This window comes from Brassica napus, chromosome C4, assembly GCF_020379485.1.
Source record: "Brassica napus cultivar Da-Ae chromosome C4, Da-Ae, whole genome shotgun sequence".
Lineage (NCBI taxonomy): Eukaryota > Viridiplantae > Streptophyta > Magnoliopsida > Brassicales > Brassicaceae > Brassica > Brassica napus.
Window position 1 is genome coordinate 61,295,009 of NC_063447.1, and position 64,966 is coordinate 61,359,974.

A 64,966-nucleotide genomic window follows, 5' to 3' on the forward strand; every position below is an offset into this window, starting at 1 on the left:
AGGATAAACATGACCTTATGACGGTCTAATACCTTGTATATATATAGACCTTCTGGTCGACAGTAATGATAACAGAAGTATTTCCTCGAGTCGAAAGGTACAAAGCACTAATTTCATAAAGAATCGCATGTAAATGAGATTTAGCTGAGAACAATGCTTCTATATCGTTGTACTAGAAGTCTAAAACACTATAAAGATGGTTTAACTTTAACTTTAACTTTAACTTTAGAATTATAATTTTTTTCTTTTTTTTGGTAAAGAGAGTCCCTAAGCTCTTTTCCACGCCTTTTTGTGCATAGCCACGAAGGAGGACACATAACATATTTAGAGCTGTTTGCCGTTAAAAAAAAAACACATATAACATATTACATATACTGTATACATGCTGATACTACTACTCTACTATGTAACTGATATCTTTTAACTTATTTCCTTGAATTTTAGATTTTGCTTGCAGTAGTTGATACGAAATGTGTATCATTGCGATATGTGATCATCTGGTATGACTGGCGCAATTGAAGCTGTATGTATAGTCAAAATAGTCAATAATGAATTCAAATAGTAAAACTCAAATAGTGAACTAATTTACATAATTTTACAAAACTAATCTAGATGTTAGAACGTTAAAACTAATTTTAGATTTAGGTCAGACACTATAAATTGAAAAAGGCGTGCCATAAAAATAATTATTAAAAGGTAAAAATAGAAGAAAAAAAAAAAGATAACGAGTACTGAGAAAGACAGGTTACGATGGCAAACGAATCTGGGAATAACTTATCTTTGGTAGGTCAAGTTTTCCTCAGCTTTCTGACAATTGTAAGATGCTGTATCGTTTTGTTAATTGGATATTAAAAACCTAATTAAGCTCTGTTAATCTGTCATTCTCCTACTTTTTATCAATTTCTTTTTCGTATTAGTTGACGGGTAAGCTTTCAAGTAACACGAGACTCGTAAGCAGAGTGATATTTTTCTTAAATTTATTTGCATTATAAGAATCGTATATGAGGTAGTATTAGTTATTTACTGATACTTGGACCCATTTCAGAAATTAAAAAAAAAATCAACGACTTGGATATATTAATTCTGTAAAATAGTTGCACACGTAACACAGTAATAAATACTCTCTTTATAGGCGCTTACTTTTAAAAGTTTCATTTACGTTGATAGTTGAATCAATGGGATTATTTTCTTTAATTTGCTTTTAACTGCTTATAAATATCTTATCGTCGCTAATCTCTTCGTCCTTTTGTGAAGATAAAATAAAATAAAAATACATGATTCACAAAAATACATAATAGTCAACCCCATCTGCGCCAGTAATTCCTAGTACGTTTAATCAACGCAATTGTATTATATACGTTTTAGTACATTTTGGAACAAAATATACGTATTACTACTTGTTTACAACTATGACTAGATCATAATTTATGTAACTTTCTAAACACATCTAAAGATAAACATTTTAAAATCACAGTAATAATTTGCACATAACCATACATCGTGAATAACGTCAGGGGACTTTCGTGTTTTACTTTGGATTCTCCTATGTGGTACTCGTCTCATTTAATGGACAAATTGCTTGCTATTTTCCTGATTAGTGAAGGATTTTATTCGTAGAAATTTATGACAATCTAACACCATCAACTGGTTAATCTTAAAAACTTGTCGCTTGTCAGTTAACTGAGCTTAATTAACGTATACAGTACTTTTTTTAATTTCAAAGAATATTCTTGATTCGATACCTACCCATTAGGCCCGGACATTTTACCCGGATCCGAAGACCCGAACCGGAACCGACCCGAAAATACAGGTTTGGGTCCGGATCCGGGTCCATGCTAAGTACATATTGGATCTTTTTTTTGGACCCGCGGGTCTCGGTTCGGGTCCGGGTCCTACCCGAGACCCGTTCGGGTACCCGAAGTACCCGCAAATAATTGTATATACTAGGTATATTTGGGTGATTGGGTATATTTTTGGTATTTTGGATTTTTTTTAAAGTTTTGGGTTTTGATTTTCGGGTATAATTGTAGGTTTTTGGTGAAATTTTAGATTTTTAGAAAATATAATTTGGGTATTCATGTAAAATTCGGGTACGTTTTGGGTTTTCGGATCTGATTTTGGATAAAATTTTTGGTATTTTTGCGGTTCTTCGGGTATTTTTAGAGTTTTCGGGTCCAGTTCGGGTATTTCGGGTCTATTTCGGGTCCTAAATACCCGAACCGACCCGGATCCGAAATATACCCAAAAATTTTGGGTATTTCACGGGCATTGAAATTATAGATCCGAACCAATCCGGATCCGACAAGATCCGACCCGGAACCGACCCGAAAAATTATAGGTATCTATATGGATCGAAATTGCTAGGATCCGAAGGACCCGGACCCGACAATACCCAGGCCTACTACCCATAAGAGCATCTTACTAGGAGCACATTCCAAGATGTAGCAGCTTAGTTTATGATTAAATAAATGCCACCTTCTATCTCATGCATTCAATAATTTAGCTAAATAATTACAAATAGTGAAGATTTTGTTCTATATATCTTTCGCTAGAAAACATGAAATAAAATAAAGTAAATAGCGACCAAAGATGAGACATATGAGGAAGGCTAAGTTAGTTGTTAGAGGCTGCTGTCTGAATTACGCCGCCGTGGGGTCCTCCGACCTAGTGTTAAAATCACCATAAGAAAAATCAGCGACTTATCACTTTTTTTTTTTTTTTTGGGTCAAATAGCGACTTATCACTTATGTCATATACTAGTTTGTTTTAGTTTTGCTTTTGGCAATAATGTATATAAATGAAGGTTTTCGAGAATCCATTTGTCTTAAAATGTTAATAGGTAACTTTATCAGCTTATTTTTGAACTCGAAAATAGGTACAATAGTGATAGTTATCTATGTAAAAGTCATCCGAAGAAAAACCACCATTTTAAAAATGATCTGTCAAATTTTGTCATCTTACTATTTTAAGGCACTAAACACTTCTGCAGCAAGAAGAAATTTTCTGGCAGCTTCATAAAACAGTTTTAGGAATTATTTTTTTAGTGAAAACACATTCTCTGTTTCCGTAATTTTGAAAAGTGATTAGTCTCACTCTTGTGTTAAGATGAGACTACAATTCAAATCCTACAGGTTATGAAAGAATCAGTATAATTATCTCATATAACTAATCTGATTTTTGGAGTGATCTTCTACTAAAGACCTACCTGATTCTTTCATAATCTGTAGGATTTAGGACTAATCTGATTATTGGGTTATAAATGTAATTAATACAAACGATCACATGATACTTGGAACTTAGATTAAAAAATGATAACTGATGGCTTGGCGATTATGGCAACAAAAGTCAAGTCAGCCAAAAAAAGTTACCCGGTTGAGACGGTGGTGGCCTTAAGAATGAATTGACCGTAATGCGGCCATGTGACGCTATAATTAGGCAATGTGTATCAAAGTATATCTGTCTTCACTTTGCTGTTTGAGCACAATAATTCCAACATTTTGTTTTTTATTAGTTGTCGAGACATATTAGTTGTCACTTTTGCGTTTCAGAAACCATTTTTTTGTTCTTTTTTTCTTTTCTAAAGTGGTGAATAGGGGAAGACTTTTCTCATTTATGTGGTCTTTCTTTTCTGTTTTTTTTTGTCACATTGTTTTCTGTTTTTCAAACAAGGATAATATAGTATAGAACGCATTTTGCGTAGTTCATTAGAATATTAACGTGTGAACTTAATATATGAACGTATTTTATGGCTTACGGCATATTCCTTTACAAGTAAAAACTATAAACCCTAAAAGAAAAATTTAAGCTCAACAGTGCCAATAAATACCAAGTTTGTCACTAACAAACCTTAATTATAACTAAGTTGTGGTAACTGTTTACTAATGTCAATGACTCAATATATACATATGTATATAGACATATAGCTTTATATATATGTGCCTAAGAGCATGATTATTGGGGTTCTATGGTTTTTAGCGGAATATAAGAATCCGTCTCTTAACTTTTAACTAAAAAATTAAGAACCGGTTCTTAAAACTCTTTTTTAAAAACCAGTTCTTAACTTTTTTAGTTAAAAGTTAAAAGACGGGTTCTTATATTTCGCTAAAAACTCCATCCTAAAAACCCTCCGATAATCCTGCTCTAAGGTAAACCAACATATATATATATATATATATTGTTGTCAGTTAATCCATCCGTGCATGTATATGTAAGCATTTGTCGACTTATGATGTTGATTTTTATTATTTAAGTTAAGAAAGTGTCGGTGAAAATTATCTAACTCATAAGATATTCGTATTGTCTTTGCTGATCTCTTTGGATAACCGAATCGTATGAGTTGCGTTTTACAACGAGTCAAAATATCTTGTTAGTTGAATAACTACTGTTAGTTGAATAACTCCGGAACATCATGGGCCAATGGTAAGGACGGGTTCCTTTCTGGCATCGAGGTTGCGAGTTTGAACCCTGCCAGAGAGAATTACTTTATGATGTTTCTGGACACTCCACACGGATATGAGTCTATGCTTTAGGGCTCATTTGCATACTCGGAGAAAGGGTCTATGCGTGGACTTCACCTCTTCTTGGAGATTAGTCTGGGTCTTTCCATAGGTTCGGAATATCTCCAGTTTAAACAAAAAAAAATAAAAAAATATCTTGTTAGTTGAATAACTACTGTTAACTACGTAAGTATCATTTGTTTTACCTAAGCGCTGGACATCATTACGTGTACGTCGACGCATACAGTTTGGAATGAAAGTGACAGTTAATCAATTACTACTATTTACTAACAACCGATTATCAAAACCTAAGTTATAGCAATAAACATTGACAATTCCTTTTTTTTTTTTGTCGTCAATGTTTTATTATAAAAGGGCCGAAGCCCAATATGTTACACAACCTCAACGGGCCAAACCACAAACACGTGGGCCTAAAGTCCAATACACCGAAACCGACACTGTCCAAGTCAATCAACACATGTCGAGCCACCAACTTCATCTTGTCTCACCTGTTCGGCGGTACCGCCGGAGATTCTAACCACGGAGAGATCGATCGGTTAAACCAAGATCTCATCCGACTCCTTGCTAACCACCACTGGATATATCATCCCGAGACTCTAACCGCTTATTTTATCTCTTAAACGTCGCACCATCATCGGAGGGCAACAATCATCTCCGATAACACCAGACATTGACAATTCCTTTATTATTAAACGGGAAGCAAAATAAAATAATAACTTTTAAATGGTAATTTATTTACGTTCCTGCCATTTTGCATATGTGTTAGCTTGACAATTTACCTCAGTTGCCATTTATATATACCCTTTTGTATTCGAATAATTACAAAGAGATGCCATTGGACTTACGTTTATTACTATTATTTAGGCGACATATATTTTTGTATATGGTTTTAACGTTTTCCGGTAAACTCTCTCGCGACATATATAACAATTGTTTAGTAAGTTCAAGAATGTATGTCTAATAATTCCTTTCATTTATTGTACGACGATATATATATGGCATTAGTTTCTTCTGTAATTTATGTGATCGAAGGATTGAAAAAGAAAATTAGAGTCAAACCTACAATTGTATGGAAATTAGAAGAAATGTATTTATTTCTACAGTCACATAGTTTATTGTATAAATAGTTTCCTAATAATTCAAAAACGTTAATTGTATAAAAATATATATGGCATCAAATTTTTGACGAGAATATACGCTAATTATGTGATCAAAAAATAATTAAGGCAAGTTAGAGTCAATCGAACAATCGTATGGAAATTAGAATAAATTTCCGGTTGAGAGATTTTTCATTTAAAGTATATACATTTCATATACTTATTGTGGGCAATTAATTGTACTACCATTGATTCTTCTATATAAACATCAACCTATTGGTTTCATTCATTCCATTTAATTTATTGAGTCTGTAAATGTTATTGCTGTCAAAAAAAAATATTGTCACAACTTATAGTTGTATATTGTTGTTTAATTTTTTTTGGTAAAACGGTGTATATTGTTATAAGGTATAAACTATATTTAATTGAATTTATGTTATGCATATACTTTCTAAGTGATGACGATGGTCTATGGATTATATTTCAATGAACAATGCAAATTATTTGTAGCTTACTATTTAAGACAGACAAATAAAAAAACAGTTATAGCATAACACTAATGTTTATAATCATCAAATATAGTTGTCATTTTAACTCATTCTGTACAAGAGCGCGGATCACCACCTAATTAATTTTTAATTACGAAGATTTAATAGTGTCAGCTGTTGATGAAGAGTCACGAGGCGTCTTCAGATTTTATATCATATGAAAACTTTGACAGTTTCCTATTTCATAATTTATATGATATCTAATCCTTATTAATGTTTTTTACATCTAATTTTGATTAGTTAGTGGACCAAATATCAGTGTACCCGTACAGAATACATAAGCGTTTCAGAAGTTAATGGACCAAATATCAGTGTATGTAAGTTAAAAAAAAAAAAAAAACAGTGTATGTGCATGTATATAATCCAGATATGCTTTTAGCTAGGGAGATTTTTTAAAAAAAGTTATCGAATATATAACAAGTATGTTAAGAATGTATATAGTGCACTGTTTTCAAATTTCAACAAAGACAGCTGATATATATTTGAAATCTTTTAAAGGTAACCTAGCTCTACTGTTCAGCCATCTCGCCGGAATTCTGTAACATGTCCATTTGGAGTTATTTAAAATTAATGAAATATTATTAAGAAAAAAAATTCAGTATACAGTAGCGTAGAGACGTTACGAACCGTTTTTAATAAGAAATAAAGATAATCATTGCTTTGGAAAAGTATACGAGACACTATTTGACATACGAATAAGATAGTTTAAACTTTTGTAATCGAAACCCATTTTAACGACAGGAGAATATACGTACTATGTGGTGTTTACTTAGTTTTATACTTTTATGTTATTTAACAAATCTTTTGTCGTGTAGGGTTTTGATTGTAGTTTTCGTTTTGAAGGAATCATAATATTATCTTCATATTTTTTTTATAGAAGTATTATATTCATGTTTCTGTTGTGGAAAAAGAATTTTCCGAATGCAACATTTCCGTTTTTTGGTAATGTGAAATTTTGATAAGTAAAAGATAATTCATTACAATAAAATGGCACATAAATGATAAAAGAAAAGATAATATATATACCAAATATACATAGTATGTAATAAATTATTTTCATTTTAGGCTTTGCAAGCAATCAACTATTTTAACATATTTTAAATTATGTATATGATAGATTTATGAAATGGGTTGGTTTATGCTTAAAGTTTTATATTGTGAAATTATCAAAAACGAAATTGTTATTTTATAGGTTAGTATTGTTTAATTATAATTTTGAAATTATTTAGTTAGTGATCCCGAATTTACTATGTGAATGTTAGATGTTAGAAAGAAATTGAATAGGTTAGTTTTGCTTTATCCCAATTTCTAATAGTGGGTGCCAATATTAACTCACATATCATAACATTAACGGTAAAAGAAAAAGAGAGAAGGTATTGATAGTAATATTTTTTTTTTTTTTTTGGCATCAAACTAGCTTAAATATATAGAATCATACTGGTTCTTCATGGCGAGCTTCTAGAGCAGGCAAGAAGGGGACCAGGGAGTTTACAGCCGCAAAGCAGTACGCACGTGAACGTCCTCCTTTAGCCAAGGAGTCCGCACGGATATTACAAGAACGCGGTAAAAAGATTAATCCAACACTCTGAAACTTAGACAACAAGTATTTAATTTCATCCAACTCTGTTGATAGCGCAGGCCATACTTCATCTCTGTTCACTAGGTTCACCAGTTGTTGACAGTCTGAGGCGAAGGTGATATCATCAAGACTTCGAGCTCGAGCTTCTTTCATGGCCCAGATGATACCCTCCGCTTCGGCATGTATAGGTGACTGAACTCTGTGAGTACAACTCTGTCCTTGAAGGATCTCTTCCCCCGCCACTAAGATAACAAAACCCATTCCCATCCGTTCGTCACTCGCTGCCCACGAGCCATCTACTTGGCAAGTGTACCGACGATCCGTTCTAGTATATGACGGCGATAGGGATTGGTTTCTTTGTGCTGGGGGTTCTTCTTCTTCTGTAATCTCGTCTCCCAGCTGGGCGACCTTCCATGTTACAGCTTCTTGTTGCGCCATTTGAAGGGAATCAAGAGGGGATATATCTTTTGCATTGAAGCACTTCTCATTCCTTGCCTTCCACACATACCAAATCAGCCAGGGAAACATTGAGAAGCCATTCTCTCCTTCTGCTGTAGCCACCTGTTGCAAGAGATATTCAAAATTCGCATATAGGGAAGTACACGGGAAAAGCCCCGGAGGTGTTGGTATCGGCGAAAGAATCCAGCATTGAAAGGCAGGTGGGCATTCAAACAGTATATGATTTATACTCTCCATCTCAGCTCCACATCGTTGACAGGTAGTATCTGTCCCACAATGCCTTTCGACCAGCTTACTTGCCGAGGACACACAGCCTGAAAGGGCTTGCCAAAGAAAATGTTTGATCTTTCTTGCCGTTTTTAGTTTCCACACTAGTTTCTTCAAAGGTGTTATGCTTGGTTCGACTAACGGATTGAAGCTTTGGTATCTCCTCTGTTCGACTGCAACATCGTAACCTGATCTGACCGTGTAGTGTCCGGACTTCGTATGTTTCCAGCAGTACCCATCTGATCTCCCTGTTTTACTTATCTTAATTGTAATATTGGTTTAGCTATTTCATTGATGGGACTGATTCTGGGTTTCACATATTTATTTAGGCCCTATTTATTTACAAAAATTTTAATATTGATTTATAATTCTGATAGTTAAACATGAATTGTAATGGGTTGTCAATATAAATTAAGTTCAGTGATACAGTTCATATTTAAAATGTTACCAAATTATCAAAATATTAATTGTAGTCATATTCTTATCCTAGATACTGTTTTCAAAATGTATACATTATAAATTTAAAACAAGTATAATGGTGGTAGTTAGGATTTGGAAAATATTTAAAATATACACTGTCTGGTAGCATCCTATAAAAACCGCAAAATAATTACACGGCTAGTTTAATCATTAAAATGATGATTTTAATAAACTTTTATTTGAATAAATATTCATATCAGTGTCATAGCTTCCACCGAATATTCAATTAAGAACATTTGGTATAATTAATAAGATAATAAATTAGTAGTTTTTTTATATGAAATGCTACAATTTAGCAGTTAATAAAATAACTAGATTTGTGTTAAGCAAGAATTATTTAATCATCAATGAGGATATTAGATTAAATAAAGATATATTGTTGAGATATTATGAAGATAATAAAAATATGCAATTAATAAACTTATTTGAAAATGTCCAATTTAAAAATCACACATGAAATGAAATTGTGACTTCTATTTTAATAGAATAGATAAATAAATGAATAGAAGTTGATAAATATGTAACCATAAAAAAACACTTAACAAAATCGTGGTACAAATTAAATATTGTGTTAAGTTAGAAAATGAATTACACATACAAAGAAGCCCATTGTAATATGATAACCAGGTAGACTCCTTCGTGTTGATTTACAAATGATTAATGTTGAATTGTCAAATTGTATATTTTATCTAAGCATGATTGGTTCAATCGATTAGAAACTAATAAACAATCCGACTCTACTAAAAAATTAGAATTGAAAGCTAAAGCTATGTAGACAATGTTTATGTAGAAGACTTTCTTTTTGTTCAAAAAAATAATAATGTAGAAGACTTTCTTCTAATCGAAGACATGCTCTGATATATAGTAAAATGAAAATGTGAGCATAAAAACTTAAATTTGGTGTGGCATAAGAAATCACTCCTTCAAAAAAAAAAACATGTTTTCAGGTTAAACGTATTTGAAAACTTGTCCAGAAAAGTGAAAAAAATCATCACGCATAGCATGGTCATGGGGTGTGCATGCAAAAGCTATATTCGTAAGTTTGGCCCTTGCTTAAATTTTACAACTAATGAAATGACGTACATACATGTTGATAACATCTTCAAAGAAAACATATCAAGAGTGCTTTAAAATTTTGAATCTAATTTGTCTCTCACATAGTACTTATCACATAGTACTTATCTTGCCTGCACATGATCCTTAGAGCATATGCATTGGTGTACTTGTATTAGGAGTCCTTAGGAGTTAAAAAGTATTATTTTTTTACTTTTGAATAGTTAAGGATTATTGTCTTAATCTTACGTCCAATAGTGTTATCCAATCAGAAGTCCTTAGGAATAAAATAATAATATATTTTTTTAAAAATTGAAAAAAAAATAAAAATTTATTGCATAAAAAAATATAAAAATACAATAATTATTGATTTCATGATTAAAAGAAACATACAACAATTATTAATTTTGATCACCAAATTTGTTCCAAACATTTTCGATTAAATCGTTTTTTAGTTGTTCATGTATACACCTATCGCGAACATGAGTCCGAATCCCAACCATATTATCGAGATTTGTAGGCGTCTCGGTACTGTAGGACATATCTACCTGAGAACTTCTGCTTCCATCTCCTTCTTCAAACTCAGATATATTGTACTGAGTGTATCCGTCTCGTTCATATTCGACTATCATATTGTGTAGTATGATACATGCTCTCATAATCTTCCCAACTTTCGTCTTGTCTAATGTAAGAGCCGGGTTTTTCACAATCGTAAATCGAGCTTGCAAAACTCCAAAAGCCCGCTCAACATCTTTTCGAGTCGCTTCTTGACATTTAGCAAATAACTCTGCTTTAGGACCTTGCGGGAGGGAGATAGATTGGATAAATGTTGACCATTTTGGATATATGCCGTCTGTGAGGTAGTACGCCAAATCATACTGGTGTCCGTTGACCACGTACTGAACTCTTGGTGCTCGACCTTGTAAAATGTCATCAAAAACAGGTGATCGATCAAGGACGTTAATATCGTTCAAAGTACCTGGAGAACCAAAAAAAGCGTGTCATATCCAAAGATCTTGTGAAGCTACTGCCTCCAAGACAATTGTCGGTTTTCCGGATCCACGTGTGTATTGTCCTTTCCAAGAGGTTGGACAATTTTTACACTCCCAATGCATACAATCGATGCTTCCTACCATTCCAGGAAAGCCGCGTATCTCTCCAATATCAAGTAGTCGTTGAAGATTCTTTGGAGTTGGTCTTTGTAGATACTCATCTCCAAATAACCGTATTATGTTTTCTGTGAACTTATGTAAACACAAAAGTGCCGTGGATTCACCAAGTCGAAGATACTCGTCAACTGCGTCAGCTGCAGAACCATAAGCGAGGAGACGAATAGCAGCCGTACATTTTTGTAGTGGAGAAAGACCGGGCCTCCCGGTTGCATCTCTTGACTGACGAAAGAAAGGGACGTCATCTGAAAGGCGATGGACAATATGCATGAATAAGTCTTTGTTCATGCGGAAACGACGTCTGAATAAGTTGGGGGGAAAAGTCGAATTCTCGCAGAAGTAATCATTCCATAAACGTTCGTGTCCCGTTTCTCGATCGCGTTCTATATAAAGACGTCTAACTGGGTTATTGTGATGGGACTCCACTATGTTGTTGTATGTGTCATCCAAAATGTCGTCAAAAACTTCTTCTAGTCTTTCTTCGAGTTCGTCGGATGAAGATGATGACATTTTGTGTGTTTACTTCGTAATCCTTCACTGAAAATGAAGATTGTTAATTAATTTTTTGTTTAAAAAAACACTTGTGTTGTAAATTTTACAAGTGAAGACTTCTGTTATCTAAATAGTTTGCTAAAATGTTGTATATATTTTTTAAAAATTGTTTAAAATTCACAAGTGAAGACATATTCTTTGTAAAATTTTTTTTTTAAAAATTCACAAGTGAAGACATATGCTTTGTAATTTTTTTTAAAAAAATGTTTAAAATTCTCAAGTGAGTTCCATATGCTTTGTAATTTTTTTTTTTAAATTGTTTAAAATTCTCAAGTGAGTTCCATATGCTTTGTAATTTTTTTTTATTTAAATTTGTTTAAAATTCACAAGCGATACACGAAGCTGATCACATTAATACAATCCGAAAGAACCACAAGCCATACATAGATAACAAATAAACAAGTACCTGCTTACAACTGATACAAAGTGCTGGAGTTATGTCAATACAAGCCGAGGCTTCACGCCAATACAACGGTTTTCAAGTACACAGAAAGCTAAAGAAACAAGTGAACTACAAGTGCTACCTAAACCGAGGCTTTACGCCAACTTATAGAAGTACATAAGGCCAAATTAGAGATGAAAGGACAAGTCATGACAGAGGAACCCGTGAGCTTACTTCACCCGTGAGCTGGCTTCACATGTCCTCAAAATGTGACAAGTCTAAAATGCACCCGTGACCCTGCAAGTGAAATTATATTCAAAACTATAAACATACCTTACTGTAACATCTCAGACATTAGTTTGTTTTTAAGTGATGTTTCCATCTCAGAGAGGGGGTCTTGTTTGGCTATCAAACGTTCTAGGATTTTTTGGTTAGAGAGTTTCTGTTTTATTTCAAACAGGGCCTCTAACTTTGACAACTCAAGTTCCTTACTGCTCTTCTTCCTCTTTAGAACAGCTTTTGCAGCCTTTACCCCGATAGGTCTTGCTTCAGGTTCTCTCACTTCCTCATCTCCATCAACCTCCAACACTTGCTTGCGCTTCTCCTTAGGCCCCTCCTTAGGCAGATAGGTTGAGCACCATTTACTGTCATGCCGGAGCTCCCTCCAAGCATGTTCGAGGTTGAACTTGATGGAGTGGTCGTTGTAGTAGAAGTCCAAGGCAGCTTTCATCACGTCATCCTCGTTTTGACCACTACTCTGGCACCTCAGAGCCGCGTCGTAGCAGCCAACGAACTTACAGACGCCCTCGTTAATCCTCGCCCACCGCTGCTTGCACTGACCGAGCTCCCTAGGTGCTGTCCCAACCAAGAGAGGGCTTGCATTGTAGTAATCAACGATTCTCTTCCAGAAAGCGTCAGCTTTCTGCTCATTGCTCACCACAACGTCTTTGCTTGTGTTAAGCCAAGCCCCAATCAGGATTTTATCCTCTTTGGGAGACCACTTACGCCTCTCCTTAACATTTGAACTCTGGCTACTCATCCAAACATGTTCAGGTGCATCAAGATCAACGGGATTTTGGCTATTGAGGAGGTTAACAAAACTAGGGGTATCCATGGTTTACTAGATATAACTCTGTGTTACTCAACTACTAACACAGAGCCTTTAAGTAGAGGATTTAAAGTTTTCAAGTACACACAAGTTAAAGAAAGGTAGATAGAAATTCACTAGCATTTAAAATTATCATTTAACACAAATCAAATCGGAGAGGTTAGGAAGATAGAAAACATTTTTCATTTAATTTTTCAACTCTTAAAACATTTCAAGTTATCAAATCCGAGTAGTTACTTGGTAACTATACTTATCAAAAACAACAAGAAAGATGGAAGTTGTTACAGTTAGTACCTTTTATATACACAGTGTCGAGGTGAGACACTCCCGCTTCAAGCTTTGGACCCTGCCCCTGATCACACATTACACTAAACAGTTAAAAGCTTTTAAATAACTTAAGAAACACTAAACACAAGCACAAGTATAGAACTAACCCGGCAGACACATAAGCAGGAGAGCTATTACGAGACCACCAATTAAACAACAAAGCAAGTGGAAGCCCGTGGTAACCCCTGAATTCTTCTTAGCTAGCTCACAAACTGTCTCCTTAAGCTTAACCACTTTCTCCTCACTCTCGTTACCTTGGTCCTTGAGCTGCCTAAGTTGTGTCTGAATGTCACTCAACTCCTCCGTAACGGCCACATCCCACCACTTCCAAACATGGCAGTCGTTGTCGTCTACGTTCTGACATGTGAAATACCTTCTCCCTGGATCTCTCGGTGTGTAAGATGTTGCGACTACAGGGTCACCACCACAGTAACATGTCTTCGGGATTCCTTCTTCGACATCAGGTTGAGGAACGTACTGAACCGGGACTTGAAGGTTCAACCTACTCTGAGCTTCATCGGCATACACATCTGCTTCTTCTTGAAGAAGCCAAGTTAAACTCACTTCTGAAGACGACGGTTGGCTATAGCTATAATCTTGGCCCATGATTCCGTAACCTGAGAGAATAAGATGGAAATTAAACATCAATACTAAATCAATCGAAGGAAAACAAAATCGTATTCAAAGCCTAATCAATTCGAATCGTCATCCCCAAATCATTCGAAACCCTAACTTCAATCGAAATATCCCCAAATCGATTTAAAACTGAAAAGAAACCCTAAATCTCGAGGAGAACAACATCCGACCAAAACAAATCCATAAACGAACGATAGGAGGCTTCGATTTACCTTCGATATCACCAAGTCGTCTGTCGCCTCTTCGATCGCCCGGAGCTTTTTTTTTTTTAATCTCCTTCGCGTTTAATTTTTTTTTCCCTGAACCAAATTCATCCCGACATCGAACCGGGGAAGGGATGACACGTCGGTAAGGATTCAATCCTTCCAGCCTTCTAATTAAGTTACGGTCCTTAATAAACCGTACTTAATTAAATTTTTTTAATTCTATTTTTCCTAAAACCGCGAGCTAAGGACTCAATAAACCGACCGTTGCGGTTGGTCTTATACTTGTGTCCAGTCTTGTTCTCTGTACATTGTCTATAGTTTCCTGAAAATATATAAAATATCATTAACATTCAATTTTGAGAAGTTATCTACAAAGAAAAATAATCAAAATTCTGAACACCAAAGTAGTAAATTTTAGCTAGTATCGTATTAAGTTATTAAATATAACTATAGCCTCCCAGCTGACGTTTTATTTAATTACCACAGTAAAATCATAACTTCGAAAGGTGTGTTATGTCGGGGTTGAAATCTTCCAACTTCAAATTTAGTTTGTTTTTATTCAACCGGTAAACCAGACTAATGAACATGAAATCAAAAAGAATAATTAATTTAATATACTTATATATATGTAAATCACGAGCAGTGTCAATAATTTTTATTTAATTTTGAATTTTAGCGTCAAATAATCATAAATCAATGTAGTCCAAAATTGTAGTTGTGTCATATTGATACGTTAAGAAAACATTTATTAAACGTTTTAATATAAGGCAACTGCCACCCAGCATTCCTTCACAATTAATCGGTTCTGGTATAAAACTTGTGTTGCATGAAATATATCACTCTATAATTACGACAGACACAAACTTTTGAGTACGGATTGCTAGTTTTTTTTTTGCAACACTATTGCTAGTTAAAATGACATAAACAAAATAGGATTGTTGCAAGAAAATTCTAGATAAACGTTACCAAATCCTAAAAATAGTTTTAAAACAATACTTCCTGGTAGAGTTCTTTCTTGGCACGCCATCGACTAATGGTTAGCGAACCACAGAACAATTTAAATTATTAACTGGTCCTCATTATTCACTAATATAGGGCAGTAGTCCTATAACCCTGTTTGGTATTGCGCTAGCCGCAACGCGTACGGCTGACTCAAGCCTAGCACCGAATCAATTAAATGGGGGAGAAGGCAGAGATTAATCGGTGCCTAGTTTTACAAATATTAATTTATAATGTTAATTTGTATGTTAAAGCAAACATAGAAGTTAAATAACAACAAATAATGTTATCATGGTATCAAATTTCCAACGCTAATTATTTTGATGTACGAAAAAAAATTATTCTGATGTGACCCTAAACTTACCAACGACGACTATGTTACCAATGAAAGTTTTTGCAGATATTCATAATGATATCACAGAAAGTATGTTTTTCTTATAATATACCACTAGGTTAAGATCCGCACAAGAATCAACATTATATATATAAATTATTTTTTGTATTAAATATTTTTGCATATTATGAAATAATAAATATATATTAAATAATTAAAAGTCAGTAACTATTAAATATATAATTAAATTGGTGCGAACATATAAATCAATTTTATCAATCCAAAAAATATTTTTTTTCATATTTGATAGGATATGTTATTAAATTTAAATGATACTAACATAGATAATATATTTTTAATATTAATGTCTATTAAATGATGATTTTACTTATATAGTTTTTTTGATCATTTGTATCTTTTATAGAAAAAAATTTAAATTACTGATAACAATTTTTTATTGTGGGATTAATAGTTTTAGTAATTTATAATTAAAAAAAATAAGTTGTCAATGATCGTTCAAAACTTTTATCAAAAAAACTGTACAAAGTAAATTTGGAAACTAAAATATTGTATTTTATATGGTTTATAGTTTAATTTAAAACGATATATATATATATATATATTAATCTTAATAATTAATTAAATTAGACTTTTTGCTTAAATAATTTTTGTAATCATTTGTATTTTGTCATAACAAAAATTTTAAATCATGGATCATAAAATTTGAATGTGAGACTTTTAACAGTTTTAGTAATTTATAGCCGTTTGTAAAAATTCAAAATATAACATATACATAAAAATCTAAATTTTTATTATATGGTTATTGTGATTGTTTAATTTATTTAATAGTTTAAAATTAAACAAATATGATAGAAGATACACTATTTTTTATCAAATCTTTATAATTCAAAATCATTAATTGCCATATATATTTTATCCACATTAGGCAGTTCCGTAAATTTTATTTAAGAAAATAATAAAGTACATTAATGATGAATTTATTGTTAGTTTAATAAAAAGCTTATTATATAATTAGATGGACCAACATATTTCTCTAATGATTCTAGTGATGACATGTGGCTACAAAATGAAGTTGTAATGATTCTCAAATAATATATAGGGGATATTACATGGGCAAATGCATGTGAGTAATTTTAAGTGCAGACGACTTTATATACTCCTAAAAAATGTTATAATTATACTTTGGTCTAAGAAAGAAAGAAAGCACATGGACCAGATTAAACATCCCCGGATTTTTTTTTTTGGAGAGAGAGAGAGAAAAGTAAAAACTCAGAGGGGTGCGGCGGTCGGCTGGCGCGTGAGCGTCCGTGCCGCCGTCGGAACCCGTTTTCTTTTAGAAATAATGATAAGTTTCTTGCCTTCTCCTCGTCTCCTCTGGTTTCCGCCTGTCTGAGCTCTGGTCAGCCACCATCCGGCGTGGTTTTTTGGACCTGGAGTCACGACGCGGTTGCGGAAAAGATGGCGGGGTTAAGACTTTAGTAGATCGAGTAATATTTCCGGGAGATGGAGGCTACCACAGATCCGTCGCCGCCGGCCTTTTGTCTCCGTGGCGGGGAAGCTTCTTCAGTTCCGCCGTCATCGGCTATGGTTTCCGGGGGGTGAAGGCTTCCACAGCCTTGCGTCGCCGGCTTTAGGTCCCTTGTCTTTTAGGGTTTAGTTTTATCTCGGTTTTATTATGATTCGGTTGTTTGTGGTTCGTCGGAGGAGAGGGAAGTTCTCCGGCGGAAAGAGTGGCGATGCATGCGACGCTTCTTCTTGGGGGTCTGCGGCGAACGGTGTTGGATGAGATCTCGCCTCGGCGATTGATTCTCTCCGGTTTTTAGAGACCCAAAGATGGTTGAGGAGAAGATTGACGGAGCTTTTGAGTTCCGGGGTGGTCGGCAGATCAGATGTTTCGATCTCCGGCGAAAACGAGAAGCGGTGGTGACACGATGTCCTCGCAACACGTGTACCCTCGACGGCGAGGATGGCAACACGTGTCCAAGCAGCAGAGAGGTTGATCTGCGAGGCGGCGAAGTCAATCGCGTGAAGGGTCTAGGATTTTCCTCAAGTTGGGCCAGAGGGTTTGGCCCAATTGAGAAACGAGTTTGCCCATTTGGTTCAGTTGGGCTTTTGTATGTTCGTAATTTGGTACTGGGCTTGGCCCGTTTTTTTTAATACTTAAAACATTTCGACGGAAAAAAAAAAAAAGAAAGAAAGCACATGATTTCCAAAAATTATAACAAGCAAGAAAGCACATGATTTCCAAAAATTATCTAATTTACTTTTTAATTGGAAAATCCTAAACTGAAACCATATTAATCTTCAGATCATGTGAGAATCCATGATTTTATTAGCCAGATAAGGTTTACAGGTGGCCAACAATGACTATTAAATTACAGTAGAGAAGGTTCTGAACCTAATCTTTAACTAACAGAATAATTTGATTTAGTTTCGAATTATTATATATATGATTTAGTTGCCATAATGCCATTAATTTAATTTTAGTTTAATATATCATAAAGCCATGAGCTAAAAAGGTTAAAACTATTAAAAATAAATAAATAAAAGTTTAAAAGGTTAAAATTATTGTGTTTAAGTTATTATTTATATCATGTTAGGCCTCACATTAGCAGCCCCATCGTACGACCAGGAAAAGCTGCAGTGCCACTGAGTTTAATCCCACATGCTATACTTCTCATAATAGAGATTTAACATGCATTCTATAATTACAGTCAAGAAATGTGAACCGAGTCACACCACGCGACCTCGCATGTATTATATCACAGTTCTTTATGTCTCAAATCAAAGTCGTTGTTGTTAACTTGGTCTCTTGTAGTTTAGTTTAATTGAACTTGGTATCATAACTCGGTTTATCTTCATAAACAGCTGTCCACCTATTGATGGTGAAGGGTTATTATGTCAGCCATTTTAGGACATTTGACTTTACTCATGATCGCCATTTTCTTTACTTTTTTTTTGCTTGTTATAACGTTTTAATTACCTTTCTATATATGTTTTACTTCCATTTGTATGACTTTGAAACATGTAGGAACGTTCTGGCACCATATTGTAATATGCATTAACGGAAAATTTGTGGTCCTCTCGTCACCCATAAGTTCCAACAAGTTCAATTTTATTTTTTCGTGTAATCATTTTTCCTGCTTAGATAGTTTATAGCTTCAAATTTTACATAAGTTTTAACATTTACAGAATGTCGGTAGAAAAATAAATAATATTATCGAAAGTGATTGTGATAGATGTCATTGTGATTAACATAGCTTAACAAGCATCAGCAAATAGTAGCATTTATTCTAAAGAATGATTAATAGTTATCAATCAGAATTTTGGATTATTTCAATCGGGTGGTTGAAGATTAGTTTTCTAACACAGTGGAAATTTCCTGATATTTTATATTTTAATTATAAAAGTTACAAAACCAATAATTGCCAGCTAATTGCGAAATTAAAATAACAATAGAAAAAGAGACGTAAATATTGAATCGGTCCCTTATGAACAAAGGCCACCTCAAACGACTACGTTTCTCCACTATAAAACAACTCTCTTCCATGCAGAAACACATTCAATCACTTCTTCCTCATCTTCTTCAAACATTACCCACTTTCTCCATTTTTTTCTTCCACTAATAATTTGGAGAAAAGCCTTAGTAGCCGGTTAAAATATCCGGTGAAAACAATGGCGACTCCGGCGTGTAGTCATGCCAGGGGTCAATGGGTAGTAGCCATTTTGGCGTTACTTGTTGGCTCGGCAATCGCTACTGAACCTTACATTTATAGCTCTCCTCCACCACCGTATGTGTATAAATCTCCACCGCCTCCGGTTGCATCTCCTCCACCTCCTTATGAATACAAATCTCCTCCCCCTCCGGTTAAGTCCCCTCCACCACCGTATGAGTATAAATCTCCTCCTCCTCCTGTTAAGTCTCCTCCACCACCTTATTACTACCACTCTCCACCACCACCTGTGAAGTCTCCTCCCCCTCCTTATGTATACCACTCTCCTCCTCCTCCGGTTAAGTCTCCTCCACCACCGTATTACTACCACTCTCCACCACCACCCGTGAAGTCTCCCCCCCCTCCATATGTGTACCACTCTCCTCCTCCTCCGGTTAAGTCTCCTCCACCACCGTATTACTACCACTCTCCACCACCACCCGTGAAGTCTCCTCCCCCTCCTTATGTCTACCACTCTCCTCCTCCTCCGGTTAAGTCTCCTCCACCACCGTATTACTACCACTCTCCACCTCCCCCGGTGAAATCTCCACCACCACCGTATTATTACCACTCTCCTCCGCCTCCGGTGAAATCTCCTCCTCCTCCTTATTACTATCATTCTCCACCTCCCGTGAAATCTCCTCCACCACCATACTACTATCACTCACCACCTCCTCCAGTGAAATCTCCACCACCACCATACTACTACCATTCTCCACCTCCTCCGGTGAAGTCTCCTCCACCACCATACTACTATCACTCACCACCTCCTCCAGTGAAATCTCCACCACCACCATACTACTACCATTCTCCACCTCCTCCAGTGAAGTCTCCTCCACCACCGTACTACTATCACTCTCCACCCCCTCCGGTGAAGTCTCCTCCACCACCGTACTATTATCACTCTCCTCCTCCTCCGGTTAAGTCTCCACCTCCACCTTACTACTACCACTCTCCTCCTCCTCCGGTCAAGTCTCCACCTCCACCTTACTACTACCACTCTCCACCACCACCAGTCAAATCTCCACCACCACCGTACTACTACCACTCTCCTCCTCCCCCAGTTAAATTTCCACCGCCGCCATACTATTATCACTCTCCACCACCACCAGTCAAATCTCCTCCACCTCCATACTACTACCATTCACCGCCTCCTCCGGTGAAATCACCACCTCCACCTTACTATTACTCATCTCCACCACCACCAAAATCTTACCCTCCACCATATTACTACTCATCTCCACCACCACCACCAAAGTCGTACTCTCCACCATACTACTATTCATCACCACCACCTCCGGTGTCATACCCTCATCCTCACCCACACACACATCCACTTGTCTTCAAAGTTGTTGGTAAGGTGTACTGTTACAGATGTTATGACTGGACATACCCTAAAAAGTCCCACGATAAGAAGCATCTCAAAGGTAACTTATAAGCCTCCCCCCACGTGTTCAATAATAAATTCTAATCTTAGCAAATTCCTTAACTAATTTACATAATTTTATCTTGATGCTTATAGGACTTAAATAATTAACTAGCATATATGTATTGTAAAGTACTAGTAGTTGCATGTGATCTAGATTATTTTTATTAGTGGAGAAAAGAAAACGATTAAGTCAAGAAAAAGACAAGAATCTGTTATTGACAAACAATCCAAAGGGATCGAACAAGCAAAATCGATTTTGTAGATATACCAACTAAAAGGACATCAAATGATATTTTTAAATTTTAATAATTTGTTTTCGTCATATAGGTGCTGTTGTGGAAGTGACTTGCAAGGCCGGTGACAAGACAGTGAAGGCATACGGAAAGACCAAAATCAACGGTAAATACGCAATCACCGTTAAAGGATACAACTACCGTAAATATGGTGGCGACGTCTGCACGGCCAAGCTTCACGCTCCTCCTAAGGGATCACCATGTAACATTCCTACAAGTTACCATATGGGTAACAAAGGTGCAAAACTCCATGTGAAATCAAAGACAAAGTACGAGGTTGTGCTTTATGCTAAGTCCTTTGCTTATGCACCTAAGAAACCTTACGGTGAGTGCCACAAACCGGCTCCTTACCATCCTCCATACTACTACAAATCTCCACCACCACCGTCTCCGGTTTACTACTACAAGTCACCACCTCCACCAGCTCCTACTTACGTCTACAAGTCTCCACCACCACCAACTCCGACTTATGTCTACAAATCACCACCTCCACCAACCCCAACATATGTCTACAAATCACCACCACCACCAACTCCGACTTACGTCTACAAGTCACCACCGCCGCCAACCCCGACCTATGTTTACAAATCACCACCGCCACCAACCCCGACTTATGTCTATAAATCTCCACCACCACCAACCCCTACTTATGTTTACAAGTCACCACCTCCACCAACTCCGACTTATGTATACAAGTCACCACCACCTCCAACCCCAACATATGTTTACAAATCTCCACCACCACCGACTCCAACCTATGTTTACAAATCACCACCTCCTCCTACTCCGACCTATGTCTACAAGTCACCGCCTCCTCCCACTCCAACGTATGTTTACAAATCACCACCCCCTCCAACGCACACTCCTACACCATACTACTACCACTCTCCACCACCACCAGTAAAATCTCCTCCACCTCCATATTATTATCACTCACCACCACCACCCATCAAATCCCCACCACCTCCATACTACTACCATTCTCCACCACCTCCGGTCAAGTCTCCTCCACCACCATACTACTATCATTCACCACCTCCACCGGTGAAATCTCCACCACCACCATACTACTACCACTCACCACCTCCACCGGTGAAATCTCCACCACCACCATACTACTACCACTCACCACCTCCTCCGGTGAAATCTCCACCACCGCCATACTACTACCACTCACCACCTCCTCCGGTGAAATCTCCACCACCGCCATACTACTACCACTCCCCACCTCCTCCGGTGAAGTCTCCTCCTCCACCTTACTACTACCACTCCCCACCTCCTCCGGTGAAGTCTCCTCCTCCACCTTACTACTACCACTCCCCACCTCCTCCGGTGAAATCTCCTCCTCCACCTTACTACTACCACTCCCCACCTCCTCCGGTGAAATCTCCACCACCGCCATACTACTACCACTCACCACCTCCTCCGGTGAAATCTCCACCACCGCCATACTACTACCACTCCCCCCCTCCTCCGGTGAAATCTCCACCACCGCCATACTACTACCACTCCCCACCTCCTCCGGTGAAATCTCCTCCTCCACCATACTACTACCACTCACCACCTCCTCCGGTGAAATCTCCACCACCACCATACTACTACCACTCACCACCTCCTCCGGTGAAATCTCCACCACCACCATACTACTACCACTCACCACCTCCTCCGGTGAAATCTCCACCACCACCATACTACTACCACTCACCACCTCCTCCCGTCAAGTCTCCTCCTCCACCATACTATTACCACTCACCACCTCCACCCGTGAAATCTCCTCCTCCACCATACTACTACCACTCACCACCTCCACCCGTGAAATCTCCTCCTCCACCATACTACTACCACTCACCTCCCCCACCAGTGAAATCACCTCCACCACCTTACTACTATCACTCACCACCCCCACCTGTGAAGTCTCCTCCTCCACCATACTATTATCACTCACCACCCCCTCCAGTCAAATCTCCACCACCACCATACTATTATCACTCACCACCCCCTCCAGTCAAATCTCCACCACCACCATACTACTACCATTCACCACCTCCTCCGGTGAAATCCCCACCACCACCGTACCATTACAACTCTCCACCACCACCAGTAAAATCTCCCCCACCTCCAGTCTACATCTACGCTTCTCCCCCACCTCCTACCCATTACTAGGCTCGTCAAACTCAGCAACATTTCCACATTATTCAAGTAAGTTCCAACCCTCCAATACTTTCAATATGCTCCATATCCATTTCGATAAAACTTTCCACTAAAATCTCAGTTTTATCTACACAGGTTTTCTTTTTAAAAATGAAATAAAGGAAGGGTCAAAGTCAAAGATGAGAAGAAGTGAACCAAATAAGGATCGTCTCGTGGAAACCATGAACAATACATCTTCAACAATGATCCACATCACTTCCTCTTCTTCAGTGTCGCTCATCTTCCACTTCTGCATTATCATCTTCGCGTCTTCATCAAGTCGGATTGTTTCCAAAGACCCTTTTAGATCGTATCATAGTACTCTTCTTTGTAACCTTGTGTTATCGTTATTTATTTGTTGTGCATACATTTTCTACATATTTTTTACATTAATGTAATGAGTGAGGTGTTAAAATGTTCAGTTTCGTGTTTCTTAAGATTGTTCGTTTTAACGTTATTTTTATATTTTGAAACATTCAAGTTTGAAAGACATTCTGGTGAGTTGGTCACGACATATATATATCGTTGCTTCAAACGCTGGAAAGTGAAAATAAGAACATGACAACACCTTTGCGATCTGATTGGCTTATTAGTTAATTGTGCTGTGGAGTTAGTCAGATAATCACTTTCGTTCAACTAATTTCCACCTGATTGTTTTTCTCGACATTGACTGTTGAACTATACATTTGTGAAAAACACCGATCGATGAAAGAAAATCAAATTAAAACAAATTTTGCTAGAAAATTACGAATCTAAAAATTTGAAATGAATTGATAATTTGATTAAAAAACTTAATCGAATATAGTTTGTATACTTTGTTAAACCAAAAACACATAAAAAAAAAACAGGAACTAGAATACTTGTGACAAAAGAAAAAGGACTAAAATACACGTAAAGTGGTTGTAAATTGGGCTTTGGATAAGTAATAGCTGAGCTGAGGCCCATTACTAAACGTATTTGTCCACGGGTTTTGTCACCGTCACTTTTTTTTGTAAATTGAAAAATATCTTACCAAAAAATGAAAATGAAAATCTATATATATAATTCTAGGTCAGAAAGTCGTTGATCCTGGTGCCGACACGTGTCCTTCATTTATTCTGGTGTACATTAGTTTGGGTTTCGTCTGCATTCATAGTCCTTATTTTACAAGCCCATCTATAGAGAGTGAGTCAATATATTCGAAACGCGTCGTTTTTTTGATTATATGGGTTAAACCCGTTTTTTCATCTCCTTCTGAAATTGCCGTCTTCTCCAATCCCTAATTTTGCAGCCGTCTATATGAGAATGTATCTGTAATGTTAATCGTCATTCAAACATGTCATAAAGAATCTTCTTTTAACTCTCTGCTACCGTCTCTCCCACTAAGTTGATTTTAATTACTATTTCCCACCACTACTTAGCAAATACCTTAATTCGCACATCTATAAATAAGGGATGAAGAACTCTCCAAATCTCATACTTTCACCGTATTATTTATACTACCCCTTTCAGAAAAGAGCTTCCAAAGATGGTAACCGCTCCAATCCTGCTTTCCATCTGAAGAGTGGCCGTGCCTCTAAGAAGGTTTTGACGAGGCTTTGGGAGGCAGAACGTCAAGAAATCTGGAGAACTCATGGGGTTTGACTTGCTCTTGATTAATGAAAAAGGTACACATATATCTACTTTTTCTTTATGCTCATATAGATATTTTTCTCTTTTTTTTTTGTAAAAACACTGAGATAATCTTGACCAACTTCTTCAAGCTTCTTACTGACAGTCGACGCTGCTACAAGGTTCAATTCCATCTCTGTCGACTGTAATAATATGTTTGTGAGGATGCTTCCACCCGTGATGAGGAAGAAATAAAGAGAGAGCCCCTGTGGTGGCTCTGTTCTTTAGCAGATCATGACGTCGTTCCATGTTTCGTAAGGAGTTTCATGAATTAGTTCTGAATTGTACATATATGACTTGATTTCAGTCGCTCTATCGTGGGATAATCGCGGTACCCCCACTCAGACTGAACCTAAAGTGTTTTTTTTTAATCAGGATCTTGGTTCTGCTAGCTTAGGAAAAAGGAAAATCGGGAACAGGGATTCTTAGATATGAGTTGAGTCCATGTTTAAGAAGATAATCGATCTGGGGAAGCCCCGATTAGTTTCAATCCTTACGGCGGGAATATGGAGAGATTATAAAGTCGCAACACCGTTCCCGTACCGAGATAAGCTTTTCAAGATTTAATACACTATAATAACTGGAAATAATTGTCAGCTGAAAAGATAGAGAAGTGTTTTTAGAAATAGATTAAAGTGCTTCACAGTTTCATGACCTGGTTTTGTACGTAAGAAGCCTTTAAATATGTATTTGATCACGAGCGAGTATTTTAGAAAGAGCTTCAATCGATTAGTAAAGGTCAAAACTTTCGTTGATCTTTAGGAACTTATTCACAAGTGAACAGAGTATCCTACCTGCCAAGTACGACATATGAGAGATTATTTATCATTTGATATAAAGATTGGTGTTAGTTAAATATTTTATTGTTTTGGTGAAGCAATATAGAATGTATTAGTTATTGATATCATATATTGTATGTTTTCTCTGTTTTACATCACAATACTCTACAATTTTAAATTGTTTCGAAAAGTATTTATAAGGAGGTTAATTAAGAATATAATGAGATTCTGAAAAATACAAACGTTAAAACACCACTAGCTATGTTTCTAATATATTAATCCAATCAAAATTAATCATTATCATATTCCGTTAGGGTATCGTATCGTGAAAAAATTTTGACTTTTATAAATGCATTCATTATTTGTTTCTAATATGTTTTGTTTCACCACTATTACGTTTCTCAAAACAATGGAATTCAACATCAACAAAACTGTCACAGCATGGGAAGAAATGTTTAAATGGAAGAATGAATTTGGAACCGATCGCATTATAAAGGTATGTAGGTAAGTAACTGATATTATATTTGGTCTTAGATGTTACAGAAAGGAGTATATAATAGCATGCCCAAGTTAATAAAGTTTTTGGCTTTATTGCTCGAAACAAGATTTCAGTTCAAAGAGTTGGTCAACATGGAATTTATGAAGATGGAAGGCCTATCTATATCGAATCATGGAATTTATGAAGATGGAAGGTCTATCTATATCGAGTGCCTAGGACAAGTCATCCCAGTAAGTTATGGGTATTACAACGAGGGGTACTTAAAGTATCATGTACATGAATTCGAAAAGCCTCTGCAACAGAAGCTTAACCAACGTTTATATATGCTTGGTAAAGTTCTTTAAGAACTTAACCAAAAAAATATATTGGTTTAAATTTCATTAACGTAAAGATACATTATCTTCTGTAACATTGAAATTTACTATAAGAGATTATTAATTTCACAGTAATATAATTTTAAAAAATCCTGCTTAAATGAACGAGTGTTACTTAATCCGAAAGTGTAGTACGACCTTGTCTTCTTCATATGGTTTATTTGATAAAAGTTTGGATGATATGGTTTATTTGATAAATGTTTTAATAAAATGTATGTATACTTAAATAATCAATTTTAGATTGTTATGTTATTTAACGAACTTTAGAAAACAAATTTTAAATTGATTCATTTTTCACATTATCTAAATCAATAGGTTTAAAAATGTATAAAAAAGTACCAACACACTCAAAAACAAATATATAAGAATGAAAATAATTCATAATTTATGTATTGAATTTCAACCGTAGTGACAAGTATTTTTATTTACTTGCTTTTATAATAAAAATATAGCAAACACTAAAAATGTAAAATAATTACATTAATGCAAAAAATAATTTTTTTAAATTAATTTATCAAACCTTTGATTTCTAATAAGACCAACAGAAACGATAGTAAAAACTAAAATTGTTTAAATTTTAGAGTAAACTGCATATTTTTACATGTACATGAAATTACAATATATCTTTTAGTTGATTTTCATTTGCTTAACAAAGATTAATATGTCATTTATTTTTCTGATAATTTTTTCCGGCTGCAAAAAAAAATATATAATTTTTTTGTAGTGTATCATACATATCTCTTTCAAATACAAACTTAAAACACAAACTATAAAATTATACAAAAAATACTAATCTAAATCATCAGTAAAATATATCCCGTCCGTAGGCCAAACTTAGTAAGCATATATTTAGATTTCCAAATTGTAAATTTGAATAGAATACTGTATTCCATTTGAGATTCAGGTATAAAACGTGCTGACAACAAAGTAATAATTGTGTTAGCCTACAAATTAAAAAGAAAAACGAAAATGAAGAAGAAACAGCTGTGATCTTAAATAGAGAGTGATTACTGATTAGGAGTCCTCCTTAATATTCTGCGAGTTAATCGCGCTGTCTTTATCATTTTTATTTCCACTTTTTACTCTCTTTTTTTATTAATTAATTAATTTTTATTTGTAATTGAATGTTCTCTTCTGGCTGGCTGGCTGGCTGTGTGTTCTCCTCTCTCTCTAGACCCGCAATTTTAGAGAGAGGATTGATTGATTGGGAAGGAAGAAGGATCACGATCTGCTATTGCCGCTTCTTCTTCTCAAGGCGATTAGATTCTTTGTCGAGTTTGCATTCCCGCAGGTACGATCCAGCTGTTTTGGAGATTAGATTTAATGTTTCCGTATCGGTTTCATCAGATCTGTGTGTGTTTTTCATTTTGAGCTTGATCGAATTGTGATTGAGAGTCTGCGTGGTTGTGATTTGATTTGCTTCTTATTATTCATTTGATTGAGCGAAAATTGGGAATCTGAACGAAGAAACAATCGATCAAGGCCACGTCATCTAGCTGATTGATTTATGCTTATGCCTCCATTATATGATTTGATGTCATTAGTCATTACTCTCTTGCGGTTTGTGTTATTTGATTCGTCGTTTCTTTTTTTTTTTTTTTTTTTTCGGTTTCTCTTCTTCTATCCTTTTTGTGGTGGTGATATATGACTTGTTTGATACAGTTGAGAGCAAAAAGGGTGAAGTTTTTGCAATTCGTAGAGGGCGCTTGTTTGTTTAAGAGCTACTTATTCCTGCTGGAACACATACCAAGATGAAGAAAGTCTTTGGTCAAACTGTCAGAGACCTGTAAGAACTATAATGCCCTGGAACTGGAACTGGAACTGAATGAATATTTACAAGGCTAATTGTTGTGTGGTTTATACTTTTTTTTTTATTAACCATGTTTTATTTTTTATAGCAAGAGAGAGGTCAACAAGAAAGTGCTTAAAGTGCCTGGAATAGAACAGAAGGTAAAAGGATACTCTTTGTAGCTTCTTCTCACTTTGAAATTCTGATCAAACTGAGATTCAGGAGCTCTTTGTGTTGATCAATTTCGTTACTTTTTTTTCATAAAACTAGAATTTATGAGTAGTTAAGCTTATCTTGGTTGCATTCCTCATCTGGTTATGGAATGCGAAGCGAGAAGTCCAACATAGTTTCATGTTGTTTCTCACCTCTTTTTATTCCTCTTCAGGTTCTAGATGCTACTAGCAATGAGCCATGGGGTCCTCACGGATCACTTCTTGCTGATCTTGCGCAAGCTTCCATAAATTAGTAACTACAACCACCTTTCAAATTTTCTATTTTGCTGTAGTTATGACATCACACAGGAATGACAAGATTGTTACTTCTTTTGCAGCCATGAATACCAGCTGATCATGGGGGTCCTTTGGAAACGACTTAGCGACACTGGAAAGAACTGGCGGCATGTCTACAAGGTAAGACTATATTTGGTGACTTATTCCCTGTTTATATTTTTGTAGCAGTGAATGATACAGTTTCCTTCTGCTTTACCTCTTCTGTCCACTTCAGGCTTTGACGGTTTTGGAGTACATGGTAGGCCATGGGTCAGAACGTGTCATAGACGAGATTCGAGAGCGTGCATATCAAATTTCGGTAATGACCACGCTGAGTGCATTACTTTAGAAATGTTCAGCATCAATAGAATCCTTCCATGCTATATCTCAGCGGTTGACTATCTTACACTATGTCCATTTTCCATGTGGCAGACATTATCCGATTTTCAGTATATTGACTCCGGTGGTAGAGATCAAGGAAGCAATGTTAGGAAGAAATCACAGAGCCTGGTGGCGTTGGTTAATGACAAAGAAAGAATAGCTGAGGTCAGAGAGAAGGCTTCAGCTAACAGAGACAAGTAAGTTTGCTTGTAATTGTATCTTCTGGTCGCTAGTGTCCTTGCAACTGTTATTATGCCTCCTATTAGTGTATCAATTTGTAGTTGGCATTTTAAGTATTAGCTCCTGACTTTTGAAAGTTATTCATTTCTGAGTGGTAAAAAGTTACACATATTTCAATTAAAAATGCCTGAGGAGCTGAACATATCAACCTGGCATTATTTTTACAACAGGTATCGCAGCTCAGCACCAGGTGGGATGTATAAGCCTTCAGGAGGATATGGTGACAAATATGATTACGGGTCCCGGGATGAAGAGCGAAGTAGTTATGGAAGAGAAAGAGAATATGGTTACAGGGATAATGATAGAAATAGCCGCGATGGAGATCGTCATTCCAGAGACTCTGAAGACCGGTATGGGAGAGATGGTAATAGGGAAGATGATTACAGAGGAAGGAGCAGAAGTGTTGATAACTTCCAAACTGGTTCGCGAGGTAGGAGTTCAGATAGGGAACGAACGTTTGAGGATGATGGCCATTCATCAAGGTATGTTGATCTGGAGTTTCAGCTTGCCTCTAAACTTGATCTTAAAAAGAAGGGAACAATTTTGAGATTTAATCAATACCACTGGATGATGTGAATAGTAGCTTAGCAGTAGTTGATGTCAAAAACCATGTTTCAGGCATCTTTTTAGCTTAGATCTACTTATACATTGAAACATTCCTCTTTATCGTGTAGGGGTAGTGGTGCTAGAGCTGATGACAATTCTCAGGATGGGAGGTAAATTATGATGTCTTTTGCTGAAGTTTGGGCCTTTTTCATATTGTATTAAGTTTTGTAGATTTATGTCAACTCATATCATCTTTCTTCGGGACAATATGACAGAGGGCAGCTCCAGAGGAAGTTTTCTGAACAAAATATTGGTGCTCCACCTAGTTATGAAGAAGCTGTCAGTGAACGGAGCCCTGTATATAGTGAAAGGTGATAATTCTCTACTATGCAGATTCAGAGCTACGTTGGTTTTATTGGTTCTGATGAATCTTTTTGTGCCAGGGATGGTGGGGAGACCCCACAAGTTGCTGCTCCGGGAGTTGCTTCTCCTCCTCCCCCACAAACTGCTTCTCCAGGAGCTGCTTCTCCTCCTCCCCCACAAGTTGCTGCTCCAGGGGCTGCTTCCCCTCCTGCTGGAAGCAACACAAACAATAATTCTGCTGCTTTTGCTAATGAATCTTCTCCTCAGAAATTTGAGGCCTTTGATGAATTTGATCCACGCGGTGCATTTTCAGGTACAGATGTCTCCAAGTGTACATTTCGTTAGCTCTCAGTTTGTTACATCTTCAAAGTTTTCTTTGCCTTTCAAACTCCTCTACTCCATAAAGATTAATTCTCATTTTTCGTTTGTTTATTATATTGTTATCCATAAAACTCCCTCCGTGTTCCGAGTGTAAGTCATGTGTTTTGTTTCTTTTCCAGCTGGCCCTCCAGCATATGCATCTGCAGACGGTGTTTCAGCTCCTCCAGCGGTTGCTTCTACATCTGCTCCTCCCACCTCAAACAGTGTAGAGATGGACTTACTTGGCTCACTTGCAGACGTATTCTCGTCAAATGCATTGGCCATCGTCCCGGCTGATTCTATGTCTGTTGAAACCAATGGACAAACAAATGCTCCATCGTTTTCTACATCTCAGCCATCAACTCAGGTATTGATACAGGGCTGACGCAGCTAGTTGTACTCGGAGATTTTGACTGTTTCTTAAGAGGATACCTTTTTTATTTGTACAATTTTGATTATTGAAAATTCTCTTTACATTGTACAGACATCTGATGACCCATTTGGTGACTCTCCTTTCAAAGCCTTCACTTCAACGGACACTGACTCAAACCCACAGCAGAGCTTTGGAGCTCCTTTCCAAGCAACACCACCAGCCTTCACCTCGGAGGCCTCACACCATGATACTGCTCAAAGCTTTGGCTTCGGGGACTCATTTTCCGCTGTTGCCAATCCCGCTGTTCAGAATGTGCAACCTCCATCAAACCCACAAGATTTTCCCCAAGATCAGTTTGACACATCTCAGAGTGAAATTGATATTCTAGCTGGCATTCTCCCACCATCTGGTCCTCCACCTTCACTCCCACAACAACCGGGTGCCTCAGGACCAACATCTCAGTTTCCTCCGAGCGGAAACAACATGTACGAGGGATATCATCCTCAGCCGGTATCCTCAGCTCCAAACATGCCTGGACAAACTCCATTTGGGCAAGCTGGTCCTCCAGCTTCACTTCCGCAACAACCGGGTGCCTCAGTAGCAACATCTCAGTTTCCTCCCAGTGGAAACAACATGTACGAGGGATACCATCCTCAGCCGGTATCTTCAGCTCCAAACATGCATGGACAAACTCCATTTGGGCAACAATATAACATGGTTCCTCCTCATTCACAAAATATGGGTGGAGCCACGCCGTATCACAGTGGAGGCTTCATGCACCAGCCTGGCTCATCCAGTTACAATCCTGGAGGAGTAACTTCGCACCCCACAAGCGAAAGCTTCCTTCCACGACCAGTTGCTGCCACTTCATCGAGCTCACAGACTCCTTACACTAACCCCAGTGGACCAGCTGGTCAGTTCATGGGACACCAGGGTCATGGGATGCCGCCTTCTCATGGTCTACAAAGAACTCAATCCGTGCCTGTTAATATGCAAGGGAACAACAATTTCATGGGAGACATGTTTGGACCAACAAGCTCCTTGACGTCATCATCCTCTCATCAAGATCTCACACCTTTAACAGGAGCGATTGAGATTGTTCCTCAGCCTCAGAAAAAGTTCGAGCCAAAGTCATCAGTCTGGGCAGACACGTTGAGCAGGGGGCTTGTTAACTTTAACATATCTGGACGTAAGTGAGAAAATAAAAAAAACAATAAACCCAGTTTGGAGCAAACTCTCTAACATCAGTTTTTGTTTGCTACTTATGTGCAGCTAAAACAAATCCACTGGCAGACATAGGAGTCGACTTTGAGGCGATCAACAGGAGAGAGAAGCGGCTAGAGAAACCGACAAACGCACCAGCACCAACGTCGACTATCAACATGGGTAAAGCAATGGGATCAGGCACTGGCTTAGGGCGTGCTGGTGCAAATTCTATGAGACCTCCAACAAATCCAATGGTAGCTTCTGGCATGCCCATGGGCGGGGTAATGAATGTTGGTGGTTATGGAGGTATGAACCAAAACCAACCTATGGGTATGGGAATGGGACCAGGCATGAACATGAACCAAAACCAACCCATGGGTATAGGAATGGGACCAGGGATGAACATGGGAGGAGGATATGGCCAAGGCTATCAGATGCAACCACAACACCAAGGGATGGTCCCTGGTCAGAACATGCCAGGCAACAACAACAACAACAACTATAATCCGATGATGGGTCAAGGCGGTTACAACCCTCAACAGTCCTATGGGGGTGGATACAGGTAAAGATGAAGCCAAACCATTACACATTAGACTCTCCACTTGTAAAATCAAGAACAGAGGACACTCTAACTCTGTTCTTCTCTCTCTCTCTCTCTCTCTGCTTGTTGTGAAATTTGTACTGGTGCGAGTGGCAGACCTCTCTCGGGTCTGTCCTTTTTGTTATATGCGTATTATAAATTTGATGTATACATTTTTTTTTTTTTTTTTTTTTTTTTTTTTTGGGTTTTCACGTATTGAATGTGTAAAAACATTTTCCCTTCACGGAACAAATAAAAATATTTCAGTTTCTTTCATTCCAAAAGGAGTTGGTATCACTTCCAGTGTCGTTAAAGTCTAACAGAAGTTTCCCTCCGACTTCATTTGCTGCTTCGTCCATTAATTGCTTGAGGTTCACGCCTCTTGTTGAAGCTACAAAACCTCAGGCTCTGAGATAAGATGTGACATTGTTGATTTACTCTTGGAGATGCAGATGATTCTTAGATTTAAGGACCGTTTTGATCAAAGTAAAGGGTATAACCAATCAAGTGAGGTGAAATGGCACAATGTGACCTCCATACTGTAATTTTTTTATTCTTGAAAATTTGTTGGTTTGGGTCTAAATTGGACAAATATAAAACTTAAGTGGCGTTTTTGGATGTTTTGAAGAACTAATGGACACCCGAGAAAATATAAAACTAAAACGCTTAACGACGTTAACTTAACGGTGACGTTTACTCGACGTGCCGAGTGGAGAGTCTTAACGGCGTTCGATCTCACAGTTATCTACTTCTCTCTTTGATTCTTGGCCTTGCTAAAAGTAAAAGCTGCTGCGAAGTTTCTCCTTCAAATCTGATAAGCTTCTTCTGGGTTTGATCCGATCAAAGGTAAGGTGCTGAATTTAGGGTTCAAGGTTTCTGCTTGATCGCCTGCATGCTCTGTTTTCTCTCACATTGAAGTTGAAATTTCGTTGTTTGTTTCAATTGAATCTGAGGGAGGTTCAAGCTTGTTAATCGATCGTACCCTTTTTCGAAATTTGGAATCTTTGATTGGTAGATGGAAGCTCTCACATTCAAGGGCTCTGTGATGGAAGCCATATCAGAAGCTAAAGGACAGAAGAAGCTTTTTGTTGTCTACATCTCTGGTAAAGTTTATCATACAGTGATCTTGTTTGTTCTTAAAGCTTGGATCTTTTATACTGAAAGTTGAATTTTCTTGGAATTTTTTTTTAAGGAGAGGATGAAGAGGAGTCGGATAAGTTGAACAAGTTGACATGGACTGATGCATCCGTAGGTTTCTATTTGCATTCTCAGTTATATTTGCAATCAAAGGTCATTGTTTCGTTCATAACATTTTCGTTACTACAGGTGGCTGAGTCGCTGTCCAAGTATTGTGTTTTATTGCATCTCCAAGCTGCAAGTGTTGACGCCACAAACTTCTCTGCTATATGTATCCTTTCTTTCTTTTTTTATGAGACAACTCTGTGTATAGTTTGTAAAGCTGTTTCTCTGGATTGTGTATAGTAAATGCTTAGTGTTTCAATCAACGTCCTGTAGAATCTGCCTCGTAAGTAGTACTGCATTCTACAAGTTTCTAGCTCTTGTGGTAGAGTAGATGATAGTTTATGAAGAATGGACCTAACTAGAGTCTAGGACTATAAATTTACCTATAATATTTTCCTGTGCTATCTATCAGTCTATTACTCTAGCTGGTTTATTCAACTATACCTTTGTGTGTGTGTGTGTAATGCAATTTCTTTTTTTTTTTTTGTTGATTTTATATGTATCCTTACATCAGTTTCTAGACCCATACTCTTCTGTTCCTTGTATAGCTGCCATTGGATTCAGTGGTACGCGAGTTTGGAAAAATGGTAAAAGATCATATGTATTTTTAGTCAAGAGTATATAGACAAGCAAACATGCTCAAAGTTTTGTTTTCTTTCCTTTTATTTTTCAGAGGGATTTATTCCTGCTGAAGATCTTGCATCCAGTTTAGAGAAGGCGTGGCTGGGACTTCATATCCAGGTACGTGCTTTATCTTTCACTTTTCACTTATGAGTTTGTGATGTTGTTTAATGGGTTGGACATTTATCATTTTTAGGAAACAACTGCAAGTATCTTTTCAGCAGCACTTGCATCACAAGTACCTACTTCTATCCCTTCTAATGTTGTCTTGCCTTCTGAAGAAGGCAGTACTTCAGATACAATGGCTGCATCTCAATCAACTGGAACAAGTCTCCAACCCTCAGAGAGAAAATCAACGGTGACATCTGCATCAACCAAAGAAAAGAATGATGGCACAGCTGCAATTAAGGTTTGTATCTCCACATTACTTTAGCCTTTGATGTTGTCTTACATGGTTCTTAAACAGGTCAAACAATCTGCTGAACCCAGTAATCAGCCAGCATCTTCTGTTCAGGCAGAAAAGGAACCCATTCGTCATGCAGCCCCAAGACCAGATGATGATATTACATCCAAATCTTCTACAGATAGAAAAAGGAAACAAGAAACGGTGATAAGCAAAGCTGAAAGGGATATTATTAATTTACCAAAATCTGTAGCTACAAAAGAGATTGTAAAGGCTAAGGATGAAGGAGGAGAGGATGGAGAAAGTTGGAAACCACCATCTGATGTTCACTTAAACATTCGTTTACCCGATGGTGCTAACCTTCAAGAGAAGTTTTCTGTAACAAGTACATTGAGAATGGTCAAGGACTATGTGAACATCAATCAAACAACAACCGAACTAGGTGGTGCTTATGATCTTGCTGTTCCTTACCCTCGTAAGGTTTATAGTGACCAAGATCTTGATAAGTCTCTGTCCGAGTTGGATTTGCTCGGTAGACAAGCACTTATAGTAGTTCCGAGGAAAAGAGCAACCGTATATCAAAGAGGACCATCTTACTCTGAGCCTAACAACAACACAGACACTAACAGTGGCGGTTACTTTGGTTATCTTAGAAGAGTACTCTCTTATGCAAACCCATTTTCATATTTTGGCGGTGCATCAAGCTCTGCTCCAGAACCTCGAGGCAGTATGGAGTACAGTGAGCTCATAAAACACCCTTTCTAATGCATCAGAGTCATGTAATTGCTTTAACTCTTTTTTTTTATATTCTGTCTCTAGTGCCGGTTGCGTCCAATGCAGAGGTGAGAAACAATGTGGCGCAAGCGGGCTCAGAAGGTAGGGGAAACGTTAGGAACAGGAGACCAACCACATCTAGGATTGGAAGTAACATCCACACGCTGAGACACGATGAAGAAGACGCTCCGTTTGGTGATGGAAACGCGTTTTGGAATGGGAACTCCACACAGTATGGCGGTGAAAGCGGTGGTGGAGACAGTAATGATAGACGATGAAATAAGACAGCTTGAGCTCTGTTTGGATCTAGTGCTGCAACAGAAACAGTTCTGAGTTACTGAACTCTTCTTATACTTTACTCTCTTATATGGTTGACCAGCTACAAAATGTTTCCTTATGTTTCTGTTTTATCAGTTATATTAAACTCAAAACTTAAAAGATAAATTCTATATAATGAAAATGAAAATCAATTTAAGAGAAATATAGAAAATATAAGACAAATTAAGCCCTATTTAAGATTTTTTTATTATTGTCTTTTTGGTTAATTTCGGTTGTAAAAATAAATTACAACCCCTACCTTAAAGAAATATGGTCATCTTGGACCTAGATTGTATAATCCTGCATTTGACATCACCTAAATGTATATATGTGATCAACTTGATAATTTTTTTGTATGTTTATACTTTATAGATGAACCCCATCAATGATAATTCATTTTAATAATCTGGGGAAAGATTAGTCTTATGCACTCTGATAAACCTCTTTGCCATTTAAAACACTCGAGTCCCCTTTTATCTGGTGGATTAAAAATTCCAACCATATATTGTGTTTCGTTTGATTATAAACTCAGCCAAAATTCTATTTGTAATTATCATCTTATAAGACTCTACATACATATCAGAAAGTCAAGGGTCAGAACCATATAGATATTATGTTTTAAGGATCAATATGCTCTTATAAGAAGTTTGAAACATTTCCTTTGAAAATAATAAAAGAAAATGTAATATTCTATTGTTGTTGCCACCTTTAGTTCATTAGCCACACGTTGCTCTTCTGTCTTTCTCCATGGCTTTTTCACGCCAAGAAAATCATTTCTCCCACGTCTATCTCTGCCCAAATCAGAAGAATAAATAAAGAGAGAGAGAGAGAGAGACATATTGCTTAAAAACAATATTATAATTGGCCAAAAATGGGATGTTAGTTCTATTCTTGATCAAATGCCTCTCTGTCGCTTCTTTTTTACGCTTTCTTTCTTTTCTTAGCTGTTGCTGTTTCTTTCTCTTCTCTCTTCCTTTTTATCTTTTGTGTTTTGTTCCTTGATCACAGCTCGTCTCCCTTTGTCCCTGTAGCCTCTCATTTTGATTCGTCCTCTCTGGTTTATTGCTCGTTGATCCTTTGTTTCTGTTTGCTTTTTTGCGTCATGGATCGTGATTTTCATCGTCGTGGTGGTCAAGTGGTAAACATCTTTCATCATTACATATATCTACATTTTGTTTTCAAATTGTATGATCATGTAAATAGTCTTAACTTTAAGGTCAATCTTGATCAATGCCCATTGTATTCATCTTTTACTATTTACGAAGTTGTTAACAAGTATCTTGGTGGGCAAGTCATGTCCTGTTGTTGCATAATCAAACCTAGGTTGTCTCTTCATCGTTGATGATGATGTTAGAGACAAATGTTGTTGATTTGATGAAAGAGGACCGTTGGAGATTTTTGGAAACTATAAGCATTTTAAGCAAAAATTTAATAATATTTTTAATACAATTTGGGGATCATACAATCTATGTATATATTAACTGTTAAGAAGTTGAGGTAAAAGCCAATGTTTCATTAGACTTTTCCCTTCCTCTATTTTCCTTTAGCATTAATCTAGAGCAGCTCATTGATTAGTGATGCTGATGTAACTTGCAGGCAAAGGATCGTTCACCGAGCAGCCGCTTTGTTCGGTTAGATAAACCGAGATCTGTAGACGATCTTGATATAGGCAAGAAAGGGAAGATGCGTAGGTGGTTGTGCTGTTCTTGTCATGTACAAGAATCTAACCACCCTAGAGTTGAACATAACCGATCCAGAACACCTCCTACTCGCCACTACGACTACGGTATCGATCTTTTCTTTACATTCTCTGAGAGATTTTAATCTGTATTTTAGGTTTGATTACTTTCTTGTTACACAAGCTAAGTACCCTTTGTTGATGTTATTGCTTGTGTAGGACGTAATGATAAGAAACCACCACCTCCTATGAAGCCTGCCGTGTTGAAGGAGCCTCCTCCCATTGATGTACCTACAATGTCACTGGCTGAGCTCAAAGAAAAGACGGAGAACTTTGGATCTAAGGCTTTGATTGGGGAAGGATCCTATGGAAGAGTGTACTATGCAAAGTTTAATGATGGGAAGGCAATGGCTGTGAAAAAGCTTGATAATGCATCTGAACCAGAGACAAACGTTGAGTTCTTGACTCAGGTCTCCAAGGTTTCAAGGCTGAACAATGACAACTTTGTTCAGCTTCTTGGTTATTGCGTTGAAGGCAATGTTCGTGTCCTTGCTTATGAGTTTGCAACAATGGGATCATTGCATGACATCTTACACGGTATGAAAGTCTTGTGATCAGACATCAATGTGTGGAGATTGATATGTTTGATGTTAAAACAGGAAGAAAGGGAGTTCAAGGAGCACAACCTGGTCCTACACTTGAGTGGATGCAACGAGTCAGAGTTGCAGTTGATGCAGCTAAAGGATTAGAGTACTTACACGAGAAAGTTCAACCTGCTGTTATACACAGAGATATTCGTTCTAGCAATGTGCTTCTCTTTGAAGACTTCAAAGCCAAGATTGCTGATTACAATCTTTCAAACCAAGCTCCTGATATGGCTGCTCGTCTTCATTCCACTAGAGTTTTGGGGACATTCGGTTATCACGCACCAGAGTAAGATAAGCTCAGAACGTTCTTGATTCTTTAGAAAGTTTAAAAGATTGTGACTCTATATGTTTTTGGGGTTTGCAGATACGCAATGACAGGACAGTTGACACAGAAGAGTGATGTTTACAGTTTTGGAGTTGTGCTTTTGGAGCTTCTAACCGGGAGAAAACCGGTTGATCATACAATGCCTCGTGGTCAACAAAGTCTTGTCACTTGGGTAAGTAACTTACTTAATATGAGCTTTTACTTTCTTGAACTAAACAAGACTCTTCTTGGCTATGTTTTCTTTAGGCTACTCCAAGGTTGAGTGAAGACAAAGTGAAGCAATGTGTTGATCCAAAACTCAAAGGAGAGTACCCTCCTAAAGCAGTTGCAAAGGTATAAAACCTAGAAACTTCATATTCATTTGAACATTACTTGAAGCTAAGATTTGTTTGTTTGATTGTAAACACAGCTTGCAGCAGTTGCAGCCTTGTGTGTGCAGTATGAATCAGAGTTTAGGCCAAACATGAGCATTGTAGTAAAAGCTCTTCAACCACTCTTGAGGTCTTCAGGAGCAGCTGCTCCTCCTCCCAACCCCCGCACTTGATTATTCTTCTTTGTGGTTCTTGCATATTGGATTCATTCATGGCTTCAAGGTTTCTTTTGTTTTCTCATTTTTCTATTTACAAATGGTTTATGTAAATGGAAGTTATTAAGGAAGAAATGGTGAGTAGAGGAACATGGATTTGTTGTGTTCAACGTTTTTGATGGATAATCATCTAAAAATTGTTTGTTCTTTTACTATTATAAGCTCTCATTCATGGAAGATAATCCGAATGTACACACTTATAACAAATATTTTTTGATTCAGTACTTTATACATAACGTGTCATGGTCAAGTTATTGAAGAGAAAAAGCTATGAGATAATGTATATAGTTATGTTATCTGGTTCTGCTTCAAGGGTTATGGTTAACCTCTTTTTGAATTATATCCTCATCAACATGTTCTACTATTATCTTAAATATAGATGACAACATATATTAACTAGCTATCTTAGTTAACTACATAGAGCTACATAAAAGACATTACTAAATCAATAAGCACTAAATCAATAAAAACCAAATATAATCATATGTAAGTGTTATTTTTCATTCGTGGTATCTGACTTTTATAAACAATATATTCATTTACAACACCTTTTTGTAGTTCAATGTTTTCAAAGAGAATTAAAACAAAAAAAGAGATGCAACAAAAATAAGAGAAAAGAAGAGGAAAGGAGCACTAACAAATTCAATGGTTGGTTCCATGTTAAAATATGTAAAAAATTTAAACCTTCTACACCTGATAAATTTGTAGAGGAACAGATTAATTATAGTGAAGAAGCTAGTGGACTGAAAATGAAATTTTTATTGACACTGATTTTTTTTTTTGATATATTCAAGCTTTTTTAATTGAATATGCGAAAAGCAGCCCTTTTTTTTTCCTTTAGCTTCTGGTCTTCCAAAACTCAAGACCGGCACTGGTTGGAGAGGATGAGTTTTTTTACTCTTACGGTGAGAGTTTTGTTTATCTTGGAAGAAGCGGCTCTCTGTCATCTGATTCAACACGGTGAGTAGTCTGCATAAACAGACAAAGAAAGACAAAATATGTTCAGCTCAAGTCAGAAAATTACAGGCAGGCCCGGCTCAAAAGAATTTTGGGCCCTTGGCAAAATAATCAAAAATTTTTTTTTTTACATAATTATATGATAACTTAAAAATTTCGGGCCTTATCTTCAATTTTTTTAAAAATATTGGGCCCCTTTTCAATACTATTTATGCAAAAAATCTTTTGGGCCCTAGGCCAATGCCCCTTTGCCCACCCTCCTGAGCCGGGCCTGATTACAGGAACTAGTTTTCACTTGATGGGAATGTGTATGTGTATGTGTATGTGTTGTTCACCTCTTCATTTGCTCCTGCTGCCATGTTGATGAATGAGTCTTTAGCCCTGGAGGAGATAACAGAGGAAGAAAAAGAAGTTAGACGGTGCAGATGAGTCTTCATTTACCATAGAAAGAATAATGATCTGTCATTGAACAACACACACCTATGACCATCCTTTGCATTAACTATTTCTAGGTTCCCGTTTTGTTGCTCGTCTTTCACTTTTGCAAGGGGTGAAAAGAACTGCATGAAGTATGAGTCAAATTAAACATTAAGAGATGGATGAAATAAGTTAACTGATACACCCGGGAGCGGTTTTCTATGTGATTACCTGATGCATTGAAATGAAAACTATAGAAATTCCCAGAAGAAAATTCATTGTTAACACATGTCCAAAAAGTGCTGCAGATGCTATGCCAGTAAATATTGTGGCAACCGTTGATGAATATTTCTTCAATATTGTATCTGAGACCATACAAAGACAACTTAGATAGATATCGATCAAAACAATATTACTGCAAGGTTTCTACTCATGTAAATTTTACATAAATTGGTGTTTTTTTTTTAACCTGCATATTTGAAGAAAAAGGAGGATAGAATCCCTTGTGCTGCGTTGTTCAGTATCAGAAACATGGTAGCCCTGGAATGTCCTTGTAGGATGTCAAAACTGCCAGGACCTGTTTGAGAGTGCTAGAACTGTTAGCTAACAGGGTTTCAACATTTATCATATTTTTCTCTGCTGTGTTACTTACAAGACCCATACCTTTATATATAACAGTTGCTAGTATTCCAAGGAAGTTGAATATTGCACCATAACCATAGAGGAACAAGTTCTGCACCACAAAAATTAATGTTTTACATTCAGAAGACAACATATACATACACAAGCTGTGATGGTCATGACCTTTCTAGTGATGTCTCTCACAGTTAATGACACAGTATAATATATAGTTTCACCACAAGCCTTCCAATGTTACTAGAATTCTCTGCTGCTATATGGAAAAATAAGCTATGTGGCAACGCTTAGCTAACCTGGAGATAAATGCTGGTGTCATACTGGCTCTTCAGAGCATACTCGTTGTAGACAGATGCAAAGGATGGGACAGTAACCTGCAAGATGCAAAGATTATGTGAATGGAAATCACTTGCATACAAAAAATTTCAAGAAAAGCAAATGGAAGCAGCAAAAAGTGTGACTTACAAAGATAAAGGTACAGATGTATGCACCCATAGCAACTGGGACAGCCATAGTAGTAGCACCTTCAGGAAGAGAACGCAGCTGATTTACACTAATCCCTATCAGCAACAGAGCAAGTGCTTCCCACTACAACAGAAAGCCAAAACAAACTCAATTCCATGAGGTACTGAAAATCAAAAAGAAATGTAAGTAATAATGTCTGATACCATAAAAATCACGCCAAAAATTATTGAACCTGACCTGTATGATGGAGAACCGTCGCTTCATTATCATCTTCAGTAGTACAGCAATTACCAGAACCTTTAGATTGCTGAGCATCTTCACAGTAGCAGGATTGAAATATAGCTGTCACATCAGAAAAGTGAATTTCTGTGTGAAACTAAAGTATAATAAAAAATAGAACCAAATAGTAGCGGAGAAGGCTAAGATAAATACAACAGCAGTGCATGATGTAATTAACTTCTAAGCTATTGTTCAGTGCATATTATACAGCAGACTCAAAAAATATCTATCACTAGAAAGCAAACAAGAAGCAGCGTGTACCTGCATTGTGAACTTAAGATAGTTATTAATGGCATACAACCCTGCTGGAACAGCGAGAAGCACATTGTTCCTAGCCGCCTGCGAAAATAAGAGCTACTGTTATTATTAAATAGTAAGCAATTAAAACTCAGAAGTTTTGAGTATTAAATAAAATCTTAGTGATCAAATAATATCCACATTTCAAACTATTAACATACACAAAGATTATAAGACACTGAGAGCCCAAGAAACTAAACTCTAAATCTGAGACTATGCCACACCACCATCCTAGTACAGAATCTTTTGATATATAGCAATCTGTTAATTGACAACAAAGAGGTTACCTGGACAAATGTGGAAAAAGATAGTAAAGGCTTCTCTCCAACTTTTTGGTGCCTGGCCTACAATATTACCACAAACACTTAGGTAACTGTTCAAGTTCTAAATTTTTTACACAGTTAAGAAAAAGTACACTTGATGTAAAAAGGATGTTTTTTAAAAAAAAATTAATTTTAACATTCAATTCAAAAAAAAAAAAAAACTGTTCTAGTGCAGAAGAAAGATCTAGCAGCTAGTTCTAGATCCAAGAAATGAAATTAAAATGAGCCAAAAAAATAGAAATGATATTTCAAAAGAGCTGAAGGTGATTCAGAAACGTTACCTGGATCAGAAGCATGACAACTGCAAACATAACCTTTGCGATCTCCGTCAAAAAGTTGACGCTAATAGGACTGAAGTTGAACTTTCCATCCACTTTAGACATGTACACTAACACTGGCTGTAACCACATAACAAAACCTTTTTTAAATAAATTTGAACAACAACTAATCAGAGATGTAAACATTACCTGTAGACCAACAAGCATGCAGTCACCGACCACCAAAAAGACATTGAGAGCTCGTTGTTTAGAGGAAACTCTAATCTTGCGGTTGTCATAAGCCCTCGCTATAGCTTTGATACTCCTTGAACGACACACGCTGCACTCAGCCATCCCGTTCTTCATCAGCCTTTCCCCCCCAAAGCTGACGATTCTAGCCTGAGAGCTAAACCTGCAAACACAAAACAAAACAAAACAAGTAACAGTGATCTCAGCCATCAGATCTCAGTATTCACGATAGATCTCAAGACCCATAAGATAAAAATGTAAGCTTGGCAGCAGAATCAAGCATAAACGTTGTGTCGACATTGTAAAGATCACATTTTTATCAGCTCCGGTGAAGAAAAACAGAGACCAGATCGATCAAACTAACCTCAATGGACCACTGAGATCAGCTCAACAAGTGCATTCACAAGCCCAAAACCTTGTAGAATTGGATACTCTCTCTCTCTCTCTCTCTCTATCTCAATGAGATCTAAATTACAGAAACTCAGAAGAATCTAAAGAACTCTCCTTTAGCTTCAGCTTAAGATGCGAAGAATATACAGAGAGAGAGGGAGATGAGGAGGAAGGTGAATCCGTCGGTTGATTGATTGGAAGTGCGTTCTTATTCTCTCGCACGTTTTATTGCGTTTCTTTGGAGGAACCAAAAAAAAAACAGAACAGCCATTGGCTGTTTCTTTCTACGGTGACGGTTGGTGATTGTGACAGACCAATAAGATTTGAGTAAGAGTGGTGGTGAAGGTTTAGTTAAGGTGACGTGTCACGCGGGTGATGGAGGGTTTGAATCGGTTATCGTAACTATTTGTATCCAAGTTCTGGCTTTTTTTGGTCAAATGTTTCTTTCGCTTGGACTTGTTAGTAATTATTTAAATAGTAGTTCATCATTTTGTTTTTAAGTTTTTTTATTTAATTGATTTTGTTGTTGTTGTAGGAGATACCTAATTACAGGAGTTCTTAAGTTAATTTAAGGACTTGAAGGTTAATATGAACTGAGAGATTCATAACTATGCTCCAATTCGTGGGTTGGTTTAATCAAAGCTTAATTTGGAGCAAATAAATTGAAAAATCAAGCTTAGGTTGAGAAACTAGTAGCGTCTAATAATTAACACGAGAATTAAAGTTTATTATTTTGTGTTGAAGGAGAGAATGCATGCCTAACAAATCAATAACGTGACACCTACGGCATCATATATATTTCTTTCCCTATAAGTATAAACCTAGATACACACAATTTGCATGCATTTCCTTGTAGACTTGTAGCTATGGACACAATTTAAGGCATATACACCATGAATGTATCCACTCTTCACACTTTATAAATGATGCTTTTTTTTTGTTGCTAAAAACTTTATAAATGATGCTTGCAATTGTAAATGAATATTTTTGTTAAAATTGTAAAATGAAGATTCATGAGAGCGTTACGTACAATGTTGGTCATATTATTTTTGTTCAACCACAACAATCATTTAGTACAAAATACACATACAAAAAAAGTTGGCGAATTGTTTTGTGAAACCTAGATATTTGTTGCTTTTTCAGAAAATAATCATTGTCAGCAATAATATATATATATTTTTGATAAAATAAATTTTTTCTTTTATCAATTGTATATAAATTTAAATGATGATATTCAACAATTCGTGTACAATTACACTGATTATCATCAATCCTGTATTGACAGAACCGACTAAATTAAGAAAAACCAAAATAACCGAACTTGACCAGGTCAGAATAATTGATTAAGCCTGTAATCACAATTAACAATTTCAAATGAAATAAAATTAAATGATTTAAGAAAATTAAACACGAAGGACTGCTGTGTCCGTCATTCATCGGAGCCCAGAAGAAGCAGAAAGCCGCGAGTTGCGCGATAGAGAGAGAGAGAGAGAGAGAGAGAGACAAGAGCCTGATACAGAATTGAGATTAAACCGATGTTCCTTTCTCCACCACAGTTTTAAACCAAACCAGGTACTTACTTCTCCGTCATCAGCCACTGATTCATACGAAAAAGAAGCTCCTTTCCCCCCCAATTCGATTTGAGTAGGGTTTACGAATCAATCTATCCCCAGTTCGATTGAATTCGATAAAAGACCACGACTTTATTCGAATTCATCTCGTTTCCTTGGTGGGTTTGTTTAAAAGCATCCATCTTTGGAGACGAATTCAACAATGGTGGAATTTGCTTTTTTCAACAGTCTTGGTCTGAGAAGCATATGGCCTTTCTCACTACTCACCAATGACATTAAAGAATCAAAGGAGATTGTTCAGAGACTCTCACTCCCCTCGAGCACCAAGAACTTCATCTTCGCCATCACAGTCCCTGAGCACGACTCAACCATCTACATCCTCTCTGCACAAAACCTCTCTCAGAGATCCGCCACCGACGCTGAGTCTCTCATCCGCGAGCTCCGCCCCGACGCTGTAGTCGCTCAAGTGAACAAATCAGCTCTCGGAGAAGCTCAGGTCGAGGAGAGCGTGAGCGACTCCATCCCGACATCAGCGTTTAGAGTTCTCAAGCAGTGTTTTGTGGATAAGGTTAACAAGGAGAAGTACGAGAGCGTTGCCGGGATCTTGGTCCTGAGGGAGATCTTCGGGACTAGCTTTAACGGACACGTGTTGGCTGCTAAGAGAGCTGCTTCCGAGGTTGGTTGTTCGTTCATGGTGCTTGAGTCTCCTTTTGTTAACATAGCTGCTATTGAAGGCTCTTATGAAGAGAGTGATACATTAGGGAAGGTGCAAGGTTTAGCTAATAGTATTATACCACAAAGCTCTCCCTCTGCTGTGTTGTCAGGTTCTAGAAGGTTTCTGATAACTAATGATGTTCAGTCACAGATGCTGAAGCTCTTATCCTCTCATATCACTCAGCTTAGTAAAGAGATTAGCCCGTTAAGTTGCGTTGCCAATGGAGTTTCTCATGAGGTTCCACCGTTTGCTGAGTCTATCTACTCTCTACTTGTGGATCTTCGTGACATATTTAATGATCTGCCATCTATTAGGAAAGCTTTAGCCAGCGCTAGAAAGATGTTATCCGATGTAGACAGAGGCGAATCCATGGATACAGATGTTCTTTCCGAAGTTTACCTATTCCAGATCGCGGTCGAAGGTCTGAGAATCGCTCTGAACAATGCTGGTCGGCTACCGATCAAGAACCGAGCCGAAGCTCGGTTTGAAAGTCTCTCTTCCGAGGATAAGTCTTACGCGCTGATGGCGGATCTTCTCCGCAGCCAGGCTAAGAGGTTTAAGAACATAGTGGCGGTGGTGGATGCGAGTAACCTCGCGGGGCTTAGGCAGCATTGGAGGACTAGTGTTCCTCAAGAGGTTAAAGATCTGTCTGAGCATATGGTACAGGACTTTGATAGCGACGACGAGAGTGGTAATGACTCAAAGCTGAAACGGTTGTTATCTGATAAACCGGTTGTAGCGGTTGGTGCAGGAGCTACTGCTATTTGGGGAGCTTCATCACTCTCCAAGGCCATCTCTGCTTCTCCTCTCTTCAAGATTGTAACTTTCAAAGTCCCAGCTTCGTTGAACCTCTTCTTGACGCATACCCACAAGGCAGTGACTTATGCGTTTACCAAAGTGGCTTATCCTTCTAAAGTGATGGCTCCTGGCTTTGCTAGCTCCGGGGCCAAATCAACTTCTTTGGCGAAAGCTTCTTTATCAGCTGAGAAGATCAGAGCAGTGACGCATAGTATTATAGCTTCAGCTGAGAAGACGAGCTTCTCTGCAATGAGAGCTGCGTTCTATGAGATAATGAGGAAAAGAAGAGCAAAACCTATTGGTGCCTTGCCATTGGCAACGTTTGGAGCCAGTCTTTCAACTTGTGCGGGACTGCTTCTCTATGGAGATGGGATAGAATGTGCAGCTGTGTCTCTTCCTTCAGCTCCTTCCATTGCGAAATTGGGTCGAGGGATTCAAAACTTGCGTGAGGCGTCTCTGGAAGTGAGGAGTAGAGAAAGCAACAGGATACACAATGCAATCGAGGCTCTTAGGCAAAAGCTGAAGAAGTTCAGACTTCAATGAAGAAGAGAGTTTTGACTTGCGTTAAAATATTTTCTTTTAGCTACTGCTATGTATATATTTACATGTCCTCTCTTTTGTAGATGCATGTTTCTTGTTGGAGTACACTGGTTTGGTTTGAATATACTTAGAACAACTATAAATTAATATTCGATAAATTAATAATTTCTATAAATTAATAAATTTCGTTGGTTCCATTGGACCGGTTCATAATTTGATATAAATCGATAAAATAATAAGATAATATTTTTTTTAGAAAATTTTATGTAAATACATAGTTCCATTAAAATTATAAATTAATAATTTATATGTATACATATTTATATAAATAACAAGCTATTATTATATTGTTTGTTTTATATTTACAATGAAATTATCTTTATATTTTTTCAACACTTCATATACTTCTGATGAGATTTAGTAATATTATATCTTAAATCACATTTAAATTTTATGTAATATATATTAATATAAATGTCAAATTAAAAAAAAAATAACAATCAATGTGTATACACTAAAATCAAATATTATATTAGAATAAATAAATCTTAAAATAAGAAACTTAAAATAAAGAAATTTTTATAAATTAATATATCTATAAATCTACATTATAATCTACGTTATAATAGGACAGTTGCATCACTCCTGATGCGACACGTCAGCGATATGTGGGTCCCACTTTTAAAAAGTGTGAAAAAAGTGTCAAGTCTGTGGCTCGAACCCGGGTTATTGAGATCTAAACAACAACATTTATACCACTGAGCTAAACGATTCTTTGTACATTGATGGCTAAAACAAATATATATTTACGAAGGTCGGAAGCCTTTGCTTCTTCGGTTTTCTCTGTGGGATCCACACTTATTTATTTTATCTAATGATTTAATAAATACTTTATAACTCACGTTTTGAAATGGGATTCGTTAAAAAAAACCCAATAAATCTCTTTGGTCTGTAAGCGTTTTCTTCAATGGAAGTTTAGGGCTTTCAATTTTTAATCATCGGTTCATGACTCATCTAAGAAACACAGATTGACTCTTTGAGTTTCATGAATCAGTATTTCTTCTTTAGTCTCTACATCTCTCTATCTTTAATAAATTCATCATCGGTTCTTTTATTTTGCCTGATAAATCATGATTGTGTGGTTTTAATTTTCTTTGGTCATCCTTAGCTTGCACCCTTTGATCTAACCAAGAAGAAGAAGAAGACATTTGTCGTTCAGGATGCCATCGAGGACACAGCTGAGTCACACGGGAGACATACTATCTGTTGCCTGATTGTTCAAGAAGAGTTTATGTGCTGTGAAACATATTTGTTTCTTTTCATCAGTTGCTTTGTTTAATATTTTTTCCTGCAAATAATGATGGCTTTGACAGTTCATTTACGGGAGCCAAGAAGTAAAAGAGGAAGAAGCCAGTGAGTGTTTGACATTTTATGTCTTCCTGAGTTTTTTTTTCATTCATTAAACTTGGATTTTGAAGATTATGTGCCTCACATTCTTTTTATTTTGATGGTTGTTAGGTTGAATGAAGATCATTGAATAAATAAAATGTTGATGCTCCTGAAGATTTGGAGGGTACTTTATATTTCTTTCCCTGATAATTCTATCGACATAAATTTGAACCTTACAGAGGGTATATTGCAGAGCATCCTAATGATGAGGAAGAGGTGGAGGGAATTGATCTTCACCAGCAACGTTACCCGTGGGAGGGAAGTGACATGGATTACTTATACGACGAGGTAAGCAAATCATTAGATGGTTTGCGGTCCATCTTTGAGAGCCGTTGATTATAAGTGTCTATCGTTTTGAAGTTGTACGACACTAAGATGTAAAGAATTACTAATCACGATTACCTTACTAGCAGAGTTTTTTTGCACAGCTATTGTCAATGGAATTAACACTGGAAATTGATGGTGCTATATTTCATGTTTCAAATGCTAACGCAAGCTCCAATGTTGATTCTCAGCTTTAACATGCCAAAATCACAATGCAGTGGGTGTTGTAAGGTAATTCAGTAGGCACAAATGTTCAGTTAAAAAAAATTCTAAACTGTATTTATGCATCAAACTTATCATCCATAACATAATAATATGTTTTTTCTGTGCTAGGAACCGTTTGTAAATAAATGTCTCGGATTTATATGACTGCTTAGTTTGTTGCTTTTGACAGTGAAATCACTAAGCTTGCAATGTGTCAGGACAGCAAAAGCATCTCAGCTGATGGTTAGCTTTATAATTTCGTTGGTTTTTTTTTCATATTATGTTGGATGGATTATTTTAGCTAACAAATATCGCAACAGAACGCTGACAATAACTCTAATAGATTTATATATACATTTAGAATTGGATGTTTGGTGAGAACAGGAACAAGTACTTCTGTCACGCTATTGGACAGTTATACGCAATTTCAAGAGAATTGATTTCTTATATTTCCCATAATCAGTAAGATTTTAACTGTTTTGTCTACTTTGCATTCATACCTCATTCTCAATATAACTTCTCGGTGCTACTATATAATGATCAAGTCATTTTCTGCACAAATAGGCAAGTGGGGATGTTACGTTGGGTGCTTGGTTTATTGGGCTTGGCTATACAAAGTCTGTTGTGACTCTAAAACTTTTACCTCATTTAACATTGATTCTGGTTCTTGGGAGAATTACAGATTGTGAATGAAATGCACAAGCAGGGAACATATGTGTAGTTGCGTTCGACTCGACATGTAGCGGTATTTGCAGATCCGCTGATCCCATTGTGGAGGTTAACATGCAATGTGTTGACCTGGAAATCATTATTTGGAAGCTACATTTCGAGGCATTTCCTCAACATATAAATAGACCATAGACAGAGTTTGATATTTATAATACTCAGTGATTATGGAGTCTGCAGAAAATAGTCATTTTGCATATTCTATATGGAACCAAGAGATATGTCCTTTGTTTCATGATTGTATTATGATAGCTACTAACATAGGAGATGACTAGAGAAAGAGAAATGAGTATGAAACTCTTATATGGGTAGCTTTTGTAAACACATTTGGGTTTATTAACAGTTGTGACAAGCAATTATGTTTATAGTAAAGGAAACCCCCTGCAGCGTCAATAACAAATGCACATGTTTTTTGGTTGTTTGAGATTGAAATAGCTAATCGGTTTTCTAAATCAATATAATTGATTTGACTAAAGCTATCTTGGATGACAAAAAGAAGGATTGCAAGTTTAATAACTTCTACTTTAGACTTTAATTTCAACTAAATTATAATCAGTCTTTTATCCATATCATCTTAGTTATAATCGTAAGGATTTATTAGAATAAATAAACAGTTTCAACAATATTTAATATGTGATTTAATAAACAAAAGAACATGTAGGATTTTTAAGATTTAAAGAGATTGGAGACAATAGTTAATGAATATGAAAAGAATACGAATCAGATGATGAAAAATGATTCGAGCAAATTAATGGCAACACAGAGGTAAGCGAGATAAAAATATCAATCAATAAAGAATGAAAGAAGAATGAACAGGGTTAAGTTATTACACAAGCCAAAACTAAGACAAATCAAACGACAAAACGTGAAAACAAATGTAAACAAGACAAGAGGAGATGATGAAGATAAAATGCATTGAAAAACTGAATGCTAGATTAGAAAGCAAGAGACAAAAATAGATTAAAATGCAAAAACTCCACGCCTTGACGCGGGTAACGATCCCTAGTTAATAAAATTTCAAAATCCCGACATTATTAATTTATAGAGGTTTTTCTGTATATATAATCCATTGATGGTGACAATAAATAAATGTTGATTTCATCAGGAGATTTTGGACATCTCTGTATTTACAATGTACTCAAAATCTTGTGATCCTTTTTGCGGTATAGTTTTAGTTTGCTTCGTTTAAAATAAATATTACTCAAATTTAAGCAAACTTATTTCAATCTGTTAATATTGTTTATTTGATTCTAGATCTTCTGTTACAGATATTAAAAAACATATGATAAGATGATTTCATCTTGGACACATACTTATATTACACAACAACATCTTCCATGAGCATCACAGTGTCCAGAATAAGTTTTATTTCTCTTACAATAGTCATTGCACATTGCTTCTCCATTGGGATATCGCCAATTACATGGTGACATGACGGTGAAGCAAATGTCCGTATTTAACTCTCCATAACCTATTTATATGAATACAAATCATTAAATAAATATGTATATTAATTAATCAAAATATTCAAAATTGAGGTACAAATATAAACCATTATCCGGAGTAACGGCGCTAGCTGGAGTAACAGCTATAGCTGTAGTACGACAACGAACAGAAGATCCGAAGAAAAGGATAGTAAAAACAAATGTGATTAAAGTCTTCCTTGTGATAGCCATTTTTTATCTCTAAATTTTTGGATTGTGTTTTAGATATTCTCTTTAACTTGTTATGATTTTTCTTCACACATTCTAACTATATATAAGAACACAAACATACATTTTAAGAAGTATTTTCTTAGTCAAATAAAAAAACTCTTTTCTTTTATTTTCATGAATACATTTAGTCGACGAAAAATACAAAGAATATCTTATATATTAATTGAGAATATTTTTTAAGTTGTAACATTAATTACAATGCTTATTTGTCAACATTATAATTCATTTCAATCTGATGTTCTTAACTGTCATAATATATAATAAAGTGGAACATTCATTAATCATCACTTATATATTAATTGACAATCATCTTTTAAATTGTAACATTGATTACAATGTGTATGTGTCAACATTACAATTCTTTTCAATATGATGCTCTTAATATATAATAAAGTGGACTACTCATTAATCAAATGTTAAAAGAAAATCTACTTCGATCTTTTCTTAAATAAAAGTTACATAATTATCTAATGTGATTTCAACAAATATGAAAATTAATGATATTAAATAAGAATGGGTTGTTAACAATTTGCATATCTTCCATCAATTTTATTTAATTATATTATTAATAAATTAAACAATTATATTAATTAGATATATTATATTTCAGATTGCTATAGTGTAATTTAGATGTTGTTGAATCTTTGTTCATTGAATGTAATGTAAGAACTGTGTAACAAAAGATTAGAAGAAGAACATTAAAACACACAAACCAAGACAAGTGGTACATACCACTCGTACATAATGAGAACCGTTGCTTTGTCTCTAGTGATTCTAAGTTGTGTAATTTTATAAGTTGACAAGGAAACAAAAGCAATCAATAGGAACAATGCTTCTCTTGGATCTAAGAGCGCCCGCATCCTCTACTTCTCATGAGGGTATAGGAATGTCTAATGTGTTGTGCCAACCAACCTATTTAATAAAAATAAATAAAAAGATTAAAAGAAATAGTGATATTAAAGTGAAGTGTGGCTTTTTTTTTTTGAAACAGAAGTGTGGCTATATATAGACAAGGTTACAACCAAAGAATGAAAGAATATTTTTTTTGGGAAAAATACATGGCGAGTGAGGAGGAGGAAAGAGGAGCCGAGGAACCACTTAGTCCAGTTTCCCGGCTACTCAGTTCACCTGAACTCTGTGCTGTCATTGTGGTAACATTAGGGTTGAAAACTAGATGCAACATATCCTCCGTTGCTGCAGGCATCAAGGAGTCATTTGATTAAGCTCCCTCGCTTCCCTTGGAAACTGGTAATCATATATATACCTACATCCATCTTGTTATAGACAATAGGTAAAAATGGAATTTTCATTTACTAACGATGTGATTATACGTATAAACTAAAAAAATGAAAATATCTTATGCCATGTTCTTTGATCTTAGATTATTCCGTTTCAGGACATGGATAGTAAAAATAAAAAGAAAGGAGAACCAGTTTGGGTTCCGGTCAGAATTCAAGTAGAAAGTCATGTTGTTCCAAATCTAGATCATGTCAACATTGAAAATCCTGAGGAGTTCATAGAAGATTATTATTGTTCTAGCATAGCCAATACTCCAATGGACATGTCCATACCACCATGGGAGTTTCACGTGTTGAACCTCAAGACTTCAAATGCAGAATCTGTGGGTATAGTAAAGTTGCATCATTCTTTGGGCGATGGAATGTCTCTTATGTCACTTTTATTCGCTTGTTTGCGAAAAACATCAGACCCCAACGCACTTCCTACAATTGCTCTACAACAAAAACACATCAAAAATCTACTGATAAGGGTTGTTGGTTTATTGATAGCGGATTTTGGTATATGATAAGATTCATCTTCATCGATTTTGTTGAAGTGTTTAAATTTGTGCTTACATTATGTTTCCTACGAGAAACCAAAAGTGATCTTTCGAGTGAATCCATGGATGGAATTCAACCTAGAAAAATTAACCATCGGATAATAGACTTTGATGATGTCAAGTTGGTGAAGAACATAATGCAAATGGTACAGTATATACTTCTTAATACTAATCATATATTGTAAGTTTCATCACTCTTCTTGACACATACCCACAAGGAAATGTCATATGCATTTACCAAAGTGGCGTATCCCTCAAAAGTGATGGCCCCTGGCTTTGCTAGCTCTGGAGCCAAATCAACTTCTTTGGCGAAAGCTTCTTTATCAGCTGAGAGAATCAGAGCAGTAACATATATATAGTATTATAGCTTCAGCTGAGAAGACTAGCTTCTATGCCATGAGAGCTGCGTTCTATGAAATAATGAGGAAAAGAAGAGCAAAACATATCGGTTCCTTGCCATTGGCAACGTTTGGAGCCAGTCTTTCAACACGTTCCTTGCCATTGGCAACGTTTGGAGCCACTCTATCGATAGAATGTGCAGCTGTGTCTCTTCCTTCAGCTCCTTCCATTGCGAAATTGGCTCGAGGGATTCAAAACTTGCATGAGGCGTCTCTGGAAGTGAGGAGTAGAGAAAGCAACAGGATACAGAATGCAATCGAGGCCCTTAGGCAAAAGCTGAAGAAGTTCAGACTTCAATGAAGAAGAGAGTTTTGACTTTCATTAAAATATTTTCTTTTAGCTATTGTTATGTATATATATTTACATGTCCTCTCTTTTGTAGATGCATGTTTCTTGTTGGACTACACTGGTTTGGTTTGAACATATATATATAATCTCTTGATGGTGACAAAAAATAAATGTTGGTTTCATTAGGAGAAATAGTTTTAGTTTGCTTCGTTTAAAATAAATATTACTGAAATTTAAGCAAACTAATATCAATCTGGTAAATATTTTTTTATTTTATTCTAGATCTTCTGACATCTGTTATAGATTTATAATAACATATGATAAGATGATTTCATCTTAGACACATACTTAAAAAACACAACAACATCTTCCATGAGTATCACAATATCCTGACCTTTTGTGATCTCTCCTACAACCGCCGTCGCACATTGCTTCCCCATTGGGATATCGCCAATTACACGGTGACAAGACGGTAAAGCAAATGTCCGTATTTAATTCTCCATAACCTATTTATATGAATACAAATCATTAAATCAATATGTATATTAATTAATCAAAATATTCAAAATTGAGGTACAAATATAAACCATTACCAGGGGTAACAGCGCTCGTTATAGTACGACAATGAACAGAAAATCCTAGGAAAAGAATAGTAAAAACAAATGTGATTAAAGTCTTCATTGTGATAGTCATTTTTAATCTCTAAATTTTTGGATTGTGTTTAAGATATTCTCTTACGATTTTTCTTCACACATTCTGATTATATATAAGAACACAGACATACAGTTTAAGAAGTATTTTCTTAGTCAAATATGAAAAGAAAAACTCTCTTTTTTCCATAAATATATATAGTCAAACAGAAAATACAGAAAATCTCTTATATATTATTTGAAAATCATCTTTTAAGTTGTAACATTAATTCCAATGCTTATATGTCAACATTACAATTATTTTCACAGTTCATATTAAAAATACTTAAGTTATTAGAATATTACAAAACTGTTATTGAATATAATAAAGTGAACCATTTATTAATTAAATATTAAAAAAATATACTTCCTTATTATTTTAAATAAAGCTATGGTGATGACAATTAATACTGTTAAATAATAAAGATTTGGTAACAATTTGTATATTCTCTGTCATTTTGTTTAATTTATATTATTAAAAAACAATGATTATTTAATTAAAAATTGGAGTTTTCTTTTTTTTGAATTTTTAAAACGATTATAAATTACTGAAAATATTAAAAATTTCACATTAATTTTTTATCAATATATTAAAATTTTTAAAAACATAAATAATCATAACATATATAAATAGAAAATCTAACTTAATAGATATTAGATATTTCTTATCTTTAGTCCGTAAATATACAAAAAAATCTAGATTTTTATTAATATTTAAAATATCTCATTCCGTCCGAGCGCAGGTTATTGCTTATTAGATTTGAACTTTGAACAGTTGTGTGATACTGATGTAGCAGAAGCTACAATAACACAATGATTTTATTTAGTCTAAGAATACCTAAGATCAATGTCAAGAAAATTTTCTTAACTTTTATTAATCAAATCATAAATAAACTGAATACAACTCTAAGCCTATTTATATGAAAACCAAATAACCTATAAACTATTAAAAATCATTAAAATAATTCTAACTAATTAATATCAATACTAAAACAAATAATAAACTAGATAATTATGATATTTGGAGTATATCCAAATTAACATCTATCTGCATCAGATACCAATTTGGTAAACATACAGTCCAAAGAATTGACTAAAGGACTGCCAAAAATATTATAATAGATAATTAAAATTTTATTGTGAAGATTTAAACGGTTATACCAAACAACAACAAAAATTATTACAAGAGACAGTAGAGCATTTCCACTATGTTCTCATTAAAATAACTAGAGCCTTTTCCCGGGTTACGTCCGGGTTTATTTTCCTAAAATTTTAATTTATTTTAAAATATTATTTATATTTAAATATGTAATTTATATTGGAAATTTTGACAAATATAAATTATTAAAATGAAGTTTCACATCTTAGACTGTAAAACTTAAATAATGATAAAACACATATTATATTAAGTTAGTATTACAGTAAAAGTAAAATTAGTTAAAACTTCAATAATTTAAAATTTTGATTTTTTAATTATTTTGTTCATTCTATCTGATTCGTATTGTATAATTAGTGACTAAAAGTTTAAGTTCTTCCCAATAAAATCAATCTCTCTAGAAATACACATGAAAAATAAAATTGTTGGATCTAATAATTTTATCAGCTTGATAAAAGGTAAACAGTTGATTTATTTAATATTTTCAGAAATTTCATAAATGTTGTTAGGGGTAATTGGTAAGTGCTCCCGGTATTTTCTACTGTTCTTTTTATTTTTACAATCATTTTAATTTATCAATTATTTTTTTTTAAGAAAATAATTTAAAACTATAGCCCAAGCTAAATTAGTAAATATATTGATTTTGGAAATCATTTTTAAAAGATATATACATTCTATTGGAAAGTAATTAATATAAATTTACATCAATCTAATCTAAAGTCACAGAAAACCATGGATAATGTATATTCGAAAAGCTGGCAAAAGTAGATTCTGGAAAACCATGGATAATGTATATTTCTGAGAAAATATCAGAGTGAATTTGATCAAGCAGATTCGAAACAGATGATAAGAAAGTAGATTTATAGGGGAAAAAATAGTGAGGAAGATGAAAAGAGTCCACTGATTGGGTTCAATTAAGGATTGATGAGTGTAGATAGTGGTGAAGTTATTGTTTGAAACGCATCCGGAGAGAATAGCAATGGAAAATATCGAAGCCAGAAAATGGAAGGGGAAATCGAAAAAAAGGAAAACACGAAGGAAATTAAGGTTGAGTTCTGCAATTTCTTTTTCACTTGGACAATATGTCGGGCCTAAAGAAAACGAAGAAGCCCAAAATCATTAACAACAAAGCCCTAAACGAAACAAAAGAATCCAACGTGGACGATGGAAGCAATTTAACTGACCGAATTTTTAATCCGTCGTGGCACACCTAAGAAGCCTTGATATTTGGCTTTTAGTATTGTTACTAGGGATTAACCCGGGCTACGCCCGAGATTTTTATTTTTTTTCTAATTTAAGTTGTTAAATTATTTATATTTAGGTTATGATATATATTTATATAAATGTTAAGATGCATGTCATAATTAAAATTTATTTTTAAATTTTAACACGTTAAATTAACATATTTTTTACTATTTAAATATTTTTTTTGTAATTTTGTTGGCTATCTAGTTATCATATTTAGCAAAACTATCTGTTGAGTGTTGGAATAAATGTTTTAGATATTTAATTAAACTGCAAAGTATTTTCGGATCGACCACATGCTCAACAATCGATCGATCCGTAAAAAGATGGTCGATCTCCTTGGCCAGGTAAGTACAATTTTAGCAAAAATATCTTTGATTTTCAAATATTAAGTATATAACTATTTTTTTGAATAGTTTTTTTGAATTGTATTTTTTGATTAAATTATTGTATTATAATGTTTATGTAAATATTTTTTGTGATGTTTGAATTTGTGCTGTTAGTATACTTAACCTAGATGATATTGAAGTTTAACAATTTTTTTTTTCTGGAAATAGAAAATAGTGATATATCAAAACGTATCTAATACTTGTTAAATGATAGTATAATGTAAATTACATCCATTATTTGAAAATAACCATTTGTTGTTTTTATTTTTTTTAAATCAGAAATTATTTTTATTTAAAAAAATTATTCATATATAATATAATAGTTTAAGTTTGGAAGATTAATCTATATATATAAATTATGTATATTTTAAAAAAAATAATTTAAGATATTATATATTGAGTAACTGAATAAAAGCTGAATTTCTTATCTTGAAAATGAAATATTTATATTTTTGTCTTCATGTTATACTCACCAATCCAGCATTGATATTTATAACTCAGTATGTTTTTTAAAAAAACTTAGTTTTAAGTAATAAACGATTTTAATAAATTAAATTCATCACCTATAATGTTCTGTAAACTATATTTAAAAATTCTCTAAAATTATATTTAAGCATAATATTACTATTATTTAATTTAAGTTATTTTAAGTATAATATATGCTAAACCAACTTAAATTATATTTACAATAGGACCATCCTAAACCGGTTAATAAACCAAAAACAATACTAAACCAACATGAACCATACCTGATTCGGCGAGGAAATAAGTGTTTCGGGATAAACGCTTGAATGGTTATTAACTGTAATGGTTTGATCATGAAAGAGTAATATGAATATTAACAATAAAATTATGGATTAGATTAATTTAAATTTGTAAGAATACCTTTGAGTCTATGAAAAGCAATTCAATTCCCATGAATAAGTTTAGCTTTTGGAAGTTGCGGGTTTCCCAACAATGAATCCACCTAACAAAAAGTTCGTTGTTATAAAAAATCTCCTTCAAGGTCATTAAAGATTTTTGGAACGGCAAGAGTTGATGGTGGAACCATTTTTTTGCTCGAGTGCTTTGAAGTTTTCCTTAATAGTGTGAAATTGAAGTTGATGGAATAATGAATTTTATAGGGACTTTCTTGATGTAAAACTATACATTTTTATTTATTTTTGTTTAATGTGGTATTTCCATTTTTATATAATTTACTACCATTTTAAGATAGATGTACATTTTAAGATAGATGTTTAAATCTTAATGTACTTTTTCCATTTTTAAAAATGTTTATTTCCATTTCTTATATTTTTTATTTACGTAATATCTATATTTATATTTTATATTTTAAAATAGATATTTAAATCTTAATGTATTTTTTCCATTTTTAAAAATTGTGTATTTATTTATATTATATATTTTACATTTTAAGATAGATGTTTAATGCTTAATGAACTTTTTCCATTTAAAAAAAAATTGTGTATTTACTTATTATTATATATATAATTCATATATTATATATTTACATTATTTACTTATTATTTATTTTCTTGTATATGTATTTCCATTTCTTGTACTTTTATTTACTTAATATCTCTATGTTACATTTTAAGATAGATTTTTAAATCTTAATGTACATTTTCCATTTTCTTTAAATTGTATATTTCCATTTGTTATACTTTCTATTTACGTAATATCTATATTTTAAATTTTAAGATATATTTTTAAATCTTAATGCAATTTTCCATTTTTAAATTGCGTATTTACTTATATTATATATTTACTTATTATTTATTTTTCTTTATATTGTGTATTTCTATTTCTTATACTTTCTATTTACTAATAATTTTATATTTTAAGATAGATTTACATTTTAAGATAGTTGTTTAAATACTAATGTACTTTTTCCATTTTTTTAAATTGTGTATTTCCTTTTCTTATACTTTCTATTTGCGTAATATCTATATTTTACATTTTAAGATAGATGTTTAAATATTAATATACTTTTTCCACTGTTTTTAAGTTGTGTATTTCTTTTTCTTATACTTTCTATTTACTTAATATCTATATTTTACATTTTAAAATAGATGTTTAATATTTAATGTACTTTTTCCATATTTTAAAAATTGTGCATTTACTTATTATTGTATATATAATTCATATATTTATATATTTATAATATTTACTTATTATTTATTTTTCTATATATTGAGTATTTCTCTTTCTTATACTTTATATTTAGTTAATATCTATATTTTATATTTTAAGATAAATGTTTAAATCTTAATGTTTTTTTTCCATTTTCAATGTAAAGCGGCAATGTTTAATAGAAGAATTTGGATGTTTACATATTTTTGTTATTTTTAAATGTAAAATGATAATCTTACATATGTTTAATGTAGTATTTTCATTTTTATGTTGTATGTTTACATATATTTATTATTTTCGAAATTATATATAATGTGTTTTTTTTTTATATAAAACGGTAATGTTACATTATGGAGATAAGCCATCTTTTTTTTAAAGTGAAAAATGGTAATTTTACATATGTTTAATGTAGGTTTTCTATTTTTTATGCTGTATGTTTACATATTATTTATAATTTTCGAAAATTAGTAATATTAAAATGTAGAACTATATTTTATGCCACGTGTCATCTTTCGGGAGAAGTTTTCTTGCTGATGTGGACGCTCTATGGAGTCTCAAAAGGTCTTTTTTATTAGTAAGGATATGTTTAATGTAGTTTTTCCATTTTTTTATGTTGTATGTTTACATATTTATTATTTTCGAAATTATATATAATGTTTTTTTCACATTATATATATTGAGTATTTCTCTTTCTTATACTTTATATTTAGTTAATATCTATATTTTATATTTTAAGATAGATGTTTAAATCTTAATGTTTTTTTCCTTTTTTAATGTAAAACGGCAATGTTTAATAGAAGAACTTGGACAAATAGTCAAATAGTTATATTTATGTTTTTTTTTCTTTTCATATAAAATGGCAGTGTTACATTATGGAGATAAGCTATTTTTTTTTAGTGAAATCTTACATACGTTTAATGTAGTTTTTCCATTTTTTCTATGTTGTATGTTTACATATTTTTGTTATTTTTAAATGTAAAATGGTAATCTTACATATGTTTAAAGTAGTATTTCTATTTTTATGTTGTATGTTTACATATTATTTATTATTTTCGAAATTATATTTAATGTTTTTTTTCCAAAATAGTAATGTTACATTATGGAGATAAGCCGTCTTTTTTTTAGTGAAAAATGATAATCTTACATATGTTTAATGTAGTTTTTCATTTTTTTATGTTGTATGTTTACATATTATTTTTTAAAAATAAAAATGTAAAATGGTAATCTTACATATGTTTAATGTAGTATTTCCATTTTTTATGTTGTATGTTTACATATATTTATTATTTTCGAAATTTTATATAATGTTTTTTGTTTTTTTTATAAAACGGTAATGTTACATTATGGAGATAAGCCGTCTTTTTTTTAAAGTGAAAAATGGTAATTTTACATATGTTTAATGTAGTCTTTCTATTTTTTATGCTGTATGTTTACATATTATTTATAATTTTCGAAAATTAGTAATATTAAAATGTAAAACTATATTTTATGCCACATGTCATCTTTCGGGAGAAGTTTTTTTGCTGATGTGGACGCTCTATGGAGCCTCAAAAGGTCTATTTTATTTGTAAGGATATGGTTAATGTAGTTTTTCCATTTTTTTTATGTTGTATGTTTACATATTTTTGTTATTTTTAAATGTAAAATGGTAATCTTACATATGTTTAATGTAGTATTTCTATTTTTTATGTTGTATGTTTACATATTATTTATTATTTTCGAAATTATATATAATGTTTTTTTTACATTATATATATTGAGTATTTCTCTTTCTTATACTTTATATTTAGTTAATATCTATATTTTATATTTTAAGATAGATGTTTAAATCTTAATGTTTTTTTCCATTTTTAATGTAAAACGGCAATGTTTAATAGAAGAACTTGGACAAATAGTCAAATAGTTATATTTATGTTTTTTTTTCTTTTCTTATAAAATGGTAGTGTTACATTATGGAGATAAGCTATTTTTTTTAGTGAAAAATGGTAATCTTACATATGTTTAATGTAGTTTTTCCATTTTTTTTATGTTGTATGTTTACATATTTTTGTTATGTTTAAATGTAAAATGGTAATCTTACATATGTTTAATGTAGTATTTCCATTTTTTATGTTGTATGTTTACATATTATTTATTATTTTTGAAATTATATATAATGTGTTTTTTTACAAAATAGTAATGTTACATTATGGAGATAAGCCGTCTTTTTTTTAGTGAAAAATGGTAATCTTACATATGTTTAATGTAGTTTTTCCATTTTTTATGTTGTATGTTTACCTATTATTTTTTAAAAATAAAAATGTAAAATGGTAATCTTACATATGTTTAATGTAGTATTTCCATTTTTTATGTTGTATGTTTACATATATTTATTATTTTCGAAATTATATATAATGTTTTTTGTTTTTTTATATAAAACGGTAATGTTACATTATGAAGATAAGCCGTCTTTTTTTTAAGTGAAAAATGGTAATTTTACATATGTTTAATGTAGTTTTTCCATTTTTTATGTTGTATGTTTACATATTATTTATAATTTTCGAAAATTAGTAATATTAAAATGTAAAACTATAATTTATGCCACGTGTCATCTTTCGGGAGAAGTTTGTTTCGCTGATGTGGACGCTCTATGGAGCCTCAAAATGTCCCTTTTATTAGTAAGGATTGTATGTTTACATATTATTTTTTAAAAATAAAAATGTAAAATGGTAATCTTACATATGTTTAATGTAGTATTTCCATTTTTTATGTTGTATATTTACATATATTTATTATTTTCGAAATTATATATAATGTTTTTTGTTTTTTTTATAAAACGGTAATGTTACATTATGGAGATAAGCCGTCTTTTTTTTTAAAGTGAAAAATGGTAATTTTACATATGTTTAATGTAGTCTTTCTATTTTTTATGCTGTATGTTTACATATTATTTATAATTTTCGAAAATTAGTAATATTAAAATGTAAAACTATATTTTATGCCACATGTCATCTTTCGGGAGAAGTTTTTTTGCTGATATGGACGCTCTATGGAGCCTCAAAATGTCTATTTTATTTGTAAGGATATGTTTAATGTAGTTTTTCCATTTTTTTATGTTGTATGTTTACATATTTTTGTTATTTTTAAATGTAAAATGGTAATCTTACATATGTTTAATGTAGTATTTCTATTTTTTATGTTGTATGTTTACATATTATTTATTATTTTCGAAATTATATATAATGTTTTTTTTACATTATATATATTGAGTATTTCTCTTTCTTATACTTTATATTTAGTTAATATCTATATTTTATATTTTAAGATAGATGTTTAAATCTTAATGTTTTTTTCCATTTTTAATGTAAAACGGCAATGTTTAATAGAAGAACTTGGACAAATAGTCAAATAGTTATATTTATGTTTTTTTTCTTTTCTTATAAAATGGTAGTGTTACATTATGGAGATAAGCTATTTTTTTTAGTGAAAAATGGTAATCTTACATATGTTTAATGTAGTTTTTCCATTTTTTTTATGTTGTATGTTTACATATTTTTGTTATGTTTAAATGTAAAATGGTAATCTTACATATGTTTAATGTAGTATTTCCATTTTTTATGTTGTATGTTTACATATTATTTATTATTTTTGAAATTATATATAATGTGTTTTTTTACAAAATAGTAATGTTACATTATGGAGATAAGCCGTCTTTTTTTTAGTGAAAAATGGTAATCTTACATATGTTTAATGTAGTTTTTCCATTTTTTATGTTGTATGTTTACCTATTATTTTTTAAAAATAAAAATGTAAAATGGTAATCTTACATATGTTTAATGTAGTATTTCCATTTTTTATGTTGTATGTTTACATATATTTATTATTTTCGAAATTATATATAATGTTTTTTGTTTTTTTATATAAAACGGTAATGTTACATTATGGAGATAAGCCGTCTTTTTTTAAGTGAAAAATGGTAATTTTACATATGTTTAATGTAGTTTTTCCATTCTTTATGTTGTATGTTTACATATTATTTATAATTTTCGAAAATTAGTAATATTAAAATGTAAAACTATAATTTATGCCACGTGTCATCTTTCGGGAGAAGTTTGTTTCGCTGATGTGGACGCTCTATGGAGCCTCAAAAGGTCCATTTTATTAGTAAGGATTATTATATCATGCCACAAAACTCTAAGTGGATTAATAAGATCTTATCTAGGTGTAAGGTGTCAACAATATCTCAAATTTGGAAAATTTTCAGTTTTACCAAAAATTTGATACTATTTTCAAATTTGACTTAAATGATAATTATTTTCATAAATACATTAAATTTGTGAAGAAAAAACTAAAGTAACTCCTCTAAATCATTAATAAAAGTTAAAAATAATTTATAAAACATTAATACACAATCCCACCACTAAATATTAAACCTTTAGAAATAATAGAATGTATTTTTGAAAAATAGTATTCAACTATTGGTATTTTAAGCAATTTCTCCTAAATATAGGTATATATAGTCATGTCCTTTTAATACCAATGTATTGTTATAGAAGTATATTCAATCTTTTATAATACTAACAAATAGATGTTCCTATAGTTGAAGAAGCTCAGTTTTCAGAGCTCTCTTCTTAGGACAAATCATATGCACTTAGGGCAGATCTTCTTCGTAGCCAGGCTAAAAGGTTTAAGAGCATAGTAGCAGTGGTAGATACAAGTAACCACGCAGGTCTTAGGAAGCACTGGAAGACTTGTGTTCCTCAAGAAGTCAAAGATTTGTCTGAGCATATGGTACAGGATTTTGATAACGAAGAGAGCAGTAATGACTCAAAGTTAAAACGTCTGTTATCTAATAAACTAGTAGTAGCGGTTGGTGCTTCATCACTGTCCAAGGCCATCTCTGCTTCTCCTTTCTTCAAGATTATAACTTTCAAAGTCCCAGCTTCACTGAACCTCTT

The 64,966-nt window shown here is 34.3% G+C and overlaps 6 protein-coding genes, 1 long non-coding RNA gene and 1 pseudogene across 11 annotated transcripts; 6 read left to right on the top strand and 2 right to left on the bottom strand.

Moving 5' to 3' along the window:
* Positions 1-12,148: 12,148 nt before the first annotated feature.
* On the bottom strand, positions 12,149-13,890 carry LOC111215418. The gene is made up of 3 exons (XR_007322691.1): positions 13,646-13,890; positions 13,506-13,563; positions 12,149-12,400 (listed from the first exon to the last, which is right to left on the bottom strand). It is a non-coding gene; the product is annotated as an uncharacterized LOC111215418 (long non-coding RNA).
* A 5,372-nt stretch (positions 13,891-19,262) lies between these two features.
* Positions 19,263-23,365, top strand: LOC125585701 (extensin-2-like). Its single transcript, XM_048755250.1, has 2 exons — positions 19,263-20,874; positions 21,204-23,365. The coding sequence occupies exons 1-2, from the start codon at positions 19,410-19,412 to the stop codon at positions 23,330-23,332; spliced, it is 3,594 nt and encodes a 1,197-aa protein (XP_048611207.1). The 5' UTR covers positions 19,263-19,409; the 3' UTR covers positions 23,333-23,365.
* Positions 23,366-27,762: 4,397 nt separating this feature from the next.
* LOC106391856 (clathrin interactor EPSIN 2) lies at positions 27,763-33,173 on the top strand. Of its 2 annotated transcripts, XM_022718532.2 has the most exons (15): positions 27,763-27,952; positions 28,324-28,447; positions 28,560-28,611; positions 28,836-28,915; positions 29,001-29,079; positions 29,174-29,257; positions 29,371-29,516; positions 29,730-30,041; positions 30,234-30,275; positions 30,381-30,476; positions 30,549-30,781; positions 30,969-31,195; positions 31,313-31,708; positions 31,874-32,390; positions 32,474-33,173. In XM_022718532.2, the coding sequence occupies exons 2-15, from the start codon at positions 28,413-28,415 to the stop codon at positions 32,971-32,973; spliced, it is 2,799 nt and encodes a 932-aa protein (XP_022574253.1). In that variant the 5' UTR covers positions 27,763-27,952; positions 28,324-28,412; the 3' UTR covers positions 32,974-33,173. The 2 variants fall into 2 exon arrangements, with proteins under 2 accessions (XP_022574253.1, XP_013688037.1); XM_013832583.3 differs by having other exon boundaries at positions 31,313-32,390.
* A 494-nt stretch (positions 33,174-33,667) lies between these two features.
* Positions 33,668-36,508, top strand: LOC111205543 (plant UBX domain-containing protein 11). 4 transcript variants are annotated; one of them, XM_048755253.1, is made up of 9 exons: positions 33,668-33,833; positions 34,003-34,090; positions 34,180-34,235; positions 34,314-34,395; positions 34,751-34,795; positions 34,903-34,970; positions 35,047-35,259; positions 35,317-35,992; positions 36,073-36,508. In XM_048755253.1, the coding sequence occupies exons 2-9, from the start codon at positions 34,003-34,005 to the stop codon at positions 36,303-36,305; spliced, it is 1,461 nt and encodes a 486-aa protein (XP_048611210.1). In that variant the 5' UTR covers positions 33,668-33,833; the 3' UTR covers positions 36,306-36,508. The 4 variants fall into 4 exon arrangements, with proteins under 4 accessions (XP_048611210.1, XP_048611209.1, XP_048611211.1 ...); XM_048755252.1 differs by having other exon boundaries at positions 34,183-34,235; positions 34,751-34,816; XM_048755254.1 differs by having other exon boundaries at positions 34,183-34,235.
* A 723-nt stretch (positions 36,509-37,231) lies between these two features.
* On the top strand, positions 37,232-39,734 carry LOC125585702 (PTI1-like tyrosine-protein kinase 3). Its single transcript, XM_048755255.1, has 7 exons — positions 37,232-37,483; positions 37,942-38,131; positions 38,243-38,620; positions 38,683-38,956; positions 39,035-39,167; positions 39,242-39,328; positions 39,405-39,734. Exons 1-7 carry the CDS (start codon positions 37,448-37,450, stop codon positions 39,537-39,539), a joined length of 1,233 nt encoding a protein of 410 aa, XP_048611212.1. The 5' UTR covers positions 37,232-37,447; the 3' UTR covers positions 39,540-39,734.
* Positions 39,735-40,215: 481 nt separating this feature from the next.
* LOC106391854 (CMP-sialic acid transporter 2-like) lies at positions 40,216-44,086 on the bottom strand. Its single transcript, XM_013832578.3, has 14 exons — positions 43,826-44,086; positions 43,423-43,624; positions 43,237-43,353; positions 42,920-42,976; positions 42,597-42,674; positions 42,294-42,398; positions 42,057-42,179; positions 41,888-41,965; positions 41,619-41,688; positions 41,425-41,532; positions 41,187-41,320; positions 41,019-41,098; positions 40,874-40,919; positions 40,216-40,550 (listed from the first exon to the last, which is right to left on the bottom strand). Exons 2-14 carry the CDS (start codon positions 43,576-43,578, stop codon positions 40,500-40,502), a joined length of 1,203 nt encoding a protein of 400 aa, XP_013688032.1. The 5' UTR covers positions 43,579-43,624; positions 43,826-44,086; the 3' UTR covers positions 40,216-40,499.
* A 1,165-nt stretch (positions 44,087-45,251) lies between these two features.
* On the top strand, positions 45,252-47,672 carry LOC106391852. The gene has a single exon (XM_013832577.3). The coding sequence runs from the start codon at positions 45,625-45,627 to the stop codon at positions 47,476-47,478; it is 1,854 nt and encodes a 617-aa protein (XP_013688031.1). The 5' UTR covers positions 45,252-45,624; the 3' UTR covers positions 47,479-47,672.
* A 4,061-nt stretch (positions 47,673-51,733) lies between these two features.
* Positions 51,734-54,918, top strand: LOC125585703 (annotated as a pseudogene).
* Positions 54,919-64,966: the final 10,048 nt, after the last annotated feature.

What these genes read in the sequence shown, in the direction of transcription:
- LOC125585701 (XM_048755250.1), top strand. Translation starts at nt 19,410, where the DNA reads ATGGCGACTCCGGCGTGTAGTCATGCCAGGGGTCAATGGGTAGTAGCC. An exon ending in CGATAAGAAGCATCTCAAAG is followed by an intron (nt 20,875 to 21,203) that starts GTAACTTATAAG and finishes TTCGTCATATAG; the next exon opens with GTGCTGTTGTGGAAGTGACT.
- LOC106391856 (XM_013832583.3), top strand. Translation starts at nt 28,413, where the DNA reads ATGAAGAAAGTCTTTGGTCAAACTGTCAGAGACCT. An exon ending in ACTGGCGGCATGTCTACAAG is followed by an intron (nt 29,080 to 29,173) that starts GTAAGACTATAT and finishes TGTCCACTTCAG; the next exon opens with GCTTTGACGGTTTTGGAGTA. An exon ending in TCCACGCGGTGCATTTTCAG is followed by an intron (nt 30,782 to 30,968) that starts GTACAGATGTCT and finishes TTTCTTTTCCAG; the next exon opens with CTGGCCCTCCAGCATATGCA.
- LOC111205543 (XM_048755251.1), top strand. Translation starts at nt 34,003, where the DNA reads ATGGAAGCTCTCACATTCAAGGGCTCTGTGATGGAAGCCATATCAGAA. An exon ending in ATGGCACAGCTGCAATTAAG is followed by an intron (nt 35,260 to 35,316) that starts GTTTGTATCTCC and finishes GTTCTTAAACAG; the next exon opens with GTCAAACAATCTGCTGAACC. An exon ending in TCGAGGCAGTATGGAGTACA is followed by an intron (nt 35,993 to 36,072) that starts GTGAGCTCATAA and finishes TTCTGTCTCTAG; the next exon opens with TGCCGGTTGCGTCCAATGCA.
- LOC125585702 (XM_048755255.1), top strand. Translation starts at nt 37,448, where the DNA reads ATGGATCGTGATTTTCATCGTCGTGGTGGTCAAGTG. An exon ending in TACTCGCCACTACGACTACG is followed by an intron (nt 38,132 to 38,242) that starts GTATCGATCTTT and finishes TTGCTTGTGTAG; the next exon opens with GACGTAATGATAAGAAACCA. An exon ending in CTCCTAAAGCAGTTGCAAAG is followed by an intron (nt 39,329 to 39,404) that starts GTATAAAACCTA and finishes TTGTAAACACAG; the next exon opens with CTTGCAGCAGTTGCAGCCTT.
- LOC106391854 (XM_013832578.3), bottom strand. Translation starts at nt 43,578, where the DNA reads ATGAAGAACGGGATGGCTGAGTGCAGCGTGTGTCGTTCAAGGAGTATC. An exon ending in ACACCAGCATTTATCTCCAG is followed by an intron (nt 41,689 to 41,887) that starts GTTAGCTAAGCG and finishes TTTGTGGTGCAG; the next exon opens with AACTTGTTCCTCTATGGTTA. An exon ending in AGCAACTGTTATATATAAAG is followed by an intron (nt 41,533 to 41,618) that starts GTATGGGTCTTG and finishes ACTCTCAAACAG; the next exon opens with GTCCTGGCAGTTTTGACATC.
- LOC106391852 (XM_013832577.3), top strand. Translation starts at nt 45,625, where the DNA reads ATGGTGGAATTTGCTTTTTTCAACAGTCTTGGTCTGAGAAGCATATGG.